General features: G+C 50.0%; 1 protein-coding gene and 1 long non-coding RNA gene across 2 annotated transcripts; both read right to left on the minus strand.

Moving 5' to 3' along the window:
- Positions 1-4,899: 4,899 nt before the first annotated feature.
- LOC127482021 (uncharacterized) lies at positions 4,900-6,420 on the minus strand. Its single transcript, XR_007908400.1, has 3 exons — positions 6,292-6,420; positions 6,022-6,164; positions 4,900-5,454 (listed from the first exon to the last, which is right to left on the minus strand). It is a non-coding gene; the product is annotated as an uncharacterized LOC127482021 (long non-coding RNA).
- A 23,686-nt stretch (positions 6,421-30,106) lies between these two features.
- TACR1 (tachykinin receptor 1) lies at positions 30,107-52,007 on the minus strand. Its single transcript, XM_051811880.1, has 5 exons — positions 51,481-52,007; positions 39,505-39,699; positions 35,109-35,259; positions 34,152-34,348; positions 30,107-33,065 (listed from the first exon to the last, which is right to left on the minus strand). Exons 1-5 carry the CDS (start codon positions 51,879-51,881, stop codon positions 32,774-32,776), a joined length of 1,236 nt encoding a protein of 411 aa, XP_051667840.1. The 5' UTR covers positions 51,882-52,007; the 3' UTR covers positions 30,107-32,773.
- Between the last annotated feature and the right edge of the window lie 8,941 nt (positions 52,008-60,948).

Raw genomic sequence — 60,948 nt, forward strand, 5'->3', positions numbered from 1 at the left:
AGGATAATATTGTGCCACTGGGAAACTCCAGTTACTAAGAATGGATTTCCCTGGCACTGCCTGGAGAGCAGCAAAGCACTTAGTGAGGAAGGCACAGGGTTTTAATCCTCAGCCCACACCCCCTACAGTACAATATTGTATCAGCAGAAACTCCTCAGGATATTTCTGATTATATTTACCCAATAAAACAGTGAAAACTTGTGGTTTTTTCTCTAAATGAGAGAAAAACTTTCTCACTAAATGAAGAAAATCAACTTCCTCTCTGATTTTTTTATGGTGTCACATCCCTTTGCATCTGCCACAGGTTTCAAAGTCCTTAAACTGGACCTTAACCACAAATTCAAACATAAACCTGGACTGGACCACGTCTAACCTGGATTTAGATTCCCAGTTTGATCTGCAGTCAGTTCTTTACCAGGCCTTTCCCTTCCCACTCTTCAGGACAAATTTCACACAGTTCTTGCTCGTGCCAAGGCATCTCAAAGGGATTCATAAGGAAAAGCTCTTGCAAATTCTCTTCCTCACACCCAGGCTGGTCATTCAGCACCTTCTGCTCCAAACCCCTCAATAAATTTGGAGGCTGCTTTGCAAGCACTCAAATCAGTGATGAAAATGATCATCAAAACTGCTGAGAAGAAGGGGGAAATGTCAGATTCAGAGGAAATGAAGTTTTTCCTCCTGCTGCAGAGGCTCAACGTCCATCCTTGCTGGCTGGGAGAGTACTGAGGGTGTCAAAATGGGAGAGTCTCCAGAGGAGAGGATCCTCTGGGACCTTTGGCAGAAAAACTCCTCTCCAACAGGATGGAAGTCACCCCTGCTGGCCTGCAAACACGTGGGAGTGGAGTTTCTTTATCTGTCTCGATTATTTAGGGGAAATTTTCTTGATTTGTCAGTGAGACCTGCCCGTCCCCAAAACAGAAAAAATAAAAATAAAAATCTTGTCTACACGGTGATGAATTTACTACAGGAAGCTATAAATTCTTCTTTGGGTACTGATGGTAGCACAAACTGCAAAAAAACTTATAAAACAGGCTCAGCTCCAAAAGACAAAGTTCACTGCATCTATCTCCACTCATTGCTCTCTCTATAAATCTCTTCTGCTAAGAGCAATATCAGACTTCCCAGGGGCATAATTTACTCTTACAGGCTCCATTCTTCAGCTGATTCTGAGCACAAAATTATTCCAATTTACCGAGTCATTTTTTTTTTTTAAAGTTTGCAGCTCAGTTTTTCAAATAAATACACCAAAGCTTGAAACAAAAATTGCCCTGGATATACAGCCACAACATTTTGTGTCTCTGTAAAATCTTAGACTTGCTTTCCTTCCTCTGTTTCCTTCTGTTATTTACCAAATGAAGTCACACTCCACACAAATGAGATTTTAAACATTTTTCTTGCAGATCATATGTGCACACCCCAACAAGAGATGAGGAAGAAGCACAGACCTTCCAGCCAAATCCCAAACTCACAGGTGTTCAAAGCCAATTTTTTTATTATTATTATTTTTAAAGCTCCCACAGCTGCAAACTATTTAAAGACCTCACTAAAGTTTGCTAAAAAAAAAATAAATTACTTTTAAAGTGGTAAGCCAGGCATTATTATGAGCCAGGGAAAAAAATCCTAAGGGATTTCACTCTAATCAAACTTAATATTTACTCCACACCACAAACTACAAACGGGCTGATTTTGGGACCCAGCTTGCAGGTGCCTCTGCATCACCAAGTGTCCCTGTGTTCACCAACCCAAAGCTCCTTGGGAGGTGAACTATTTATTTAGGCCATAAACTCTGAGGCAAAAGCCAACCCACATTTCATAATCCCTTCTCCATCCGTGCCCAGATGTGGCAAACACGTGGATTCCAACAGAGCAAAGTGGTTTAATGGTAGGAAACAAACTTTGTGTCTCATCAGAGCCAGCTCTTCCCCTCAATTGCTTCCCAATCCCAGCAAATGGAAAATGTGGGATTCTCTTTCTGGGCTGTAACTGCAGGCAGTGCTGTGGCAGTGCTGAGGGTGACACACACGTTGCATTCCTGCCCTGCTGGGTGACTCTGGGCAGTCCAGAAGGGGTTGGGTTGGAATGGACCCCACAGCCCACCCAGTGCCACCCCTGCCATGGGCAGGGACACCTTCCACTGTCCCAGGTTGATCCAGCCTGGCCTTGGACACATCCAGGGATCCAGGGGCAGCCACAGCTTCTCTGGGAATCCCATCCCAGCCCCTCTGCCCCCTCCCAGGGAAGAATTTCTCCCAAATATCCTGTTTAACCCAGTCCTCTGGCAGTGGGAAGCCATTCCCTGTGTCCTGTCCCTCCACCCCTTGTCCCAAGTCCCTCTCCAGCTCTCCTGAAGCCCCTTTAGGCACTGGAAGGTGGCTCTGAGTTCTCCCCAGAGACCTTAGTGCTAAATAAGGGACTGAGGGACAGTCAAAACTTCTCTGGGCAACCCGTGCCAGTGTCCCACCACTCTCTCCAGGGGAGAATTTCTTCCCAATGTCCATTCTAAACCAGCACATGGAATGGTTTGGGTTGGAAGGGACTTAAAAGCCCATCCAGTCCCATCCCATGCCATGGGCAGGGACACCTTCCACTAGACAAGGTGGCTCTCAGCCCCCTCCCACCTGGCCTTGGACACCCCCAGGGATGGGACAGCCTGGAACTCTGGGCAATGTCACTGCAGTGCCTCTCCAAACAGATGAAAAAAAAAAAAAAAAACCAAAAAATTTAAACAAGGTAGTTTTTTCCTGAAGTATTGCAATTTGGAAAGCCTGGCAGCATTTTCGGGAAGCGAGAGCTCCGTAGCAGGAGACAAAAATGAGATGTGACAACTCCTGCCGAGCCATCCAACGCTCCACGAGGCAGAAATGTCAGCCCCTGTGATGTTCCTGACACTGCTGGGGATTTTAATTGCCTTCCATCCTTCTCAAGTGAATGATTGAAAGGACAGGTGGGATATCAGATTTTAAACCTCCAGGAGCTCAGTCCAACACATGTAAAACAAATGTGAAATCCTCGTCGTGTCCTTTGCAGCACAAGTGAGGCTGTCAAAGAGCTGCTTCACAAACACAGAGCCAAGGGGGAAACTTGTAATGGGACAGGGTTTTTTTCAAAACCCATGGTAATTATAACACATCTTGGCCTGCTCTACTTCCCAAACCACAAACACTGTCACTGATGTAAAACATGACCCCAAATAAACTTCCCTGGAAAACTTATTTGTGGAGCTTTGCACAGATGTCAAAAAATGCCACGGCCTGAGAGAGGCAAAGGGAAAGGATAAAACAGTGGATGTTGTCTGGAGGAGAACAATATTACCCACCAGGACCCAAAGGGAAGCAGAGACTTGGATGTGGAACAAAAGCACAAACTGCATTAGATATTTTATTAAGTCATTAAGGAAAATATGAAAGAGCATTAAATTGACACCACCCTTCCTCAATCAGAAGGCGACAGATCCCTGCATTAAAAGTCTGGAAAATCTCTTTTGGCCAAGGAGAGAAGTGATGCTGTCCCCATCCCAGCTCCAGAGAGGAAAGAGCCTTTTCCCAGAGACTCCCCTCACATCCACTTCAGTTCCCTCCTTTCCTGGTATTGACAGGAATTGAAGTATTTTGGACAACAGTAACTCCTGAAATGTACCCTGCTGTCAGTGGCTCCTGACACGCTCTAAGGGGTGGTTGTACCACTGCCAAATATCAAGTTTGGGTTTCTTTTCATTTGAAATAAAAATATTAGTTTCCCTTTTGTATCTTTCCCTTTTTACAGCTTTCCTCACTGCAAATGCTTAGAGAATCCTCAGCACTGACAACTTCCCTGTCCACCCAGTCAGACCTCGGATGGGTGTTAAGAGATTCATTTTTGTGGTATTTTTATCTAGAAAAAAAAGACGTGTTTTATAGATACCACAGCAGGGTATACTTGCATTTCCATGTAAACCTAATAAAAAAATTCTAGATTTTGATGAGTATGATGTTGAGCCAAAGAAAGAACACCCTTGTCCATGGGACCTTGGGCTTTACTAGGAGCCAGAATTTGACAAAACTTAGCTTTTTTAAGAGAATTGGAATTCAAGGAGCTTTGAGTTTAATCTTACCTGCAGCACACATTTGATTTTGTGTAGGCAGACCTGTGACACAACTTATCAGAGCTGTGGATATTCAATATTAATCCTGGCAGCAGATGAATTCTACCCTCTGGAAAACACAGTGGGATACCTGACACGAGGTCACACAGAGTCTTGGGGTCAGTGGCTCATTCCCTTGATAAAACTCCAGCAACAACTCCATTTCTTTTCCCTGTTTATCTCCTCCACGTATGCCAAGAACTTCTCCAAAGTTACTCATGCAACATATTTGTGGAGGTTAATTCAGGATAAGAATCCCAGGAAGCAAACAGCACAGGAACTACCAACGTATTCTTTTTTTTATTGTTTCTGACAATCAGTGGTAAAACATGTGGCTGCTACCAAGGGAGCCAGTTCCAGCATTACTCATTTTACATTAGAATCCAGAAGAATAAATCTTTCCAGGGCTCTTGCTGGCAATGGGCTAAAACATAAGTCTGGGTTTGTAAAGGAAATGTATTAAACAGATGAGACAGCAGTGGAATACAGATTTAGAGGAGAGAAAAGCCACTGCAGGTTCCTCCTCTGGGTACAACCTGAACAAAGAACAAACGGGAGGCAATCGGATGGAAACAGCTCAGTTGCAAATAACTTCATCAGCTAATGTATAGATGTGCAATACTAACACAGGAAATAATCCACTGTCTTCTACATGTTCTGGAGGTTTCTGCAAGGACAGGCAGTGTAACCTCTAAGAGTGACCACAGTGTTGGGTGGAAACTGTTCAAGTCTAGTTTCTTACAGAAAAGTAGAGCTCACACTGAATAGGGGAGATTTTTTTCTCTATCAAGCATGAAAACAATGCAGAATCAGGATTTTGTCTTCCTGGACAGGGTAGAGGATCTTGTAGTGAAGAAGCAGAGAGAAGGCAAATCCTTTGAGATGCATGTGAACATGCCTTTTTTGTTACATTCACGGGTCCACTCCACATATCAAGGGTGGGAAGGGACTGCTGGGGGGAAAGTGTTGGTTTGGTTTATATCAGTGGGCTTCTAGAGATCCCCTGGGTGGACAGTGATTCAGGAGTCTTCAATACCAGGGTACACAGAACAATGAAGGAAGGATGAAAACAATTTGCAGATCAAACAGACATCCCAGTCTGCACCTTTCTGTGACAACATCATCTAAGGCTTGACAAGTAAGGATATCCAAGGCTGAGAATTCATCTACAAACTTAAGTGCATCAAATTAATTGTTCTTTGTTCGTGTTCTCCATAATATTTATTTTCTGCTGTTAACAGAGACTTCATTATCTGTAAGGACAATCTGGCTCCTCTTGCACGACAGCCCAGCGAGACCTTCCAAAAGCCAAGCAACCGCATGGGGAGCAGTGGCTGAAACACAGGGCCAGGAGCTCAGAACCAACAAGCCAAACACAAGGAGGGGTTTGCAGACCAAGAACATCTCATTTGAAAAAGAGTGAGAGAAAGGGCACCCCTGTTCCGGCCACGGGAGGAGAAAAGCTGTTTTAATAAGTGGATGTGAGCGATCCATCCTTCTCCATCCCAGCAACCCAAACCCACCCACCACCCCAGCAATGCTGGGAATTGCCAGGGCAGCCTGTCCAGCCCACAGTGTCCCCGAGCAGACCTTCTCTGCTGTGAACATCCAGGGACAAGGATGCTCCTGTGACATCCCAGACGTGTCCCAAGACGTGCCAGCCAGGAGGTTCAGCGAGCCACCACCACCCCCACGAGGTGTGCTCACCCAGTTCCACTGCCTCATTCCAGGAGCAACAGGAGGAGCTCAGCCCCAGGTCCAGCAGGAACTCAGCCCCAGGTCCAGCAGGAAAAGATGCTTTTCATCTGCTTTCTGCTGTGGAATTCTTACACCTTCGCTCACAGCGAGAGAGAAGGCAAAGCTTATTTACAGCACGTGGTGTCGGTGGGGGAGAAACCCACCAGCTCTTCCTCCACCTGCTCTGCCAGGCCTGATCCAAGAGGGAATCCAGAATATCTCATGGTTTTAATGTGATCTTTGGCAAATGTGACCCTCTTGTCCATCAGAGGTGTGATGTGGGCAACGCTGCCCTCCTCTGTGCTCTCTGCAGGAAGATGTGACACTTCCCCCCAGAGTGTTTTGTAAAACACAAAATCTCTTCAAAAATCAGATTTCAGGTCTCGTTCAGTGTAAGGGAAATTTTCTTTAGAAGACAATTTTACGCTCTGTACCTGCACAGGAGGTTCTATTCATCAGTGTGCTGCTCCAACAGTTGGTTTCACCAGCTGCATTCTCTTCATGTTCCTCTCATATGACAGAGCTCAATTTCCAAATTCACAGTATTTGATGCAGTAATAGAAGAACCAATAGAGGTACATTAATACAGAAAGGAGAAATGTTCTATTGAATTCAATCAAAATTACATGAGTTGAACAGGGGACACTTTGAATACATTGGAGAATATAAGCAAACCAAAAAAGAGCAATAAAACCTAAACACGAACACTTAAGTGTTGCAGAAAAAAATCAGGATTCTGCTCAAGAGGGAAATTATAAGCCCAAGCATTCCAGTTCATCTAAGCAGAAACAACCATATTTTATTCAAAACTGAGTTTATTTCCAGCTACTGAACTGTGTCACATTCAATTATAGGGCAGAGATTCAAATGCACTGTATTTGCTTCACTTAATCCTATATAACGTTAATGTGGCCCAAGACACAGAACTGTTGTGTCAGGAGAAAAGAGATTAGGAGTCCCCTGCTCCAGAATTATTGCAAATGACAGGAGTGTTTTACTGTGCCTCCACATGAAGAGCAGCCATGGGTGCTCATAAGGATTTGCAGGTAGGAATGGGCAACCACTGCCCCTGCTTTCAGTGGAACTGCAGGAGGGCAGGATTGTGTGTTGGAGTTATCAAAGCTCTAAACAGGATTATTTTATTTTTTTTTTACTAAGAACAATCATTTGCAGCCTAATGGAAAGATTTATTCTTGCCAAAATAGTTTATTTCCATACTGAAGTTGGAGGAAGTTTAATTTGTTATTTAACCAAATCTTTGACATAATTAATTTCAAGTTAATTACTTCCTTCATGCTGGCAGAAAACAGGCTGAACTCTCCCAAACTGTGCCCTGGGTGGCTGGAGCTCACACAAGGCAAGGCAGTCATTTTACATGCATCCTGTTGATGGGCACAGCCAGAAAAAATGACCTGCCAGGAGAGCACAGAACCCCAAAATTCCAGGCTGCTGCCCTTCCCTTCTCTCAATAAAACCTTCAGGGTGCTGAACCTGCTGGTTTTGTCCAGTGTCTCACACCAGGAGCCTGGCAACTGCCATAAAACAGAGAGAGAATCTTGGCAGCAAAAGGCAAACAGTCTTGCCACATTACCAAAATCACCCATGAAATGCATTTAAATAAATACTTTTCCTGCACTATTCAGATGCCAGCATTCACATTCCAATTGATTTTTAATCAAGTCTTCTTCTAAGTCTTGACACAACAGATTATTCTTTGAGAAACCAAATTAAGGTCTGCCCAGACTTCTGAAGCATCACAGCAAATGCCTCGGCTTGCTTTCAGAGGCCCATTTGTAAAGGGCTGTATTTTAGAACTGATACAGTCCTTCTGCTACACAGCCCAGAAATATTCTCCTTAATAGCACAGCAGCATCTCTTTGAACCTGCTTGTTTCCCTCTGTCTGTGCCTCTGACTCACCAACTGTGCTCCCCTTGGCGTCTTTTCGAATAAATTGCTGCTCTGGCTGAAGAGGGCACAGCTGTGGGATGCAGCCACTGGATACCCAGGAATATGTTCTGCCTTCAGCTTCATTTCTTTTGGATTGAAGCTGCCGTGTCCCGTTTGTGACAGACACCTGTGTGCAGTGTGGCCCTGCAGGCCTGGGAAACATCTTGGGCTGAGCTCCACCACTGAGAGCTTCAAAGAGCTGTTTGTGTCTTCCATGTCATAGAATCATAGAATCCCAGAATCAGCTGGGTTGGAAGGGACCTCTGAGATCATCCAGTCCAACCCTTGATCCAACCCCGCCGTGGTTCCCAGCCCATGGCACTGATGCCACATCCAGTCTCTGCTTAAAAACCTCCAGGGATGGAGAATCCCCCCCTTCCCTGGGCAGCCCATTCCAAGGGCTGAGCACCCTCTCTGCAAAGAAATTCTTCCTGATCTCCAACCTAACCCTCCCCTGGCACAGCTGCAGACCCAGCCCTCTTGTCTTGCTGATGGTTGCCTGGGAAAAGAGACCAACCCCCCCCAGCTCCCCCCTCCTGGCAGGGAGTTGCAGAGAGTGAGGAGGTCTCCCCTGAGCCTCCTCTTCTCCAGGCTGAGCCCCCCCAGCTCCCTCAGCCTCTCCTCACAGCACTTGTGCTCCAGTCCCTTCCCCAGCCTCGTTGCCCTTCTCTGGCCCTGCTCCAGCCCCTCCATGTCCTTCCTGAGCTGAGGGCCCAGAACTGGACACAGTGCATGTGAAACCCTACCCAAATCGAGGGGGGGAGGCTGCAGCCACCTCCCTGATCTGGCATTTCCATCTTTTATCTGCAGCTCGACCTGTCTGCGTTGCAGCGACTCCAGGTTAAGTGTCTGCACAAAGCTTTACACAGGAAGAATAAACAGCGTGCAGGTGCTTTATCTGCTGTTCTCTCCCCAGCTGACACGATTGCCAGGGATAAAAGGATTAATGCACCACTACCTCTGACAAAGAGATAGGGGGGAAAAAAAAAATCAGAGACTACTTGCAGCGAACAACATGCAGTTTGAGCCCACTGGAGATATCAGATTCTTCCTCCTGAGCTCAGAGGTCTTTCTCACAAGTACCTGGACAAGGTAAAACCAAGTTATTAAAAGCTGGACAAGATATTAATTAACCATCTCTGTGCCTTGATCAGTGCAAACATTCCTACCTCAGCGCAGGGCAGCCAGATCCAGACGTGCTGGACTTGCTGGAGATGGGGAATTCCAAAGCCAGGTTTATGGCTGTGCTGAACACAAGGTTATAGGACAAGCAGATCCTTACCTGTGCAGCAGCATGTCAGCTGGGGGAGCATTTACAGCCTGCCAAAAGATTGTAGAGACAGGGAGAGCCGAGCAGATCTTTTCCCTGGCCTGCTCTGCTGTGAATTAATACACCTCAATGAAGCCAGTGAGGTGGTGCAGCAGATGGGCTGTATTTAGGGTTCAGCTCCCTGCAGCCCTTGGATCAGCTTTGTCCACAAGAACACGGAGCAGACTGGGTGGGCAGTACAGTTCCTGCTGTGCCTTCCCAGTTCACCTCTGCAAAAGAAGCACTGGATTCATCCCCAGCCTTGACAAGAGGTGATAAATGTTAATGATTTCATTTTTAGCATCAAACAATGCATTAACATTTTTTTTAATTAAAGGAAAAATATAATTTAACAGCATAATCCATTGCCAGCAGAGAAGTGCAAGACTTAAGCAAAATTTTGTTCTTTTGTACTATTTTTTTCTTCGCCAGCAAAGCAGACCATCCTATACTTGGGCTAAAGAATTGTATCTGTAAGGACCAAAATTTACTGTATCTCCTTGGTTCCTCATTTTGCCTCCAAAACAAGCCCTCTGTAGTGTTTAATTCTGCAGTGCATTTACAGACCCGTCAACTTTGCCGCAGAGACAAGTACAGGTGTAGAAATCTTTCCATGGCAAGCAAGAATATTTTTGTTACAGAATCACAGAGTCAGCCAGGTTGGAAAAGACATCTGGGACCATCGAGTCCAACCATTGATCCAACACCACCTGGTCACCCAGGTGCATCCAGGGGCTCCATCCCCAGGTGCATCCAGGGGCTCCTGCAGTCCCTGCCAGGTGCTCTCACCTGGAAGGACCCACCTCAGTCACCCCCTGGCCACTCATCTGAGCCAGGTGACCCCTGAGGGGCCCCAGCCCCTCTTCATCCTCACTGCCCACACCTGGGGCTGCCCTACAGAGAGGTGACCCCCCCACCCCGTGCTCCCAGTTCCCTCTGGGTTCTCCCAGTATTACTCCTTGACTCCTCCCAGTGCTCCACTTCCCTCCCACTGCTCCCAGTATCATTCCCTGGCTCACTCCCAGTTCTCCCAATTCCTTCCCACTGCTGCCCATTTCCCTCCCAGTTCTCCCAGTGTCACTCCCTCACTCCCCTCAGAGCTCCCAGTTCCCTCCCACCTCTCCCAGTACCACTCCTCGCCTCCCCCCAGTGCTCCCAGTTCCCTCTGACTGCCCCCCCAGTATCACTCCTGGACTCCAAATTTGAACATGTTCAAAGATTCCTCCCAGAACGAAGGTGCCAGGGCAGAAAGGTCTCGTTGCACCTGGAGTGCCCTGGGGGGGCCCATCATCTGCACCCCAGACCCCCAGGCCCTGGGATTGCCTTCCTGGGGGAAAACACCTCAGCTCTGGAGCCGGGCTGGGAGAACTGGGGGGGTTCACCTGGAGAAGAGAAGGCTCCAGGGAGACCTTGGAGCCCCTTCAAGGGCCTAAAGGGGCTCCAGGAGAGCTGGAGAGGGACTTTGGAAAAGGAGGGACAGGACAAGGGGGAATGGCTTCTCACTGCCAGAGGGCAGGGGCAGGTGGGATATTGGGAAGGAATTCTTCCCTGTGAGGGTGGGGAGGGCCTGGGCTGGAATTCCCAGAGAAGCTGTGGCTGCCCCATCCCTGGAAGTGTCCAAGGCCAGGTTGGAGCAACCTGGAAGCTGTGCCTGCCCATGGCAGGTGTGGTGGAACTGGATGATCTCCAAGGTCCCTTCCAGCTCAAACCATCCCAGGGTTGTATGAAACACCTCTCAGGTGTGGTCAGGTCTGAACCCTCCTAAGCAGTGAGGTCTTGGGGTTGTTTCTATAAAACTCTATCTTTATGGACATATTTGATCTATAAAGAGCAGGAGGAACAGAACCTCTGTCACTGTGTGGCTGCACAAGAGAAATAAGAAAAAGGTATTTTTAATGGGCCTGGTCTTGTTTTGGGACACCAGGAACATCTTCAGCACCAGGAAGTGGGAGCAGAGGCCGTTCTGGGAAATGCTGCCAATCCCCCCAGGGATGTGCTCTCAGTGTGAGACCCTCTCCTTCTCTCTTGTCCAAGGAGAAAGATTTAATCAGCACAAATCATACAAAGAAAAGTAATTAAACATCTCCAAAGTGCTGGAGATGGCATTTAGTGCACGATAGAGACACGGGGAAGATGCTGGGAGGGAGTGATTTCAGAACCAGACAGCAGGAGGATGCTCATTGCTGGGAATTTGGACCATCTCCCGCTGTTTGAGAGCATCAAACACCAGAGAATTCCAACAGGAAAACAGCTCTGGCTGAGTTATTTCTCATGGGTCTGGCTCAGATTTCCTTGGAATTTTGGTCCCTATCCCCACGTGGTCACAACACTGTCACAAGGGTCGAGGGCAAATTATCCACCTGAGTTAAAATCCCTCCTCAATTACCATTTTAACCCAAGAGAATCTCTTTCAGAGGGACACAGGGTGGTTTGTCATGGAGAAAAATGTACTTCAAAGGCTCTTTTCCTGCTCCAGCAGTAGAAAATTCCAGCATCAACCTGTCCCTCCGCCAAGGTTTTCTCGGGAGTCTCAACCAAGGCTCCAGATCCCTCCTCGCTTCCCTGGTCTCCAACTGCCACCTGCTGGTGAAAAATCGGGATAAAGGGACTTTATCCAAGAGGCAAATCGGAATAAAGTGACTTTATCTAGGAGTCCGTTGAAGGGAAGGGGCTGGAGGTGGGTCAGCTGGAATTTGGGTGTTTTCAGGAGAAGTGGCTCCGGGGAATGTCCCAAACCCTCCCAGCCCTCTCTCCTTCCTCCCTCCCAGGTTTGTGTTGGGTCATTGAGTCAAATTCCAGGTGAATATTTTGGTGACTCCATGGAGTGATCTCACCCCATGAGGATCAGCACGGCCAAGTCAGATATGGCAATGCACTCTCTGAGCCCTTTCTAATAACCAGTGGTGTGAAACAAGGCTGTGTTCTTGCTCCTACCCTATCCACAGTCTTTTCCAGCAGGATGCTCCAAAGGGCCACAGCAGACCTCGATGATCAGGATGGGATCTACATCCAATACTGTACTGATGGAAGCCTTTTCAACCTGAGGCGACTGCAGGCCCACACCAAGACCTTAAACCACCTTGTCCAGGAGCTGCTTTATGCTGGTGACACCGCCCTTGTTGCCCACACAGAAGCAACTCTGCAGTGTTTAACATCCTGCTTTGCTGAGGCTGCTGAGCTCTTTGGGCTGGAAGTCAGCTTAGAGAAGACAGAAGTTCTCCATCAACCTGCACCTCAGGAAGTCTTCCATCATCCCCACATCACCATTGGCCAGTCAGAGCTCAAATCAGTCCAGCAGTTTAATTACCCAGGCAGCCTCATCTCCTCGGATGGTGAGATTGATGGGGAGATGGACAACAGGTTAGCAAAGGCACAGAGAGCTTTGGGGAAACTCCATAAAAGAGTTTGGCGAAATAAACACCTGAAGAAAAGCACCAAGATCAGTGTTTACAGAGCCATTGTGCTGTCTACTCTCTTATATGGATCCGAATCCTGGGTCATCTACAGCCACCACCTGCGACTCCTGGAACGCTTCCATCAACGCTGCCTCCGTACAATCCTAAACATCCCCTGGTCAGATGATGTGACCAATCCATCTGTTCTAGAACAGGCAGCAGTCACAAGCATTGAGCCCATGTTGCTGAGAACACAGCTGGGCTGGGCAGGGCACGTCTCCAGGATGAAGGACCAACCACCCCCTCCCTAAGATCCTGCTTTATGGGGAACTTGCCACCGGCTGCTGCAAGAGAGGAGCCCCAAAGAGGAGATACAAGGACTGCCTGAAACAACATCTCAGCCTTGGCCATATTGATCACCAGAACTGGTCTGCTCTGGCCTCCAGTGGGGGGGTCTGGAGACACCCCATCTATAATGCTGCTGATGCCTTTGAGAACGCAGCAGGATCACCCTGGAGGAGAAAAGACAAGGCAGAAAGAATCGTGTCTGGCAGAATTTACCACCTAAGGAGTCTTTCTGCTCTGCCTTTTGCAACCGGACGTGTCTATCTCGTATTGGCCTTTTTAGCCACCTTTTTAGCTTGGAACAAACGTGGGGAGAGCCCTTCCCAAATCTTTGTTCACAAAGCCCAGCCATGGATGAATTTTGGTGAGGGCCTGGCAATGGAATTCTCAGGGAAGTTGTGGCTATTCCTGGATCGCTGGAAGTGTCCAAAGCCAGGTTGGACAGGGCTTGGAGCAACCTGGGCTAGTGCAATTTGTCCCTTCCCACGGCAGGGGGTGGAATGACATGATTTTAAGGTTCCTTCCAACCCAAACCATTCCAGAATTCCATGATTTTTCCAGAAAGTTTTTTTCTCATGGAAACAGCAATTTGTCTCTCTGGAGGTATCCTGATGTCTTATCCTGAGAGCAGAGAAGTAAGACATCTGCTGAAGTTCAGTTTTCAAAACTTCCCCTTTTTCTTGGCTTTAAAATATATTTTTTCTCTATTGCCTGGACTTTTATTCCTTTTCTTTTCATAATTTCCTCCCTTTTCCAACCCCTTGGGGGATAAATGACCTGAAGAGAAAAAGGAGAAAGGATCAAAACTGGAAATCAAAGTCAACAACCAGAAAGTCTCTTTGTATTTCCTGTCTGAATTATTTTTATTTCTTTCAGATACAGGAAGAAAGCAGGAAAATCAGTATTGGGAGCACTGAGATGTTTCTCTATTAAATACATTTATCAAATATTATAATGATTGATTACAATGGGAACATTTAAGCTTAGAATGATTTGTGTAAGTTTATAGGGTTTTTTTCAGAGCAGAGGGAGAGTTGCTTGTCAACACCCAACATCTTTGTGATGGTTATGTATAAATTTAACTGACATATAATGAATAAAAAAATATATGATATACAAAAACAGAGAAATTATGTATACAGGAAGGTGATACAAAAAGATAAATAATATATAAATATATGATCTACAAAATAGAGATATATAAAATAGATAAATAATATAAATATATATAAATAATACAAAAATAGATAATACATAAATATATAAATTAAATATATTAAATATATATAAATAATATATAAAATAGATAAATTATCTATAAATATGTGATCTATAGAAATAGATAAATAATACCTAAAATCAATAAATAATATATTAAAAATATAAATAATGCATAAAAATAGATCATTAATATAGAAAAGTAAGTAAACTATAAATAAATCTATATTGTATGTTTAAATATATATCAATATGGGAATTGCATCCCAGTCCCTCCTCAGTGCTCCCAGTCATCCCAACTACTGACAATCCCATCCCAGTCCCTCTCTAATGCCCTCAGTCCCATTCCAGTGCCTCCCCAGTCCCCTCAGTCCTATTCAAGTCTCTCCCCAGTGCTCCCAGTCCCTCCCAAGTTCCTTCAATCCCATCCCAGTCCCTCCCCAGTGTTCCCAGTCCCATCCCACTGTTTCCAGTAAAAATAAAATATAAAATAAAAACAAATTCAAAAAATCTAAATAAAAATAAAAATTAATTCTAATTGGTTTTGTATTTGGAATTGTGCTTGGAATCGTAATTGGTTTTGTAATTGGAATTTTACTTTGTGTTGAAACAAAGAACTCACACCCAAAGTGTCATTTGGATCAAACATTCCTTTAATTCATCCCCATGGGAGCAGAGGAATCCTTGCCACACGTGCTCCCTGAAATACAGTTTCTTCAGATATTTATGTATTTTAACATTCAAAGTTGCCACATGAGTCTGAACTCAAATTTCACCCAGCTGCTCTTTCATGGAGCAAGACTGTCACCTGGTGTCCCTTTTGTAGCAAAAATTTTGGGCAGTGGGGGTCAAGTCAGCAAGTCCAGGGTGATGATTCCAACCTCTGACTCTCCTCTGATTATCTTCACTTGATGCCTTGGATTTTTTTAAGATTTGTAGCAAACATGGGATTTTTATTGTGGCTGTAAAGTTTCTCACACTTCAAAATAGCAGTTGACAGTCACCAAACCCTGTTCTCACCCTTCACATGGAATTTTCTAAATTCTTTAGGTTTGTTTAGGGTTCTTCTCAAGGGAAAGGACTTCAGCAAGCACAGCTTGTTTGGGACAGATGCACCTGGACTGGAATTATAAGATATCATTGTAAGGCAATAGATAAGGCTACACAAAAGGAGAAAAAACTCCTGCTGGTTTGCTGGAAGACCCCAGCACCTGAAGAGACATTCCCAGAAACTGTCAGAGGATTAAACAAAGAAAGGAGTGATATGGAGGTAACATGGCCTTTTTCCACAAGCATCCTGCCAGATGGGGACACAGGAAAATTCTTGGGCCTGTGTCATTTGTGTGTCACCCCAAAATTAGCTTGTTGACTGTAGCCACTCAAACTAACTAAAGAAAAAAAGATATAAAAAGAGATTTGGACACAAGCAAAACCAGGGGAGAAGTTCCATCAGCTCTGCAGAGGTGGCTGACAGGCTTCCTTTTCTCCTTCCACTTCTGGGGACGCCTGGAAGGTGGGACATAGAAGGTAATTACTTGTTTCTAAAGAACTAGAGGTTACTTTTGCTTCACAGGATTCTTAGGAAGCTGCTTTATGTTAAAGCTTTTGATGATGCTCCTTAGTGCCCTCAGTGCTCTGCTCTGGAGTGTGTGCTCAGGTTTTGCTTTATTATTAGCACTACATGGTTTCAATGTGCTTTTGCAGCCAGACCCTATTCCAGACGACACAAACCCCATAAACTGTCACAAATTTGTATTAATAAATATGTTATTTCGTGAACTGTTGGAGTGAGGCCATTTTTAGGTGCTGAGGGCAAAATAACTCATAGGAGAAGCCCACTGAGGGGTCTCCCCATTGCTGTGCAGTTCCTAATTAAAAGAGGTCAAATGTCCTGCCTGTCTCAGTGGATTTGTTAAGGAAAGGGTCTTACCTAATGAGACACCAGCAGACTGTTTTGGACAATAAAAGGCTTTTGATCTCCTAGAGGGACATTGATAGACAAAAAATAAATTAGTAGAGCTTGGACAGAAAGTTATTCTTTTCTGCCCCTTTTAACGTGACAATCACTGTAGCCAAAGCAACCTTGAAGGCCCAGGAACTTTGGAGAAGTTCTGAAGACAGCGTGTGTTGTGAGGAGGAGGAAGATGAGGAAGAAAGGGGTCTGGAGATCTCTGACTCAATTCCGGGGAGGCCGTGCCACGGGGCAGATCTGTGGAGGTTCTGGGGGTGGAGAGTTCTGGGACTGGATGGATTAGTGCTATAAAATTGTAAAACCCCTGGACACGGGTGTGCACTGATGTACTGTGTGCACATGAACACCTTCGTTAAAGAGCTGCTCTCCATCTTAACAGAACCACAGAAATACAGAATTAACCAGGTTGGAAAAGACCTCTGGGATCATCGAGTCCAACCCTTGATCCAAACCCCACCTTGTCACCTAGATCATGGCACTCAGTACCACATCCAGGCTCTGCTCAAACCCCTCCAGGGACGGGGACTCCCCCCCCTCCCTGGGCAGCCCATTCCAAGGGCTGATCCCTCTCTCTGGGAAGAACTTCTTCCCCATGGCCAACCTAAACCTGCCCTGGGGCAGCTCCAGGCTGTGCCCTCTTGTCCTACTGCTGGTTCCTGGCAGCAGAGCCCGACCCCCCCCGGCTCCCCCCTCCTGGCAGGGAGTTGTAGAGAGTGAGAAGGTCTCCCCTGAGCCTCCTCCTGTCCAGGCTGAGCCCCCCCAGCTCCCTCAGCCTCTCCTCACAGCACTTGTGCTCCACACCCTTCCCCAGCCTCGTTGCCCTTCTCTGCCCCTGCTCCAGCCCCTCAACATCCTTCCCAACCTGAGGGCCCCGAGCTGGGCACAGCACTCCAGGGGTGGCCTCCCCAGTGCCCAGGGCAGGGGCACAATCCCTGCCCTGCTCCTGCTGCCACACTATTCCTGAGCCAGGCCAGGCTCCATTGGCCTCTTGCCCCCCTGGGCCCCCCTGGCTCATGTCCAGCTGCTGTCAGTCAGTCCCCCCAGGGCCCTTTCTGTCCCCCCACTCTGGCCCAGCCCGTGGGGCTGCCGGGGGTTGTTGTGGCCCAAGGGCAGGACCCGGCCCTTGGCCTTGGGGAACCTCAGCCCGTTGGATCCTTCTCATGGATCCAGCCTGGCCAGGTCCCTCTGCAGAGCCCTCCTGCCTTCCAGCAGATCCACACTCCCCCAACATGGTGCCATCTGCAGATTTGCTGATGGTTCACTCAGTCCCCTCATCCAGACCATCAATAAAGACATTAAACAGGGCTGGGCCCAGCACTGAGCCCTGGGGACACCCCAGTGCCCGGATCCCAAAGGATGCAGCTCCATTCCCACCACTCTCTGGGCCCAGACATCCAGCCAGTTCCTAACCCAGCCCAGAGTGCCCCTGTCCAAGATGTGGGTGCAGCTGTCCCAGGAATGTGCTGTAGGAGACGGTGTTGCTTCTCAGCCTTTTGGCTAAGATCAACTGTAGTATCTCATCTCTACTAATATTGTTTGGAGAAGCTTTCCTCCAATTTAGGCATCATCCCCACTACAAGACACTTAGATCTATCACCAGTTAAAAGATAACTCGATGTTTTCCTCTACTAAAACAATCTTTATTGTATTTAATCCCTAGCAAAATTACTTCTGTTGATTGTGCCTTTGAAGCACAGGTTTCACTTGGTTAACTTCCTTCAGCTGTTTTCAATTATCCTTTGCCCTTTACCCTTATTTTACAACACTAAACTAATTATAGGTTTAAGAGAAAAATAGTCAAAACGGCAAAGTTCAGCTTAAGACAAAAACATCCATTTTGCTGATGAAGATACAAGCCCCACTGCTCCCAAGGTCAGAGATCACTAAACTCCTAAATTCCCAAGCTAATTGAGGTAGAGGTTTCGCTCTTTCAACTCAGAAGCTTTTCCAGCCCTTCCAGGCCGGCATTCCCAGCCATCATTTCAGTCCAGCACTCCCAGAGCTCGGGAAGCAGCAGCTGCCGGATCCTTGGTGGATTTTGGGGGCTCGCCGCAGTCTGAGGTCCGTGTTTTTCCCGATTCCTCAGTGCTCTTCCCGAAAGAACCACTGGGTGGGGCGGGAGGATAAGCTATGGATTCACCTCAGCTCCATCCCCTGGAGCAGCAGTCGGGAATGATCCAACCCTGGCAGGATCCTCCCCGCGTGGAGCAGCCAAGGCATCGCTGCTTTCTGGCTCCATCCACTCCCAAAAATGGCAAAGGAATAAACTGTTGGAGCCTGGAGTTTGCTTGGAAGTGCAGCTCAAGCACCCGGGAGGCCCCAAAGCCACGAGGGACTAAATGACCTGGGGGTTTTGTGTCCCCAAATAACTCGGGGTCTGAGCAAAGGGCTCTGGCCCCTTCCCACCTGGCTCCAGGTGCATCGGGATAAACTAGAGAGGCTGCAAACCCAACGCTGTGCTTTAGGATGTGTTTTCCTGGGAGCAAACCCCTGATAAGGAAGCTTTCCATGGGCTGCAGTGAACAAATCCATCTCTGCAGCTGAATGCAAACCAAAGGAGACTGAAGGAACTCCGAAGGGTTTCAATGCCCAAATAAATTATTCCTGACATGGCAATAGCATTTGATTTTTCCCAGCCATTGGTGGAGCTGCCCAGGACGGAAATATCCCTGTATTTAACTGCAAATTGAGGGAACTCGTGACAGGAACTTTTACAAACGACCCCTCCCCGGCTCATCCATCACCGGCAGGACCTCGGGAAACTCCATTTACAGCTCCAGCCTCCCGCTGGGTGTTTGCATTCCCGAAAATCCCTGGGGAGCTGAAGGTGTGGGGGGTTCTCCTGCTCGTTTAAGGTTTGCTCTGGGAGCTGGGAAGGATGAGTAAGGAGAACACTGCTTGTACTTTTCCACCCTCGCCGTGCCAGGCAAGTGGGAATATTTGGGACAACAGCAAACCCAGAGATGTCTCCAAGCTGCATCCGAGGGCTGGAGGGGCTGGGAAGTTCAGGAGAAGAGTGGGAAGGGGGGATTGGCCCTGTGTGACTCTCGCAGATGCTGGGAGGGATTTGAAACCTTGTCACTCACGTTGATGGAGGTGTTTGGTGGTCCCAGGGTGGGATTCACTGACCATTCCACACCCCCAGTGTGGGGAACGTGGCAATGGGGATCTTTCCCGGCTGGGAGGGACAAACTGGGAGCCTTCTGGGGTTACTGGGAGCTCTGCCTTCTGTGACATCAGAGCTCTAATGGTGTCGGGGGTCCCTGGTCGGGGTGTCTGGGGACACTGATAGAGATGTTTGGGGATCCCGATGGGGTTGTCTGGGGACCCTGATGTCTGGGTTCCCTGATGGGGGTCTCTGGGACATTGATGGTGGTGTCTGTGGAGATGTCTGGGACCCTCATGGAGGTGTCTGGGGTCTGGTGGGGGTGTCTGGGTCTCTGATAGGATGTTTGGGACCCTCATGGAGGGGTCTGGGGTCTGACGGGGTGTCTGGGTCTCCGATAGGATGTTTGGGACCCTCGTGGAGTTGTCTGAGACCCTTCTGCAGGTGCTGGGGCTGCCGATGCCACACCAGTGTGTTTTCCTCTGGCTGCTCTCCCCCCCCTCTGTGAATGACACGCAAACCGAAGATCATCTGGTAATTCCCGTGTGCAGGAGCAGCTCCAGGAGCATTTATTAACCCCAGGGACCACACAGATGCAAACATCGAGAGCTCATCTCAATGATAAAGGGTCATTTGATCCTTGTAGGCCGGCTGAGAGCAAGAAGGAAGTGCCTGGATTTGGATTTTCAGTGCAGACACCCCTGGCTCAGCCTCTGATTCCCCTCCAGAGCTGTTCATCCTTCCTGGTCACTGCTCCAGACCCACTTGTTGTCGTGTTTGGACCTGGGGGTGCGAGGAAGAGGCTGAAACCTCGGAAGAGGTAAATGGGTTTGATTTCTCCACGGTCTTATTAGGAAGGTCTGTTCCAAGCAGCCTTCCTGTGCCCTGGCTCAGGTTGCACTGACACATGGATGGGTTTTTTTCCCCTTGGTGGGGTGGCTCAGGGGGGGTCTAGACTTTAGGGTGGCCCCACTGACATCTCCCTGCTCCTCATTCCTGAGGATCTGAACTTTGGTGCCCTCATTTCCCGTGGTTTATCCCCAGGTCAAGCCACAAAACCCAGGGTTTCACAGCCCCAGCAGTGGCTATCCCATTAAATCCTCCAATGTGAATCACCAGGAGTGGGGTCACAGCGTGAACTCACAATTCCAGCCCAGGAAAAGTCCTCCAGGTCCCGAGGGAGCAATGAGGGGTAGATTGGGATCAGATGGGGGATGTGATGACCTGTAAATGCTTTGAGCTGCAGAGATGAGGCTGTGCCTCCTGCCAGCTTCGCTCTGCCTATGCCCATGTTGCTCTTGGCAGCTTTCCCTTGGAAGGAAAGGGAAGAAAAATGGACAGACTGGTCTGGACACATCCTGAGGCCCCTGAGGAATCCACCAGTGACTGTTCCTGACTGCAGGAACCAGGTGGACTGGCTGGCTGAGTGGCTAAATTTGATTTATTTAGTCATTTAGGGCTCAACTGCAGAAGAGGAGACTGAGGGGAGACCTCAGTGCAGTTCCAGCTGCCTGGGCAGGGGCAGAGGAGGGGCAGGGACTGAGCTCTGCTCTGGGGGAGCAGGGACAGCACCCAGGGAATGGCTGGAGCTGTGTCAGGGCAGGCTCAGGTTGGATCTCAGGCAAAGGTTCTTCCCCCAGAGGCTGGTTGGGCACTGCCCAGGCTCCCCAGGGCAGTGGGCACAGCCCCAAGGCTGCCAGAGCTCCAGGAGGGTTGGGATGATCCTCTGGGGTGACTCTGGGAATGGGTTTGTGCAGGGCTGAGGGTTGGACTGATGGTCCTTGTGGGTCCCTCCCAGCTCAGCATATTCTGGGATTCTGTGATCTTTTGAAGTGATAAATTCCAGCAAGGTTGGTGCTTGGGAACAAGGGGGGACAGCAGAGCTGAGCCCCTGCAGCTCAGAGCAGGGAGGAGGGTTGGGTGGATGTGCAATAATCAAACGGTTGCGAATTTGCATTTAAATTGAGGAATTTAGGAATCCACACCCTGGAGAGGAGCAGGAGCAGGTTCTCCTCCAGTGATGCTTCTGATGTGTTACAGCCTTCACAGAGGAAACCAAACTTGCCAACCCTTTCCATGAAGAAAAATGTCATAACATCCAATCCTGACCTCCCCTGGTGACACTTGGTGCAATTGGTGTCCTCCAGAGCAGCTCTGGTCTGAGCTGATCCCCCAGATCTGTCCATAAAACCCTCCCCAGGGGCTTCACTGATGCTCTGGATGAGTGAAGGGTGATGAAGGGAGTTGTCCTGCTCTGCAAACTCTTCCTTTCCTCCCCACCCTCTGAAAACACCAGATTTGTGATGCCTTCACAACAGCTCAGAGCCCAGCATTCCACCAACTTCCCCTGGGACGTTGGGAATCACTGAGTTCACCCCCTGGGTTCAGATCCAGAGGTGGTTGCTGTGGCACAGCTGGGGTGTGGATGTCATTCCCATCTTTTGGAGAACCATGTCTTGGGGAAGGGCAGCAGGACGAGCTTTGGGGGGTGGTTTGAAGCCACAGACAGAGTTTGGTTTCCTCTGAGAAAGCTGTGATATCCCAGAAGTGTCACCCGAGGAGAACCTGCTCCTCTTCGGGGTCTGGATTCCTAAATTCCTCAATTTAAATGCAAATTCGCAGCCATTTGATTATTCTGGAGCAGCTTTCAGAGGGTGAACAGCCTGTAATCGTGAGCTCCACATCCCTCAACACCCTCATGGCCTGTGGCTGCAGAAAGAGTGTTCCCAACAACCCTCCCTCCTTCTCCCCTTTCACCCCCATTCCAAACCTCTCTCATCACCTCCCTGAAAGCTTTTTAATCAACCTGGACTGGCACAATCTGCTTTGGAATAACATTTGGGAAGTGCTTTGCATGGTAAAGGCTCCTCTCAGCCTGAAATGTTCCTACTCTGGTGGAATCAGGAAGGGGGTTTGATTCTTCTTGACATCCTGGGAGTGTGTAGCCAAAATATTTCTTACTGGGAGGCTTGTAATTGTCTGACTTTTGAATTCCCTGTAGGAAAAGGGAAGGGAAAGCAGGATTAGGTGTGCTAGTTTTGCCCCTGGGAAGCTTGTCCTGGCTGGGATCTCCATCCTGGGATGTCTTCCAGGATGAATCATGGAATGGGTTGGGTTGGAAGGGACCTTAAAGACCATCTCGTTCCACCCCCCTGCCGTGGTCAGGGACACCTTCCACTAGACCTGGTTTCTCCAACCTGGCCTTGGACACTTCCAGGGATCTAGGGGCAGTCACAGCTTCTCTGGCAATTCCATCCCAACCCCTCCCCACCCTCCCAGGGAAGAATTTCTTCCTCAAAGATCCTTAATTTTGCGTAGTGAGAGCACAGATCCCATCAGGAATTCCCAGATCCTTCTGCAACAACCCACCACCACCACCACCACTGCCGTGCCCCTCAGATTGCTCAAATTAACATTTAACTCTAAATCCAGCCCATTAGAGTCTTGAGCATCCTCTTGGAGCAACCCCCACTCCCAGCTCTCCCTTCCTGCCCTCAGGAATTTGGATGGAAGGAAAGTCCTTTGGATGTTGTTCCTTGGCACCAAGAACATGAAAACTCTACTTAATTCTCATTTCACACTCCCAACCAGCTTGGGTTAGTTTTGGAATCATTGCTGCGGGTTCTTAAACCTGTCATTGGCTCCTGCTTGATTCATTTAGTTCAGTACTAAAAACTAATTACTTGTGTAAACAACAAGGCCACAACAAAGCCGTGGCTGTAATTCTCCTCCAACTGCCCCTGTCTGTGTCCAGGAACCCCAAATCTGCTGGAATCTGCACCAAAATGGAATCAGGGAGTGTCACAGTGTCCTGGTTAGAACAGCTGGGACCAGTTCATCACTGGATGGGTGTAACCCAAACCTGGGTATTCCGGAGCCTTCCATGCCATTTCCAGAAACTGTTATCAATGAACCATTTCCACCCTCTGCCCAGAGCAGCCCTGACCCCTCAGAATGTAAACTGGGTGTTCAGAGGCCTGTGAGACAGGAGGGTGCTCCTGTGCTCACACCAGTGTGGAACTGGGAGACAGGAGGGTGCTCCTGTGCTCACCCCCAGTGTGGAACTGGGAGATAGGAGGGTGCTCCTGTGCTCACACCCAGTGTGGAACTCCCCACCCTGAGGGAGGTGCTGGGCATTCCTGCCTGAACTGGAGGATAGATAATCTTGGAGTCTTGGGACTTTTTTAACCACTGGTGGGATCCAGAGGAAGACTGCAGAGCACCACTCTCAACCAGAATGAGACCACCACTCTCAACCAGACTGCACCAGCACTCTTGCCCAGACTGCACCACCACTCTCACCAACAGGTTTTTTCCCTCTCCTTTTCCTTTAGACTCAGGGGGCCCAACAAACACCACCCTGTTCATGCCCCAGGGTGCTGGGTTATACATTTGGGGTTTGGGTGTCTGTATAATCGTATTTATTGTATTATTTTATTAAATTGTTATTCTGACTTCTAATCTCTCCTTTGAGTTGAGTTCATTTCCCCAGCTGGTTTGCCTTTAAACCAGCACACTTTTCCACACTTCCACTTGAAGTTTCTTAATTTCTAAGTTGTAATCTTGTTAAACTAAGACAGGGAGTGATGAAGTTGAGCAAAGAACATGAATCCACTTCCCTCTGTGTGTTTTAAACTCAAGTTGTTTCTCTTTAAGCCTTAATTTTGTCTTACTGATCTCACAGACCACCGGGTGCTATGGAAACCCCAGTTCACACACTGATGGAGCTGCAGGCAATTAACTCCCTTTAATTCTCATTTTCTGGGGGTATTTTTGACCTGTGTATTAAGCAAACATTTATGCAAAATGCCGTGGAATCCATAAATGTTAATTAAGCTGCACTGGTGCCTTTGCCAGAGCAGATCAGCACATTGATGGTTTCATTCAACTCTGCAAAACCCGCCAGGACACAGAAAACCCCCAACCAATGCCAAGGTTTTGCTTTTTGGGGGTCACCCACCAGGCAGCTCCTGATCTGGGGGGGCTTCGTGTCAAGTTGCAGGTGGAGGGACAAACCAAGGCAGGAGGAATTTGGATTTTCTTGTTCCTGAGGGGTGTTTTTGAGAACCATTAAGCTCATTCTCACCACTTTTATTGTGGGTGGGTGCCCAGGTGTGGTCAGGACAGGTCTGAATCCTTCTGGGAAAGGTCGTGTTGGGGTTGATTCTGGTGGGTTGACCCTGGTTGGACTCCAGGTGCCCACTGTGGCAGGATAGTCCCCCTCTGAGCAGACTCAAGATGCAATCAAGCTGTTAATCAAGCTGTTAATCAAGCTATCATGCAAGATGAGCTGCTGGAGCCAGGGTGTTGTCTCGGTGTTAACTCTGCCACAACCATCCTGGTTCATCAAACTTTGAACACACAGCCTGCTTTTTGAGGTCTGGTTTGACAGCTGAGCTGAGAGCTGGCCTGGAAAGGTGGGACTGGCACTGGAAAGGTGGGACTGGCACTCAATCCCTTTAAAAATCCAGTGCCCTCTCATGCAGTGGGGTTCCTCTGACATAACCCTTCTTGGGGGGGTGTGGAGATTCCTCCTTTGGCTGGGGACACCCTCCAGGGTCACTCCTCGAGGCTGAGAGCAGAGATTTCCCCATGAGTGTTGGTCTGGGGGAGTTACATCAGATCTCTACTTAATAATTATTTCTTTTTGCTAGGTTTCATATAACTGCTTCAATAATTGCTTTGTTACAGTGCACTATGCTCCTTTATGCTGTATTACACTCTGTTAGTAGGTTTTTAGTGTTTATATTGTTTTAGTGTTTATGTTGTGTAGTAAACAGTTCTGATTAAGGTTTTTTCTCTCTGATCATTTGTATAAAATAAATTATTCATTTTATATAAATATTCTCGTGTTGCTATCATTAAAATCTGTGGGACAAAGTGGTTTAAGACCTCTATAATTCCTTTGAATTTAAACCTTAACACAGGTTAACACTTAACACAGTCTTAAATTAAGTCCTTCAGGAACTGCTCCAGGTCCTTCCATGGGCTCAGTCCTTCAGGAACTGATCCAACGTGGTCCCCCAAAGGGCCACAGGTCCTACCAGGCCCCTGCTCAAGGACAGGCTTCCCAGGGGGTCACAGCCTGTCTGGGGCATCCCCCTGCTCCAGGTGGGCTCCTCCAGGGCTGCAGGGGGATCTCTGCACCCCTCTGGCCCTCCAGGGGAATTCCAGCCTGGAAAGGGGAGCCAATGTTGGCTGCTCCATCAAGGAAGGGGACTGGATGGTCCTTAAATTCCCACTTGCTCTCCCAAAAGCATGGGAAAGGCTTGGGAAACCAAGGGCTGTGGTGTCTCAGTGCCTGCCCCAAAGGCATTTGGGAATTCCAGCCTGGAAAGGGGAGCCAATCCCATCAAGGAAGGGGGTTGGGCAGGGGGCTGGATGCTCCTGAAATTCCCACTTGCTCTCCCAGCAGTGTGTGGAGGCCTCGGAAAGCCAAGGGCTGTGATGTCTCAGTGCCTGCCCCAGTGGGATTTGGGAATTCCAGCCTGGAAAGGGGATGGAGCAGTGGGATTTGGGAATTCCAGCCCAGAAAGGGGAGCCCATCCCCTCGGCTATTCCTCAAGAACGTGGTTCCAGGGCAGCCCCACTGACTGGGTGGAAGTTGGATGTGGATGCAGAGCTGGAGTCGCTCGTCTGAGGGGTCCCAAGTGCCCCCTGAGTTCCAGGAGCCACCTCAGCCTTTCCCAGGATTTTGGAATCAGTGACTGGAGCACCTGGAACGGGGTAAAACAACCCCAACAAGCCCTGTCTGCAATGCCATCAGTGGTGGGATGACGGGGGGTTGGGGTGGAATTGTCCTGCTTTTGGGATGGAATTATCCTAAAACCAGTTTGACTCATTAATCCCAGAGTTAAACATCCTGAGAATGAGGTGAAAATGTGCAGATATGGGAAAATATCCTTATCTAAAAATGATAAGGACCTGACTGACAGTCCATTAGATAGATATGATTTTATACTATATAATATAATTTATATCTTTATAAATATATAAATTTATATAAAGCTATATATATTATACATATTTTATATATTATATGTTTTTGTATATTATATATATTTTACATATATATATATAAAAGTCCAGTCCCACTTTCAAACAGCAGATTAAGTCCATCACATATATATGATTTTATACCTTATAACATATACTTTATATGATAAAACTCCAGTCTCTCAAACAGCAGGATACATCGATCATATATATATGATTTTATTCTATATAATATATATACTGGTAGTTTTAACTTCTAGACTGGGTAATAAATAATCCTGATTAAGATCTTTTTGTCTAATCATTTATCATAATAAATAATTCGTTTCATATTATTCATATTTATATAAATTTATTATATTATACAATGATGTATTGTATTATTTTAGTATATCAATTTATAGTTATATAAGTTGTTTAATACAAAATTTAATTTGTTATCAAAAAGTAAAATTTAATTTCATATATTTGATTTATTTCTGTAATATTTAAAATATAATAATTTTATTGATATAATCACAAATATTTGTGTTTTATTTATATTATTTAGTACATTTAGATGTTAAAATTTTATATTATTATATTTCATTTATTGATTTATATTATTATTCCCTTAGACTTAAATCATGGACTAAGTCTGGGGCTAAGACTGGGACCAGCTCCCTAGACTCCTCTGGGATGAGTCATGGGGGGATTATGGGGTTGGGGTCCTTTTTTGCACCTCGTGACTCAATGGGAGCCTCTCTAATAAACTTTGTGTGAAGCTCCCACTCCCCCCACCAGGGCTGAGCCCAGCCCAGTGATGTTAAACCCAGCCCAGCAACACTGAGCTCAGTTCATCAGCAAATTTGCAGATGACACCAAGCTGGGGGGAGTGTTGATCAGCTGGAAGGCAGGAGAGCTCTGCAGAGGGACCTGGACAGGCTGGATCCATGGGCTGATTCCAAGGGGATGAGGTTCCCCAAGGCCAAGGGCCGGGTCCTGCCCTTGGGCCACAACAACCCCTGGGGACAGAGGGGCTGGAGAGCAGCCAGGCAGGAAGGGAGCTGGGAGTGGGGATGGACAGGGAGCTGAACAGGAGCCAGAGTGTGCCCAGGGGGACAAGAGGGCCAATGGATCCTGGCCTGGCTCAGGAACAGGGTGGCCAACAGGGCCAGGGAAGTGATTCTGCCCCTGGACTCAGCACTGGTGAGGCCACCCCTGGAGTGCTGTGTCCAGTTCTGGGCCCTCAGCTCAGGAAGGACATGGAGGGGCTGGAGCAGGGCCAGAGAAGGGCAACAAGGCTGGGGAAGGGACTGGAGCACAAGTGCTGTGAGGAGAGGCTGAGGGAGCTGGGGGGGCTCAGCCTGGAGAAGAGGAGGCTCAGGGGAGACCTCCTCACTTTCTGCAACTCCCTGCCAGGAGGGGGGAGCCAGGGGGGGTTGGTCTCTTTTCCCAGGCAACCATCAGCAAGACAAGAGGGCTGGGTCTGCAGCTGTGCCAGGGGAGGGTTAGGTTGGAGATCAGGAAGAATTTCTTTGCAGAGAGGGTGCTCAGCCATTGGAATGGGCTGCCCAGGGAAGGGGTGGATTCTCCATCCCTGGAGGTTTTTAAGCAGAGACTGGATGTGGCATCAGTGCCATGGGCTGGGAACCACGGCGGGGTTGGATCAAGGGTTGGACTGGAGGATCTCTGAGTTCCCTTCCAACCCAGCTGATTCTGTGATTCTCTGATTCTATGATTCTATGATTCTGTGATTCAGTGACACTGAGCCCAGTCCAGTGATGTTGAGCCCAGTCCCAGCTTTGTGGATGAATTGTGGGAGTTGTCCTTTTCCTTGCTTTAGTGGTGACATTCCAGAGCAAACCCCTCACCCCAAAGTTTCCCCTAACCCACCCTCTGCCTCCCACCCCTTTCTTTCCTTCCTAAATTCACCTCCTCCACCTTCCCCTTCTCCTCCCACTCCCCCACCCCCGTTGTCCCCTGTCCCCAGTTAACCTCTGGCAGCAACAAGGTCTCACCAGAGAAACATTTATTTGTGAAAATCACATGGACAAAACCCGACAAGAGACAGATTTTGGGACCTTTTTCTCCACGGAGATGCTACAATGGGAAGAAATTCCCCTCAAACCTCCTTCCAGCTGACTCCACAGAGCAAATTCCAACCTCCTGAGGGACCTCACAGCCCATCCTGTCCTCTCACAACCCTCCTGTATCACTTTATAGGATCAGGAGCCCTTTTGGGATGGAAATTTGAATTGCACAGGTCCAGGATCATTTTTGGGATGGAAAGTTTAAACTGCACAGGCTCAGGATCTGTTTTGGGATGGGAATTTTAAGTTGCACAGGATTAGGATTTCTTTTGGGGATTAAAATTTGAAGTTGCACAGGAGCCCTTTGGGGATGGAAATTTTAGGTTGTACAGGATCAGGATCCCTTTTGGGATGGAACATTTTAAGGGCAGAGACATCCCAGAGTGGTCCCTCCCCCTCAGCTGCTCTGGGGTCTCCCTGTCCCTCTCCTGGACCGTTTTATCCATGACTGTGACTTCTCTTCCAGCAGAGATGGGATTTTGGGTGGATAAAGCACAGCAAAAGGGTCTATTTGTAAGTTAAACTCTCCATTATTGGGACTGGATTAATTATTCAGCCGGAAACAGGTTTTTTGGGGCAGGATGGGAGATTTATGACAAATCCCAGAATGAAAGAATCACTTTGGATCAATTCCTGAAGGCTGAAAGGTTGGGTTTATTTAAATAATTATTATTATTTCAATAGCAAATAAAATCCAGGGGCTCCTGGGCTGGGCTTTGGGGTTGTGCAACCTCATAGGAGGGCTCTGGCAAGGACCCAGCAAGATAAAACCACCCTAAATCCATGTCATCCCTGTGGAAAAGCTCTGTAAACAACGGACACTCCACTTCCACCTCCGCTGGCAGATGGGGAGGGGCAGCAAAATAAAAATAAGAATAAAGAGGTGGGTGGGTGGGGCAGGTTTTTTCTGTATCCACCGGCAATCCTGTGACTGATTCCAAACAATGGGAATCTGTGCTTGGCTTCCAGTCCCAAAGCTGCCGGATTTCTCTGACAAAACACCCAAACAGGCTGTTGGTTGGGTTTTGCTGGTGGGGGATGGAAGGTTACACCTGAAATGGGCTGGAAATGTTGTGTCTTGGAGCAGCTGAGCTGGGGATGGGGATTTGCTGCTCTGTGTTCCTGATAAGAGGGAAGAGCAATGCCAGGATGCAAGGCTGAGCTTATAATCAATGACTTAGGTGGCTTTAGGCTGGAATTTGGGGTTTAGAGCTCCTCCCTGCAGTGGTTTTGGCTTGGAATCTGTTGGAACTGGGCTCAGCAGCTCCCCTTGTGAGGATGGGAGTTATACTGGGCTCCAAGGAGGGGATGGCAGAGGGATCTGGGCAGCCCTGAGTCTCTCCAGACGCTGCTGTTCTGCATTTGGAAGTGCCAGGAAAGAGCCAAAGAAACTCTCTGGCTTTGCAGCTGAATTTCAAACCAGAGATCTGCCAACTAACCAGGGACAGGGGCTCAGTAAAACTGGGAAAGCCTCTGGACTGAGCTGAGGGGTTCAAGAGGAGAGATGGAAACAGAGCAGAGACCATACATCTGGGAAGGGACATCTGGTTTTAGGCTTTTCAGTGTTCAAAAGACTTTCCTGTGTTTTTTTTCATGCCCAGAACATCCCAAGGATGGTGAAAACATTGCCTGGTGATGTTCCAAGGGTTGGAGCCAGGCTGGGAGAGCTGGGGGTGTTCACCTGGAAAAGAGAAGGCTCCAGGGAGACCTGAGAGCCCCTTCCAGGGCCTAAAGGGGCTCCAGGAGAGCTGGAGAGGGACTTGGGACAAGGAATGGAGGGACAGGACACAGAGAATGGCTTCCCACTGCCAGAGGGCAGGGTTAGATGGGATATTGGGAAGGAATCCTTCCCTATGAGGGTGGGGAGGGGCTGGGATGGAATTCCCAGAGAAGCTGTGGCTGCCCCTGGATCCCTGAAAGTGTCCAAGATCAGGCTGGAGCAATCTGGGCTAGTGGAAGGTGTCCCTGCCCATGGCAGGGGGTGGAATGGGATGGGCTTTGAGGTCCCTTCCAACCCAAACCATTCCATGTTTGTCACATGAGTGGACATGGACCAAACATCCCATCTTGGGATGGCCAAGATCCTAAACGTGAAAAGATCCTTGTCCCTGTTCCTGCCTCCCCCAGCAAATAACTTGGCACTTGGAGGGGAGAAAGGAAGACCAGGTTTGGGTGTTGTACCCATTTACACACAACAGTTTGGTTTTCTTACATTGATCACCAGCTCTTGGACGATCCCCTGACGCATTCCCATCATCCTGGTCAGGCTCCACTGGGATCACCAACACTATTTACAACAGGTGGGGATTTTCCCCACTTTATTTCAAGAGATACAAGATGCCCAAGAAGCATTTCAGGCTGTAAACTGTCTGTTTGAATTGAATCTCCCCTCACTCCCTGGGGTTATCTCACGGCTCAAGCTGAGCCTTGCCTGTGAGAAGACACTTGTCATTGCTTTGCCCTTCTCAGGATCATCTCAAAGATCATCCTTGGGGCACAAAACACAGAGGCCAAAAGGGCAGCGTGGTTATAAATATCTAAATATACACATGTAGAGAGATATTTATGGGTTTTTTCCATAAATTCTGACTTCTGGAGGCTCAAAACCCGACACAAACTCTCCTGTGAGGGGTTTGAGCCAATCTCCCCTTGCTTTATTCACCTTTCTGGAGCATGTGGAGATATTTGGTGTCATTAAATTGTGAATTTGGGTTGGCAGTTGGAAATAAATCAGATTTTGGCTCTGGTTTGTAGCACCTTCTCAGGTATTGGCTCCTATGGACTGGGTGGGAAAGGTTTCCTTGTCCATCCCTGGAGTTAAACCCTTGGAATCTTCAATTGCTGCCCCTGGGACTGGTGGGGTTATGGAAAACCAACCCCCCAGACAGGGTCCTGCCATTCCCCTTCTCCAGGATCCCAGATTTTGGGAGGCAGAGACACGGGAACGTGTCCTAAAGCGACAAGAATTAAGAATTTAAGGAGGAAAAGTGTATTCCAGGGTGTGTCCAGAGCACATTGTGGTTGGGAAGAGGGTGGAAGAGCTCTTTCTCTAAGGGCACTTGGCAGGATTTGGGGTAAAAATGATCATTCTTGTCAATCCCCTTTTGTTGGTCCTGGATTTGCCCATTCATTGAATTTCTGCTGGAGTAATTCCTTGAATATGTGGGTGTTTATCTCCAAGAGCTGTCGGGGCTGGGATTTATCCAGGACTAGCTCTTCCAACAGCCAGTTTGGAGCCTGAGCAGTTGAAAAGCCCCAAAAGTCATTCCTTTTTTACTCCCAGAGATCTCTGGCTGCTCAGCAGGGTCTGATGTTCAGCTGCTTGAAAATAACCTTTCCTTGCCCTATGTGTGTCTCCACTGTTCATCCCTCATTCCTTCACTGAATCCATTTAGGAGCCTGATTTCTACACCAAAAATGAGGGATTGGACCATCAACCAGACTGCCCCCAAACTTGTGGGTTTGTCCCCAACAAGCCCCATTTGTCCACATCTCATTTATTTGCTTTTTTCCCCCCTCTGAGGGTGTGTTCATCCATTTGATGACCCTTGAGCAGGGGTCCTTGAGCAGCCCCAGGGAAAATTATCCATCTGAGCAGGACTAAAATATTCCATGTTTCCATGCACACATCATAAACTTCTTTTTTTCTGCAACAGAAAAAAACAATTTCCCTGATTAAATGAAATCCAGAAGGTGGAGGTAAATCATTTCACCCTCCTCTGAATAAAAAGAGTCTGGAAAAATCTTCATCTCCCTTCAAACCTTATTTTTCTGATGGAATCCGTTTCCAGGGTGTGAAAAACATTTCAATGTGGTCTCTCCTTTTCCAGACCTCCACAGGATTCCAGGATCTGTCCAAGGAGCGTCACCTTGGGCTTTCTAGGAAGTCACAGTGATTGTTTTTGGCACATGTGGTTGATTGAGAGCAAGCAAAGCCTGGCTTAGGTCAGGAATCCTTTGGGAGAGCCCTGTTGGATGAGCTGTGGTTGGAGACAGAGCAGGAGACCATCCATGTGGGTGCTGGAGAAGAGCCAAGACCACATGGAAAATCCTGGATCTGACTGAAGCTCCAAATGGATGATGATTCCCAATGGATGTCCAGGCTCCTGATGCCAAAAACAACATTTTTCCTGGATTTTGGAACTAAATATCCCCCCGGATATCCAACTGGGAGTGACAGGCAGAACGAAATTAAAGGTGGGAAGGGGGAAAGTGCAGGACAGGCTCATTTTCCAGAGGCGTGGGATGCTCTGGGAGATCCTTGCTGAGAACATGGGAAGCTCCTGCCAAGTTGCAATCACAGTTTTGGAGGAAGAGCCAGCTCTGTCCCATTCCTGCACCCTCTCCACACAGGCCATGGTGGAACACATGGAACTAATCCAGAGCTTTCCCTCCTGGGCTCGCCCGGGGACGGCGAGCGAGTGGGAGATGACAAAACACCACAGAAAACACCAGCACATCACAAACCAGGGCCGTGGGTGGAGCCCTGGAGCGTCCCGGTGAGGGCAGGGGGGTGGTGGCACCTCAGGAGTGGCTGATGGAGCCGGGGAGCCCCTCAGGTGAGGGTGTTGGAGTAGAAGCTGAAGCTCTCGGAGACGGTTTTGGAGTCGCTGCGGGAGGAGCCGTTGGAGGTCACGTCTATGGAGAGACGCTTGGCCTTGGAGGGCTCCTCCAGCTCCTCCTCCGCCATCCCCACGGCCAGGGACACGGTGGTCTCGATCCTGCTGGCCTTGTAGACGCTGCTCTGGGTCTGCAGGTACCGGGCTGACTTCAGCTCCAGCCCCTCGTACTCGCCCGCGCTGACCAGGGGGCACCACCGGAACGCGTGTTTGAAGCCCACACGGAACCTGGGGGGGGGAAATCAGGGGTGAGGGGCCCGGGGAGGGCAAAGGGGCCTCACTGGGAGTGGGGAGACAGAGCTGAGAACTGCTGAACACAACTAGAAATGCTGCTTTTTGCTAAAGGGGGGAAATCCACCGATAAATCTCCATTTCAGAGAGTCACGGGATGTGCTGAGTTGGAAGGACACGCAAGGATCATCAGCCCAACTCCTGGCCCTGCACAGGACCATTCCCAAGAGTCACAGCCTGTCCCTGAGAGTGTTGCCTAAGTGCTCCTTGAGCTCTGGCAGCCTTGGGGTCATGGCCAAACCCTGGGGAGCCTGTTCAGTGCCCAACCACCCCCTGGGGAAGAATTTTTCCTGAGATCGAACCTAAATCTACCCTGGAACAACTCCAGGCCCTTCCCTGGGTCCTGCCCCTGGTCCCCCCAGAGCAGAGCTCAGTGTCTGCCCCTCCCCTGCCCCTCACAAGGAAGTTTAGTCAGGACTGTTTTGATACCTCAAATCCCACAGGGCCTTTAGGAAAGACTTTAGGTGAGGGTTGTACCATTCCAGCATCTGCTGGAAGCAGCTCCTAATGGAGGATGGGGCAGAACCATCCCAAAAAGCTCTCCATCCATCCATCCATCCGTCCATCCATCCATCCATCCATCCATCCATCCCTCCCTCCATCCCTCCCCTTCTCCATCAGACCCCTCTGTATCTCCCACTCCTCCTGTCCCTGTCCCAACAAAGGTGTCCCTGGAAACCTGTCAGGGCTGACAACAGGTCTGTCAGAAGGAAGTAAGAAGATGGAAGACAGGAATTACAAAAATGGATTTCCTGGACTTTCTGCAGGTCACCGTGACTCAGCTCTAGCCAGGTCACCATGACTAAGCATGGTCACCATGACTTTGCTATTTGACAGCCAATCCTGAAGTATATGTATGGAGAAGCACCAACTGTAGGTTAACATGTGTGTTGTGTGAAGAGTATAAATGTCTGTAACCTGTTGCAATAAAGGTCCTCCTCCTCCATCCTCCTATCCTGCCCCTGCTTTGGAAGAAGATGAGTCTGTGTCGCTTTGACCATCTCAACAGCAACAGAGACCCACCTGTCGTTGAGGCAGCAGTAGATGATGGGGTTGTACATGGTGGAGCTCATGGCCAGCCACATGATGGCCAGGTAGACCTGCTGGATGAACTTCTGGAAGTACCACTCGGGGTGGAAGTACTGCAGGGTGAAGTAGATGTGGTAGGGCAGCCAGCACAGCGCGAAGGTGCACACCACGATGATCATCATCTTCACCACCTGGGACAGGGACAGAGGGCAGGGACACAGGGCCAGCCATCAGTCATCCCACCTGTCTCTTTTGGCTCTAGAGATGCTTCCAGCTAGGAAAATCTTGGTTAAACCACCCACTTCTGTGGAGGGCACACATCTGGAGGACGCTGTGTTTCATTTTCAACAACTCTGCTCTGCACTGGGGCGGCCTCATCTCAATATTGGGGCAGTTTTGAGGCACCACAATATAAAAAAGATACACGAAGCCATTGGAGAGTGTCCAAAGGAGGCCATGAGGATGGAGAAGGGCCTGGAGGGGCCTTATGAGGAGCAGTTGAGGGCACTTGGTGTGTTCAGCTGGAGCAGAGGAGACTGAAGGGAGACCTCACTGCAGTTCCACCTGCCTGGGCAGGGGCAGAGGAGGGGCAGGGACTGAGCTCTGCTCTGGGGGGACCAGGGACAGCACCCAGGGAATGGCTGGAGCTGTGTCAGGGCAGGCTCAGGTTGGATCTCAGGCAAAAGTTCTTCCCCCAGAGGCTGGTTGGGCACTGCCCAGGCTCCCCAGGGCAGTGGGCACAGCCCCAAGGCTGCCAGAGCTCCAGGAGGGTTTGGACAACACTCTCAGGGACAGGGCGGGATTTTGGGGTGTCTGTGCAGGGCCAGGACTTGGATCCATGATCCTTGTTGGTCCCCCCCAGCTCAGCATATTCCAAGTCCTGACCTGTTCCCACCCTGATGAAGGATTTAGGGCTGGGAGTAGCTGGGATGGGACATGAGTTCTCCTCACCTTCCGCTTGGCCGAGACCTGCTCGTGGTAGCGGTCGGAGGAGTCCCCGGGGATCTCACTGGCCCAGAGGGTGAGTCCCACCACGGTGTAGGCACAGCCTATGACCAGGAGGGGCAGGATGTAGATCAGGATGGTCATGCAGAAGTGGTACCTACCAAAAAAAGCAGTCCTTGAGATGGTCCTTCACCTGCTCAGTCCTTGTCTTGCCCGCTGAGATCAGAGGTAAAGTGTGGCACATGGGCAAAGAGGATTTGGCACAATTCCTGTAGATCTTGGGCTGGGAAGGACTCTCTCCTCCCACCTCAGACTGGAAAAGTCACCCTGCTTTACCCCAGGCTGGGAAGGGCTCCCTCCTCTGAGCTCAGGCTGGGAAGGACTCCCTGCTTTCACTCCAGGCTGGGAAGGACTCCCTACTTTATCCTGGACTGGGAAAGACTCCCTGCTTTATCCCAGGCTGGGAAGGGCTCCCTCCTTTGACTTCAGGCTGGGAAAGTCTTCCCACTTTATCCCAGGCTGGGAAGGACTCCCTGCTTTGCCCCAGGCTGTAAAGGACTCCTTCCTTTCACCCCAGTCTGGGAAGGACTCCCTGCTTTCATCCCAGCATTGGGAAGGACTCCCTAATTTATCCCAGGCTGGGAAGGACTTCCTACTTTATTTTAGACTGGAAAGGACTCCTTGCTTTATCCCAGGCTGGAAAGGGTTTCCTACACTCAACCCAGACTGGGAAGGTTCCCTACTTTCATCCCAGTCCTCTCCAAGCCTCTCCTGCCAGCCCCTGGCACTCTCCTGGAATGGGATGTGCTGCTTCCCAAGGGAAGGATGCTGCAGCTGAGGGGAGGTTTTTACACCCCAAATTATCCCAGAGATGGATGTGGCCTCTTCTTCCACCTTTCAGCTGGAAATCCTGAAATTGTGTTTTGGGCATTTGAAAGATGGGAATATCAAGCTGAAGAAATAAAGGCTTTTCCTGCAGGATGGAATGCAGCTCACCTAAATCCTGGTCCAGCAGGGGTTAAGCCAGGCTCAGGTGGCACTGAGAATAACCCCAGTCCCCCAGAAAACCCAAACTCTTGTCAGGGAGGTTTATTAAAACTTTTCAGTGAATTCAGCAGCTGAGCCAGTTCTCCAGGCTGGGAGAACTCTCCAGGAAAGGGCAGGATCCTTGAGTGTGTTTATAACATGCATAAATAAATCCAAACCCCAGCGAGAGACTCGAGATTAAACTCACCACAGGCTGGGGGCTGTTTTGTTGGGGGTTGGTGGAGCTGTGGCAGGTTCAGTGGGAATTCAGTAGGAATTCAGTGAGGATTTATGTTAAATAAAGGGGGTTAAACAGGAATAAAATCATGCTGGTTTTCCCAAACAGAACAGGGGTGGACACTTTGACCTTGCAGGTTCCTTCCCACCCCCAGAGCTTGCAGAAACCTCTCTGTCCTGTGGGAAGTCAAGTTCTAGTGGGACAGAAACAGGGCTGGCACCAGCTTGAAAATCATCCCAAATACTGCCAGGTCAGAGGGAATTTCATTCATAAGCTTTGGGGTCTTTACTTTGATTTTTGGGGCTGGAATGGAAGGTGCTGCATCTTTTGGAGGCCATTCAGGCCCTGGACCACCCTCAGCTCTTGTCCTCCCTATATTTGATTGAATAATATCCCCAAAGTTAAAATGAATGGATCAGGCTCCTGCCTGGTGCAATTCCCACAGGGAAAGGGGCTGGCCACGCCATCTCCTCCTTGTTTAGTACCTGCAATCTCATTTGGCCTTCTCCTCCCCCAGCCCTAATCACATTTGGGATGGATTTTGTGGGGCTGTTTTCCATTTTGCTAATTAAAGAGGCGTCTCTGTGGCTCCACGAGGAGGGTTTTGTTGTGGTTCCCATGTAAGGCAGGATCTTAAAGCAGCTGCAAACAGCTCCAAGTTCTGCAGAAATTCCTCCTCAGAGGAGCTGGGAGACAACAAAAGCAAGACAGACCCTTTTTCCAGAGCTGCCTGGGCACGGCCAGGGATCCCAGAGAGCCCTTGGAGACTTTTTTTCTGTGGAAAACCAGCCAGTTCTGTGGAACTACCTGTGTGTTATTCTGCCTGCAAGGATTGCAGGATCAGAGCACTCAGAGAAACCTGGGGTTTGTAATTGAAGGGATTTAAGGTCTTGTGTGGGATGGAGAAGCCTGGAGGAGTTTTGGGATGCCAGAGGATGGAGCTGCCTCGCAAAGCCCAGATCTGTTGCCATATAAAGGATGTCCCTGTGGGCTCTGATCTTCCGGAGAAACAGCGACTGGGGGGGAATTTCCCTTCCCTTAACAAGCAGAAGTGGCAGCTGATAAGATTGGAATAGACTAGCCATCCATTTGGGAACAAAAGAGAGAGAGGGGATCGATGGCACGATCGAACCCGCTGCAATTGTCAGCTCCTGCTGCAGACACTCCTTGTGCCGAGGCTTCCCCTCCACCAACAAGGACATTTTCCCAGTGAAAAATCCCATCCCAGCCTCTGACACCCTCTGCATCCTGAGGATGGACTTTCCAGGCTCCACTCCCCAAGAGAAAGCCCCTGGAGTGGGGAGAAACCTCTCGTTTTGTCCCTCAGGAGCTGAAAAAATGATGTCATTTTTCATCACAAGCAAAGCAGCTGCCACTGCTGCCTTCCCAAAATAACCTTTCCAAGGCCATGGAGCAGGAGAGGAGGGCTCACAGTGCTCCAAACACCTGTCCCTGCAGTTATTTTGGGGCAGGAAAATCCCTTCTCGAGCTCTGCTGGGCTTTGCATAGGAGGGTCCGTGAGGTTCGATGCTGCTGGAGCTGCAAGTTCCTTTCAGTCCTCAAATTCTTGGGAGTTTGGCTGCTTACAAGCTTCTGCTGAGCAGCTGCTTTCCCAGCTTTCCTGAGAGCATGGGATGCTCTGGCTTGGAGGCATTTTTTCCTTGGATTAACCCTCTGGAAAAGCAGCAGCCCCAGTGAAATGATCAGACCCTGAGCTGTCTCAGTTCCTGTTTCGTTTTGGGGGGCTCAGCCCCATCCTGGGGGGTGTTTCTTTGCACTGATTGGACTGTCAAGGAATAAAGGTTGGAAAAGCCCTCTGGAGCTCAGCTGGGCCAGGCCCATCTTGGTTTGTGCCACACCTGCCTCACAATGCAAATAAATAAGGATATAAATTACACCAACCAGCAATTTGTGACCTGCCACTCACTGCTGATGGACAAACTCATCCCATTTGTGTCACAGAGAGGCTTTGCCAGGCTCAGCTTGGCTTTCAACACTTCCCCATGTGGCTGTGAGTCCCTGCTTGGGCTCCAGGAGAATTTCCCAGCCCTAATTCCTCTCTCCACAGGGCTGGAGATCACAAATGCCTTTTTTCTCCCCTCCCTGCTCTTTTCTCTCCCCTGCTTTCTCTTTTTCCCTCCACACATGGCATTTAACTCCCCCTGGGCTTCAAAGACCAAAGCAGGGCTGCTGGACCCTTTGGAAAGGCAAGGATTAATTAGGCAGCACTTTAATGGGAAGGAAGGACTCCTGCAGAGCCCTCCTGGCCCAGCCTTTGCCTTCCAGCCTGGCTGAGGCCACAGAGCCCCTTTTTGTAGCTTGGTTTAAGTTGCTGAGTGAAGTATGGGGTGTTTGGACTGGAGAAATCCCAAAGCAGGGTTATTTCTGTTATTACCTGGCCAAGAGACTCCTGGTAAAATCATATTTCCCTCTGGCAGGACTAACTCTCACCCCAGGAAGCCTTTAGAGCTGTAAAAACCAGAGCTGTGCCTGTGTTTATGAACCAGCCCCTGGGGCAACACAGACCCCGCTCCCAGAGCCAAAATATTGAGTCCCTGCAGTTGTACACGAGTTTCCTGGAAGAGTGGATGGACAAACAGGAAGAGCAGGGAGGGTGGGACAGTGTTTGGACCAGGAAACAAGAGCACTAAACTCAGCTTAACTGAGCACTAAGCTCATCTTAATTAACCTTAATGTGCCTTCCCTTCCCAAACCTTCCCTTCCCAAACCTTCCCAAACCTTCCCAAACCTTCCCAAACCTTCCCAAACCTTCCCTTCCCAAACCTTCCCTTCCCAAACCTTCCCTTCCCAAACCTTCCCTTCCCAAACCTTCCCAAACCTTCCCAAACCTTCCCTTCCCAAACCTTCCCTTCCCAAACCTTCCCTTCCCAAACCTTCCCTTCCCAAACCTTCCCTTCCCTTCCCAAACCTTCCCTTCCCAAACCTTCCCTTCCCAAACCTTCCCTTCCCTTCCCAAACCTTCCCTTCCCTTCCCAGACCTTCTCTTCCCAAACCTTCCCTTCCCAAACCTTCCCTTCCCAAACCTTCCTTTCCCAAACCTTCCCTTCCCTCCTTCTTCCCTCCCTTCCCTCCTTTTTTCCTCCCTTATTTCCCCCCCTCAGGCCCAGCCCCACTCACGTTTTTCCGTACACGTGTGTCCCGGGCTCAGGCCACTCCACCAGACACACCAGTCGTCCTGGGAGCTCTGCCATCATGGAATAATACCCCTGTGGGAAGGCCAGCAGGAATGCCAGGAGCCAGATGACCCCGATGACCACCTTGGTGGCCGAGGCTGAGAGCCGAGGGCGCAGAGGGTGGATGATGGCCATGTACCTGCACGGGGGGAAAAGGGGCAGTCAGGGCTGGAAACGGGCAAATCAAGGCTGGAAAAACCCAATATCGCCGATTTTGGGGCTGCTTTGGGCCGTTCTTGTGTGGGGGTTGTACTTTGACAGCCCCTAAATACACCCTCACACAACACAATAATCCCATTGTGGAGGATTCCCGGTTTTACCCTGGAGATTTAATTCCTGACTGAGGCAACAGTTGACTTTTACCTGAGGAACAGCTTCACTGACACAATAAAGGCCAATTTATCCAGAACCCACCGTCTGGCAGCGACAGCTTTGGTCGTTCTCCCCCAACACAAAATCCTGGCTCTGTGCTAGATCCCAGTGCAGGGTGGGAAACAGGGAAATCAAGGCTGGAAACAGGGAAATCAAGGCTGGAAACAGGGAAATCAAAGCTGGAAAACCCCAATATTGTTGCTTTTGGGGCTGGTTGAGGCTGTCCTTGTGTGTGGGGCCTACTTTGACAGCCCCTAAATTCATCCTGGGAGCCCCTCATGCCATGAAACCCAACCAGCATCGGATAATCTCGTTGTGGAGGATTCCCAGGGTTTTACCCTGAGGATTTGAATCCTGATTGGAACAATAATTGACTTTTAGCTGAGAAACAGCTTCAGTGACACAACCAATTTGTCAAGAACCCACCATCTGGCAGCAACAGCTTTGATCGTTCTCCCCATGCACAAAATCCTGTGGATCCCAGTGCCAAGAATTCCAGGAGGAAAGCCAAAAATGAGAGCTCTGGAGCAGCGTGGGATGAGGGATCTGAGATGCCACCAGGCTCAGAGGCTCTTCCCTCGGACCATCAGTCATCCAGGGTGAGCAAAGCTCCCGTGGTGATGTGGCAGATTGAATTTATCCCTCTGCAAATCCGGTTTTTCAGGAGCCAGGAGCGCTGGGAAGATGAAGAGACAACGCGGCAGATTTTTTACTCCCTCCCTGCTCCACGTCAAGCTTTGGGAAGAGGAGGAACTTTACATCACTCCACATGTGTCACTGCAGGCTCTGCTCCTCCTTCATCCCTTCTCCTGCCTCAGAATGAAGGGATTTGCCTTTTAATTTTTCCGTAAATTCTCCCTGTGTTGCATTTTTTGGGTGGCAAAGACTTAGGGATTAATATATGAATTATATAAATAAAAGGTGGTGCTCTCAGCTCTTTCTCTGTCCCAAAACTTATCACCCTAATCCAGGTGGAAATCCAGCTGACTCACATGGTAATTATTCCTCAAAAACCTGTTTGGTGCTGGAAGCTGGATGGAAAAAGCCAAAGGTCTCCCAGGTTCTGCCCCCACATTTCTCATTTCCCCTTGTTGGACTGGGATCAAATTCCCAGGAGGATTCATCTCCTTCCTCTTCCTCATCCTTCCAATGGCTGGTGTTGGCTGAGCCCCCCTAGTTAGTGGGTTTTGGGGGGGGTTGGGTGGGTTTTCTCACGGGGTTCAGAGCAGGGAACCCAAGAAGGTGCCAAAAAACCCGAGTCTGCTGCTCAGACTCAACCCAATGGTTCAACTCAAGTAAGAGAACAATGAAAAGTGAGGATTTTCCACAAAAATTGTGTGTTTTCCATTGAAATCCTTGCTTGGAGAAACACCTCAGGCTGAGACCTCCAGAAGGCAAAGCCAGGGCTGGAGTGCAACCAGCCAGGAAAGCTCCAACACCTCCAACCTTGGGCCTGCCTGTGATTTTTTAGCACTTTTCTAACAAATTTAAATCACTTTGCAGCTGGAGGAGCCCTTGTGGTTGATAAAACCCCCAAAAAATTGCTGTGAGGGTGAAATAAACCCAAAAGCACCACCTGGAGACCCTCCAAACCAACTACAACTCTGTCTCATGGTGGAAGGGAGATGGAAAAACTCCTCCAACCTTGCTGGCATTGCAAGGACAGGGTCAGGGAGGCAGGAGGGAGCAAATTAGGGGTGTTTGGGGGAAAATCGGCCCTAAATCCTATTTTTTAGCAGCAATTCTCAATCCACCAGTGCTGAGCTTGGAAATATTCCCTTTGAGATGCTCTGGGATTAAATCCATCAGGATTAAAACCAGGAATAACAACAGTTCTCCCAGACAGGGAATTAAAAAGGGTGATGGAAAGGCTGCTTGGAAAAGCTGGAATTACAGCCAGTAAAAATCCTGGAGATCGATGGAAATGGACAAACATCCTGAAAATAATTAGGCTATCATTTCATATTACAATATTGGATAATTATGCAATAATTGTATCACTAAAGAAAATTGTCCCAACATTTCAATAACCACATTTTCCCTTTTTTTTTCTTTTTTTTTCCCTCTCTCCTTGAAAAGAACTTTTGATGTAAAATCAAACCGTGGAAAGGGAGGGAATGTGGTTTTGTGGCCACCACAGCTCAGATGAGTTGCCATCCTGCTTATTTGGGGATGGAAAAGCATCAATCAGGGGAGAAAACCACCTTTTTTTTGCTTCTCTCAGCTCTGGGTCCATCAAATAACTCCCATTTCCTTGCAGACCAGTTGGACTGTCCGTGTTTTTCTATGCATTTAATCAGATGTCTTGGAATTTTGGGGTCTTGAGGGGGGTTTTTTTGAGGAGTTTTCAGAGAGGTTTTGGCCAATCTTTTGTTGCCTCCAGGACACAGGTCCAAAAAAAAGCCACTTTGCTTTCCTGCAGTTCCACTCAGTTTTGAGCCAAAGCCTCTCCAAAGCATTTCTAGGGCGGGTTTTTGGGATAACCCAAAATAAATCCTTCCTCCCACTCAATCCTCTGCTTGGGTACCTCCAGCTCATCTCCCTCCACGTGACTTCATCTCCCAGGTGAGGCTGAAGAAGCTGCTGCAGTCAAAGCTCCAACAATCAACTCCTTGGCAGGGAAGAAATCACGTCAATCATGATTTGCCTTCCAGCAGAAAAACTCCTTCCCAATCTATTTATTCTCTATTAATACCAACAGGATGGCATTTCAATGGAAATCAGGATGAAGCTGCAGAACCCTGCTGTGTCTGCAAGGGTCTGGTGGGTGTTGACCCCCAGGCAGGGGTTTGAGGGGCACAAAAAGCATGGATTTCACAGAATTTCATGGAATATTCTGAGCTGGGAGGGACCCACGAGGAGCATCAAGTCCAGCTCCTAAATGAGTGGATCAAACCCACAACCTTGGTGTTCCCAGCACCAGCTCTGACCAGCTGGCTCATCTCAGGGTCATTTTGGAGCTCATGTGCTGGGAAGTCACTGCTTTCCTTGGCTGGGACATGCTGGTGAAAATGGGGGGCCCAAAAATGAGGATAATGAGTTTTTTCCCTCATATTCCTCCTCACAAAGTGCCTCAGTGTCCCTTGTTCTGCCCCTCTCCCCAAGGTGCTCAGTCCCATTAGAGTGATTTCAGAGAACCACGGAATCATGGAGTGGGAAGGGACTCACAGGGACCATGGAGTCCAACTCATCCTGCACAGGACACCCCAAAACCCCCACCCTGATGTCCCTGAATTATCCAAATTTTGTCCAAATTGAGTTGTCCAAATTGGGGCCATGACCAAACCCCCCTGTTCCAGTGCCCCACCACCCTCTAAGCTTTTTCCTTTGCCATCCAAGAGGAGGGTTTTCCCATCCACAAATAAATCAAGTGTTGCTGGGGATGGTTGTTCATGGGCCATGAGGAAGAGGAGCAGGTGACCATCCTGCCCTCGCTGCTGGGACAGGTGACAAAGCAGCTGGAGCCTTCACATCCCAAGTTATCCCAGGGAATTGGGGCTTTGTTGAGGATTTAGGGCAGATTTCGTGTGTTAGGGAAGGTTTTGTTCCCTGTGCAGGAGGTTCACAGCATAACACCAGGAATGGGGTTGTTTGTTGCAGAAGAGTTTGGGCTGGGAGGATTTTACAGAATGATAGAGTGGTTTGGGCTGGAAGGGACTTCAAAGATCAACCAGTTCCAACAGATTAACCAGTTCTAATGGATTAACCAGTTCCAACAGATTAACCAGTCTCAAGAGATCAACCAGTTTCACCAGATTAAGCAGTTCCAAGAGATTACCCAGTTCCAACAGATCATCCAGTTCCAACACATTAACCAGTTTCAACACATTAACCAGTTCCAACTGAATTTAATGCCTGTTGTTCCTCAAAACCAAACCATGTGCTCTTGCTCTTGCTCTCGGTTGGCAGCACCACATTCAGGTGCCAACCAGCATTCCCAGTTCCCCCCAGGAGAGCCCTGATGCCCCAATTTCCACCCATCTGCCTTTTCTTGCACCTTCTCAACATTCTAACCCCTCCACGGTTCATGGTCTTGGCACTAAACCCCACAACTAAACCACCCCACGAGAGCCAGAGGCTCTTCCCTGATGTTGGTGATGCCATTTGCTGGTGGTTGAACATTTCCTTTTGTTTTGGGGGGGTTGCCATGGTGACACAGGAGCAAGTTGGGGCTGATGTTGTACCAGAGTCGCTCCAAGCACCTCAGTGATTAAATAGATCTTGCACTGGAGGCCGTGTATCCATCCATTAATGTCAGCTGGAAATCTGGGGCCTGCCTGGAGAACTCACAGTACACAACTGTTTTCACCCTGATGGAGATGAGATTAATATAATAGTACAAATTTATGGAGCTTCTTCATCCCAGAGCTTCCTTATCTGCTTCATTAATAGGGGCACGGCAGACAAGGGAGGAGTAACCAAGAGGCCGCAGGGTTTGGGCTGGGCTTTGTTGAGATGTGATTTCCCAGCCTGAGCAAAGAGGGTTTAGGGCAGGGTCAGTCCTGGGGCTGTCTGTGACCAAGGCAGAGCAGATGCCCCACACTGGAGTGGGTCAATCCCTCCAGCACAGCTCTGGGTCACAGAATCATGGAATATGCTGAGCTGGGAGGGACCCACAAGGACCATCAGTCCAACCCTCAGCCCTGCACAGGCCCAGCCCCAAGAGGATCATCCCAACCCTCCTGGAGCTCTGGCAGCCTTGGGGCTGTGCCCACTGCCCTGGGGAGCCTGGGCAGTGCCCAACCAGCCTCTGGGGGAAGAACCTTTGCCTGAGATCCAACCTGAGCCTGCCCTGGCACAGCTCCAGCCATTCCCTGGGTGCTGTCCCTGGTCCCCCCAGAGCAGAGCTCAGTCCCTGCCCCTCCTCTGCCCCTGCCCAGGCAGCTGGAACTGCAGTGAGGTCTCCCCTCAGTCTCCTCTGCTCCAGCTGAACACACCAAGTGCCCTCAACTGCTCCTCATAAGGCCCCTCCAGACCCTTCCCCATCCTCGTGGCCTCCTTTGGACACTCTCAAATGGCTTCATGTATTTTGTGTCCCCCCCAAACTGCCCCAACGTTGAGGTGAGGCCGCCCCAGCTCAGAGCAGAGCAGGACAATCTCCTTCTTCTGCCAGCTGACCACACCATTCCTGATGCTTCCCAGGAAAACCCACCTCTCGTGGGCACAAACCCTCTTTGTGCCACGGCGCCAAAATCTCTTCCCTAAGCAGGTCTGTGTGACAAAGCTTGGCCTTGTCATGAAGCAGGTCTGTGTGACAAAGCTTGGCCTTGGCATGAAGCAGGTCTGTGTGACAAAGCTTGGCCTTGTCATGCTGCCCCCAAACCCCCCACGGGGCTCAGGCTGAAGGTGCCTCGAGCAGCCTCTTCCTCTTTATTGCTCTGACACTGGGCAGGGACTGCCCAAACCAGGACACAAACAGGGCTCTCCCACCCCAGCGTTGCCCAACGCTCCATCAGGCTGCAGGTTTCTCACTGGCTTTTACCAAGATGGTCAAACAGCCCTTTGAGAGCCCTGGGGTTGTTTCCCTCAAGCACAACCCCAAAGGACGGGTGGCTTGGGTTGGTGCCTTGGCTCTGGGAGCAGAGGGGGGGAACAGGGGTGGCTTCTGGTACCCCTGACACCTGAAACACTCAGTGCAGGGGTGGTTCCCAGTGGGCCATGGAGAAATTTAGATTAAATTGATTAAAAAATGCATCAAATAAATCAAATATCTCACCAGAGGCCCTATAGTGCCTTGAGCCAGTGCCCCACTCACAGACACCCATCCCTGGAAGTGTCCAAGGCCAGGTTGGACAGGGCTTGGAGCAACCTGTGCTAGTGGAAGGTGTCCCTGCCCATGGCAGGGGGTGGTGCTGGCTGGGCTTTAAGGTCCCTTCCAACCCAAACCATTCCATGATGTGGTTCTATGGCTAAACCCAAATTTTCCTGCATCTCTGAGCCAAAAGTGTTGCTAATTCCCCTCAGTTCCACATTGTCACCATGGGAATTTCAATCCCACTCTTCATAGGAAAGGAGGGGGAAAATGTAATTTATTTTTGGCTGAATTCCTGTCTGGTGGATACTGGGGGGGAATAATTCCAGTTAATCCCCATTGGATCAGGGACACAAACTAGCCCTGAGGGGTGACTCCTTCTAAGACATTCCCTTCTCCATTTCCATCCTTCTGCTTCCCAAGTCCAGCTGGGAAATCACTGCTCCGAGCCCGGTCCATTTTGGGAATCCAGCAGCTTCCTGGGGTTTTTGTGGCATTCATGATGCTTGATATTTTTGGGGAATACAAAAAGCAGCTTATTTTTCTGGCCCCAAATCCCACCCTCCTTTCACTTCCCCCTTGCTCCCGAATCTCCCAAATTGCCCCCCAGCAGAGCAGGATTCCACAGATCAAAGCCCTGCTCTGCAAACCCCAGAAGTCCTTTAAGTCAAGTTTAAAAACCCCATCCTGGTGCTAAATTAGGGTGTAAATGACTAATTAACTGCTGTAATTTGTGCTCCCCGGAGGGTTTTTCTGCAGCAATCACCTCACAGGGACTGGGGTGGCTGAGCTGGAAAATTCCTGATATTCAGCTGGTTTGTCCAGCCTGAGATTTCAACTCCCAAGCAATAAATCATTTTCCAAGCTGCTTTTTCTGCGGGGCTTGGGGAGATATTAACAGGTCTTGGCTGCAGACTTGGAATTTTGGGAGCTGCAGTGATGAAGCTTTGCAGATTTGATGTTCCCTCTGCACCTCCTGCCAGCAAATTGAGGGATTTTAGGACACCTAATACAACTTAATAACCCATTTGGAAATTAAAAAGGGAACATATATTTTTTTTTTTAAATATAGTATATGTATAATAAATAAATGAGATCCCAGTTGGATTTTCCAACCTTCCTGGTCTGGCAACACTGGTGCTGGTGGAGCTCTTTTAATGAGCAAGTTATTTTAGGAGCTGCAGGAGGTTATTCCCACTGTAGATCATTTTTACAGCTGCTTTCAAGCAGAGGATGCTGTGCAGAAAAAGGGGAATTGCTTTGTGTTAAATATCCCAAATTCTGCCCAGCTTGTGATTAATCCCAGGGCTCTTCCTTACCACTGAGATTTGCTCACTCTGGGTGGTTCTGGCTTTGCTCACTTTGAGTTTTGAGATAAGTAATTATGTTTTTCCTTCATTCTACACCCTGGGCTGCATTCCTGGTCCTCCATCCTCATGGAAGCTCCCTCCCCCAGTTTGTAGGTGGGTGGTGATGCCCAGAAATGAATCCAGGTGCAAAGGAGGAAAGGCCAGAGTTGGGTTTTTATTCTGTGTGTGGCTGAAAATCAGCTTGGACTCACTGTAGGCACTGCTGAGCTTCTCTTTCCTGAAATATGGGGGAAAAAAATGGATTTTCTGCTTGTTTTCCAAGTGAACTAATTCCCAGGGAGAGCCAGAGGCTGGACAGGGATATTTGATGTGCTCAAAAACAAATGATGTGGCAACTTTTAAAGTGCCAGAGGGAGCTGTTTGTCCCCCAGTTTTCAGGATGCTGAGAAGCTGCATCAGGGTTTTTCCTGAGCACATGAATATTCTGCCAGCCTTGACTCCTCAATTTCCTGCAATTGTTGGAGTGTTCAGAGTAACTCCTTGTTTCTGTTTTCCAGGCTGGTTGTGCCCAGGCTGAAACAAGTCCTGGGGAAGGAAGGGATGGTTGAGTTTCAAGGAAAGCCTTTTTTTCTTGCACAAACCCACGGTGGGTCCTGCAAAAAAATCCACTGGGAGAATTTACCCAGAGAAGCTGTGGCTGCACCAGCCCTGCAAGTGTCCAAGGCCAGGTTGGAGCAACCTGGGCCAGTGGAAGGTGTCCCTGCCCATGGCAGGAGGTGGCACTGGATGATCTCCAAGGTCCCTTCCCACCCAACCCATCCCATGTTCTTGCCCATCTCTGGCAGCTCCAGCTCCATCCCACCAGCAGCACTGGGGGTCTCAGACCCTCCTCAGCTCCAGCCCAGAGGCAGCTGAAAGACTTGGGTTTAACCTGTCACTGGAATGGATTTAAATGCCAGGGAGTGGGGGGAGATGGGATTTTGGGAAGGCCCTGGCACAGGTTGCCCAGAGAAGACCTGAGAGCCCTTCCAGGGTCTGAAGGGGCTCCAGGAGAGCTGGAGAGGGACTTGGGACAAGGGATGGAGGGACAGGACAAGGGGGAATGGCTTCCCACTGCCAAAGGGCAGGGCTAGATGGGATATTGGGAAGGAATCCTTCCTTGTGAGGGTGGTGAGGAGCTGGGATGGTGTCATGGTTTGAGATAGCCCCAAAATCCAATTCCCAGAGCAGCTGTGGCTGCCCCTGGATCCCTGGAAGCATCCAAGGCCAGGTGGGAGGACCCTGGTCTAGTGGAAGCTGTAGAAAGGAGGTAGAAAGGGATCTCTAAGTCCCTTCTAACCCAAACCATTCCAGGATTCTGGAATCCTATGAATTAAACCACTTCCCCATTTGCTCTCAACAAATCCATCGTGGCCATGCTGAGTTTTTCTGAGGCAGTTTCATGTCCTCTGGCAAAGACATTCTGGAAATCACTTGCAGGGAGCAGAAAGGGGGATGATTTAGGGGAGCAATCTGCAGCCCGATGCTCCTCTGAGCCCTCACACTTCATATCCAATCACTCTGCTGGAAACACCTTGGGAAATGAGGCACATTCCATTCTGCTTCCCTAATTTCTGATGAAAATCAGGACCCCAGTTTGATTTCAGACACATCCTGGCTGTGAACATTTCCCTGAGCCTACCTGGCTCCTCATTCAGGTTCTTCCTCTGCTTGTTCCCAGCTTTTTGCTGCTTGCCAGGAGGAATTTTGCCCTTTTATGTGCCTGAAACAAGTTCCTGCTTTTCATACATTTAAGTGGCTGTTGTCAGGTCTCAGACACAGGAAAACACGGAGTTTTCCAGGGCTTGGAGATACTAGTTTGTGCTGCTTGCCTGGATGGGCTTTGCTGCCTTTTTCCTCCCAGATTCCCACCTTGCTGAAAATTTGAGACGAAGAAATGCTGCAGGTTGCTCTGGGCACACTGAGGATGCAGCTCCTTTTGGGTCCTTCTTGATGGAAATCTGGGTTTTCAATCCCAGGCACAGGAAAATCAACCCTCTGCTCAGGGTTTGCAATGCAAGAAGAAAGCTGGGAATGCTGATTCCCCAAAAAAAAAATCAGCCCCAGGCTCCCAGACCTGCCTTTTCTCCCTGTTTTACACACTCTCCTCCAGCTTCCCCCTGGCAGATTTGCTTTTCTGGTTGTTCCAGGGTGTGGATCAAAGGCTAAAAATTAAACCATTAAAATAAAAAATAATTTCTCTAATTCACCCAAACCTGAAAGGGGCTTTTCCAGCTGATCCCAAACATTCTCAGATGCTCCTGAAACACAGCCAACACTGGGTAGGAACAATTCCTGCTGGTGTTATGGCTTTTTTATTGATTATTCTCTAATTCTCCTCCCATCTCCTACAGGAGAGCTCGGCTACATCCAATTCATTTTTGGGAGAGGGTTTTGTAACCACTCCAAGCAAACCAAAGCCTGTTTTTAAGGACAGGAGAGCATCATCCACGTCCAGCTCTGCTTCCCGAGCTGGCAGCCCCTGAGCTGTGGCAGCACCATCACCCCTGGAAGGGAATATCGGGAATATCAGAGCCAGTTCAGCTCCGAGGCATCAGCTCCAAACGTGCTGGCACGAGACAAGCCCCCCTCACCCTCCTTGCCTGGATCCACAGCCAAAAAAATGTCTTTTATTCCTCGGGAAGAGGGACCAAAGGAGGCATAGCAGAGTCGGGAATGTGCAGCATGGGAAAAATCTGTTGCCCTCGTAAGGCTGAAAATTCAGTTCCAAAGGGAATTGAGAAGCTGTTTGAGAGCCGGGATTTATCAGCAGTGCCGGTGTGAAGTGCCATTAAATAGAGATTTCTTTGAATGGGAGGCGCCCGGGGCAGGGCTGGTCTGTGTCCCTCGAGGGCGGTGACAAAGGAGTGTCCCCGGGGCCACCAGCACCAGCTGAACTTTAGATCGTGGCACGGCACGAGCTCTGCCAGCAGATCCCAACCACAGCTCGAGCTCTGCCGGCCGATCCCAACCACAGCTCGAGCTCTGCCGGCAGATCCCAACCACAGCTCGAGCTCTGCCGGCAGATCCCAACCACAGCTCGAGCTCTGCCGGCAGATCCCAACCACAGCTCGAGCTCTGCCGGCAGATCCCAACCCTCAGGCACGACCAGGCAGGGAAAAAACCAACTGAGCCACAGCCAAACCCCGAGAGAAATCCCTGGCACCTGCCTGTTCCCCTGACCCCCCTGATGACATCGAGGTGGGTTTCCTTGAGGACATCCCCCACCCCACCAAGTCAGGATGTATTTGCAGAGCCTGAGCTTCTCCCAAGGCTCCTTGGATGGTTCTCAACGCAGACCAAGAGCTACGAAACTGCAGCACAATGAGGCACCTCCAACACAATGATTTTATGCCAGGGGTAATGCCATTTTGTGCTAAATCTTGAGTTTGCTCTTAACTGAGGGGGTGGAGAGGGAATGGATGGCTCTGCAGAGGGGCTGGGAGGGAGAGGGTGCTACAAATGCACCCTCAAGACACGCCACCAACATGCACCAGCCTTTCCTGAGCTCCTTTTGCTGCGCTGACAAAGGATTCCCAAAGCCAACCAGGGTGGAGAGGGGGGTTATTTTTAGTGCTGTTTTATCAAAAAATTCTAGTTGCAGTGTTCTCCTATGAGTGGAGATCACACAGAGCCACATGGAATCACAAGATCACAGAATTAACTGGGTTGGAAAAGACCTCTGGGATCATCGAGTCCAACCTGTGACCCAACCCCACCTTGTCCCCCCCACCATGGCACTGATGCCACATCCAGGCTCTGCTCAAACCCCTCCAGGGACGGGGACTCCCCCCCCTCCCTGGGCAGCCCATTCCAAGGGCTGATCCCTCTCTCTGGGAAGAACTTCTTCCCCATGGCCAACCTAAACCTGCCCTGGGGCAGCTCCAGGCTGTGCCCTCTTGTCCTACTGCTGGTTCCTGGGAGCAGAGCCCGACCCCCCCCGGCTCCCCCCTCCTGGCAGGGAGTTGCAGAGAGTGAGAAGGTCTCCCCTGAGCCTCCTCCTGTCCAGGCTGAGCCCCCCCAGCTCCCTCAGCTGCTCCTCACAGCACTTGTGCTCCACACCCTTCCCCAGCCTCGTTGCCCTTCTCTGCCCCTGCTCCAGCCCCTCAACATCCTTCCCAACCTGAGGGCCCAGGGCTGGGCACAGCACTCCAGGGGTGGCCTCCCCAGTGCCCAGGGCAGGGGCACAATCCCTGCCCTGCTCCTGCTGCCACACTATTCCTGAGCCAGGCCAGGCTCCATTGGCCTCTTGCCCCCCTGGGCCCCCCTGGCTCATGTCCAGCTGCTGTCAGTCAGTCCCCCCAGGGCCCTTTCTGTCCCCCCACTCTGGCCCAGCCCGTGGGGCTGCCGGGGGTTGTTGTGGCCCAAGGGCAGGACCCGGCCCTTGGCCTTGTTAAGCATCAAACCACCCCTGGCCTGAGGGGAGGGTGTGACCCTCAGCACTCACCTGTCCAGGGCGATGGCCGTCATGGAGTAGATGCTGGCGAAGACAGCGGCGATGGGGAAGAAGTTGTGGAAGCGGCAGTAGAAGAGCCCGTAGTACCACTCGTTGTGGATGGCGTAGGTGAAGTTCACCACGGTGTTGAAGGCAGCCATGGAGGCCTCGGCAAACGCCAGGTTCACCAGGAAGTAGTTGGTGACCGTCCTCATGCGCTTGTGGGCCAGGATGATCCACATCACCACCACGTTCCCCACCACCGCCACCACCACGATCAGCGCGTAGGCCACGGCCCACAGGGCCACCTGCCACGGGGGCTGCACGAACTGGTTGGACAGGGACTCGTTCAGGGAGCTGTTGGACAACCACTGCTGCTCCAGCTCCGCTTCCACGGGCAGAGCATCATCCATCGTGTCCCCACAGAGCCAGAGCCAGCACACGGATGGGGGGGCTGCAGATCCCTCCTGGTTTAGGGCACAGCAGGATTGGGGTGCAGGTCCCTTCCAGCTTAGAGTGCAGGGATGCTTTGGGGTGCAGGTCCCTCCCAGTTTAGGGCACAGAAAGATCAGGGCACGCAGATGGTTTAGGGTGCAGATCCCTCCTGGTTTAGGGCACAGGGATGCTTTGGCGTTCAAGTCCGTCCTGGTTTAGGGTACAGCAGGATTGGGGTGCAGGTTCCTCCTGGTTTAGGGCACACAGATGTTTTGGGGTGCAGGTCCCTTGCAGCTGAGAGTGCACAGATTCTTTGGGGTGCAGATCCCTCCTGGTTCAGGGCACAGCAGGATCAGGGGCCAACAAGTTTGGGGCAGACCCCTGGTTTGGAGTGCAGGTCCCTCCTGGTTCAGGGTGCAGCCAGTTTGGGGTGCAGGGCTGGTCCAGGACAGGGCACCTCCCAGTCCAGGGGCAGCTGGTTTGGGGTGCAAGGCTGGTCCAGGGCACAGGTCCCTTCTGGCTCAGGGTGCAGCCCCTTTGGGGTGCACCCTCCTGTCTCCAGATGCAGCTAGAACAGGGTGTCTGGCCATGCCAGGGCTTCACTGGTTTAGGGTGTGGGTCCCTCTCAGCTCAGGCACGGCTGGACTGGGGTGCACAGCTGGTTTGGGGTGCAGGTCCCTCCTAATTCGGGCACAGCTGGTTTGGGGTGCAGGTCCCTCCTAATTCGGGCACAGCTGGTTTGGGGTGCAGGTCCCTCCTAATTCGGGCACAGCTGGTTTGGGGTGCGGGTCCCCCCGGGCTCGGCTGCAGCTTCACCAGGGTGCAGAGTCCTCCCGATTCAGGGCATTCAGGGACCCGGGTCCTTCCCAGCTGAGCAAGACGCGGGTCCCTGCCGGTTCTGGGTGCGAGTCCCTCCCGGTTCGGGACCAGAGCACGGGGCGGGTCCTGCCCGTTCAGGACCAGAGCAGGATTCTGGATACAGGTACCTTCCGGCTCCGGGCTGGAGCAGGAGGGGGGTTCCCCTCGGTCCGGACTGCAGTCGGTTCAGGACTCGGGTACCCCCGGTTCAGGACCGGAGCGGGATGCGGGATGCACGTGCCTCCTGGCTCGGGACCGGCGCAGGGTGCGGGTTCCCCTCGGTCCGGGATGCAGCCGGTGCAGAACACGGATCCTCCTCGTGTGGGGATGCAGCCGGTTCGGAACGCGGATCCTCCCTGGACCGGGATTCGGTCGGTTCGGGGTGCGGCCGGTTCAGGATGCGGATCCCCTCCGTCGATCGGGATGCAGCCAGTTCTGGATGAGGGATGGATCGGGAGGCAGCCAGTTCAGGATATGGATTCCCGCCGGTCCAGGATCCCCCCTGGATCGGGATGCAGCCGGTTCAGGATATGGATTCCCGCTGGTCCAGGATCCCCCCTGGATCGGGATGCAGCCGGTTCAGGAGCGGAGCAGCCTCGGGTCGCAGCCGGTGCCGCGAATCGACTGCGGCTGTCCAGGCACTGCCGGGCCTTTTATAGTCGGGGCGGGCGGTGCCAGAGACCGGTGGGCAGAGTCGGCACGGGAAGGGCACTCCCCAGCCCCTGGTACCTCCCCCGGTCCCAGTCCCCGATCCCATCCACCCTGCCCGGGGGAGCTCTTCTCCCCTCTCCACTCCCGCCTTCCCCGCAGAAGGGGCTATTCCAGCTTCCCCGACCCCCTCGCCCCCCACTTTCATTCCTCCTCATCCCCGTCCAACCTCTTTGCCCTCCAGAGCTTCCTGTGCTTTGTGTCCTTTTTGGGGGACTCGGGGAGCTCTGGGCCAAAACGCTCTCAAAAGTCACTGGGAATTTAAACATCCCGATAATAGCAAAGCTTATGTATTTTATATTATTTTATTTTATATTTTATATTTTATATTTTATATTTTATATTTTATATTTTATATTTTATATTTTATATTTTATCTTATGAGGGGGGTCTGGGCCAAATACGCTCTCAAAAGTCATCGGGGAAAATCCTGATAATAGTAAAGCTTATATATTTCATAAGTTATATTTTTATATTATATATTTATATATTTTATATATTATATCATATTTATATATTATAAAGCTTTCCAATATAACATCCATGGGATCTCTCCAAGCAATTGTGCTCCATGAGTGTTTTGCAACCCCAGTGAACAAAACAAATAACTGAATTCCCAAAGAAGGAAGAGCTCTTCCTACTCCAGCACAACCTGTTTCCTTCCACTGCAAAGAGGACATTCCATTTCAGTGCCCCTTCTCTCACATAGCAAACAGCAGTTAAAGGGCTGGTGAAACCTTCTGCACTAAAGCCTCATTTCTGCCATGAATTTGGAATCTCATTAAGCTGCAAACAGGGCTTTGCAGCTTCCCACAGGCCTGGTTTAAATCCACGGGGGGGAGGTTTGACGTGCTCCTCCAGGGGTTTTTTATTTACTTGGGCTTTTATTGTGGGCAGAACCACAACAACCCGCGTTGCTGCTGCCAGGAAAGGCGCCTCTCCCCCGGGATCCACTAATGCAATGAGGAGGAACATCGAGCCCAGCAAAGCTGAGCTCGTCCCTCCGGTTCGCTCAGGATGCTCCTAAATCACGCCTTCCTTCCCTCCCGAGCTGCTGGAAGAGGAACCGCTCCCAGGTAAAGCCGCGGCTCCCTGGAAACTGGGAGGGAGGAACTGGGGTTGGAATCGCAGAGCTGAGCGTGGGCAGGACGGGGGGGATCTGCCACCGGAGGGGCTGAAAACCTTTAATCCCCAACATCGTGTCGCTTGTCGAAGGGAGACTGAGCGTTTTAACGCGGGGAGGGATGAAGGAGGCACATTCCAACCGGGAATATATCCAAGCTCTGCGTTTCCAGCCGTTTCGGGGGCTGGTGGGAGACCACGGAGGGGTCCAGGCGCTCTTCCCGATGCTCCCGGACCACTCGATGGCAGCATTGCTTAAAAATGCGGGAGGAGCAATGGGAGAGCCGGGAAAGGCTCGCTGGGAATTGCATTTCCCACCGAGCCCCCGAGCCCCCGACACGTTATTTGGGGGAATTGCCATAAATTTGGCAAAGGGTGAACCCCAAAGGCAAGGACGCCCTGGTTGGGGCGGAGGAGGGGGGAAGATTCCCGGCTATTCCCAGCGAATCCTTCCCCACTCCTTCCGTCCCTGAATTTGTCCAGGCTGGCAGGATCATCCCAAGGATCAAGGCAGGGCTGAGGGAGCACATTCCTGCCTCCTGCCTCAGTTCTCCCACTGGGAAAAGGGAGGCAAAGCCTTTTCAGCTCCTAGAGGAAAGAACCAGCTCTTTTTTCCTCGGCTGCTGCTGTGCAGGGAGTTGGAATTCAGGCTGATGTCTGGATTAGTAGGAATTGGGGCTGATGTCTGGATCCATTGGAATTGGGGCTGATGCCCAGATCAATTGGAATTGAGGCTGATGTCTGGATCCATTGGAATTGGGGCTGATGTCTGGATCCATTGGAATTGGGGCTGATGTCTGGATCCATTGGAATTGGGGCTGATATCCAAATCAAGTGGAATTCAGGCTGATGTCTGGATCAGTTGGAACTGGGGCTGATGTCTGGACCAGCTGGAATTTAGTCTGGATCAGAGAAGGTTCTGGAAGGGGAATGTTTGTAGTGGCATGTTCAGGTTGTGAGGTGTTGGAATCTGGGGGGATTTCACATTTTGTTGTTTCGAAAGAGGTTGCATGAAAAGGAAATCAATCAATCAATACTAACACAAATTTACTGCTCAGCAAAACCAGATTATTGCAGGATTTTGACAGCTCATTAGCACTTGTGGGTCTCTGTGAAGGTGCCAGGGTGTGAATTCACTGGGCTCTTCCAACATTCCCCCTCCTTCCTTTCCTTCATGTGTGTCCTCAGCCCTTCCAGACACACAGAAAGGTTTTGTAACCAGAGCTGAAGCAAACCTTGCCTTTTCCTGTTGTGTTTTCTACAAGGACAGGAACCTCTTCCCCTGCAGTTTCCCAGCACAGTCCCCTGGGCTGGTGGAACATCAAACACACACAGAGCCTGGTTGTCTGGGAGGAAAAACTGGGCTTATCCTTCAGGGAACCATCAGAGATGGTGATTTTCCAGCTTCTGAGGGTTTGGTTCCTCCATCTGCCCTGGCCAAGGGGTTGGATCCCATTTCCCTGCTGCATAAAATCAGTTCTGAGCAGCACCAGGAACAGGTTCAAGCTTTGCCACCTCCCCAGGTTGTGGCTGCAGGTCCTAAACCCCAAACAGCCCTTGCAAGAAGTGTTTTCCTGGCTTTTTGCTCAGGAAAATAAGAGCAGGTGGGTCAAGCTCTGCTTTAAATTTGGGATCTGGCACCAGTGGAGAAAACAGCTTGTTCCCAGTAAGTGTCTTCTCCTAAAAGAGCTGGACTCAGAAGGGAACCTCTGCCTGGTTCATCCAGAACAGGGAAGCAGCTTGTCCTTGTGCCCCTGAGCACAGTCAGGGAGGAGCTGGATCCTTGGAAACCCCTGGCTTTGCCAAGCTGCTCCTCAGGATTAATTTGGGAATAAACATCATCCAGCATCCCCCAAAGCAGCTGCCTCCTGCACCAGGGGCTGCACAAACACACCTTCACCTCACACCTCTCCAAAGCCCCCATTTTCCTCCAGGCTCTCACCCTGGCTTTAAACTCAGCCCAGCTGAGCTCTGCTTTGGGGCTGCCTTTGGCAGCTGGTTGGTGTTTCCCAGGCTGGGGTGCTTTGTTAATTAATGAGTCTCCTCCTCCCGGGGCACTTTGGCTGAAGGTCCTTGGGGTTTGGAGCCTCCAGAGCTGGGTGGGTGGGGGTTGGGCAGCTCTGAACTGGTGTCTTTACTAAATATAGGATTATTTGGGCTTTTTTTTTTTAGCAGGATGTGGGTGCTCCTTGTTTGGAGCAGTGTGAGGTGGGATTTATTTCTCTGGGTGCACTGTACAAAATCCTGATGGGATTCTTGGGGCCAGGAGTTGGACTGGATGATCCTTGTGGGTCCCTTCCAACTGAGGATATTCCATAATTCTCTCTTTAGGGCAGCACTGCAGAGGGATTAAACCTTTACAAAGCCCTTTAGGGCAGATGTTTTTTTTTATTTCCTGGCCTTGCACAAGGATTGTGTCCAATGGTTTCCTTAGAAATGAGGTTTTTGAGGATGTTCTGGTTGATGGTGGGCTCTGTGAGTCACCTCCTCCCCCAACAAGGGCTGTGTTGAGGGGGGCACTCAGCAATGTGACCCTTAAAATGGTGAATAAAGGGATGTTGTGTGTTTGCTGTGTCCTGGTGTGGGATTTTGGAGTTTCCCAAACCAAAGGAGCTCTTAAATCTGGTCCTTCCAACCCAAACCATCCCAGGATTCCATGTGGTGATGGGGGAATGGGCAGAAGGGAGTTGTGAATTTGGGGACATGTGGTTTGGGAAGAAAATCCTGGGGGAGCTTAAGGATTTTAGCACTTCAGGGGTCTAATCCTGAAGTGGTTTGGGATGGGGGTTTTAAATTCTGCCTTGTAATTAAGTCAACCCACTGATGCTGCTGTGACTCCAAAGATGACTGTGGTGAGAGGAGAAAATAACTGAGGTTACACAAAACAAAACCCAGAACACCCCAAACCCACACTAACAACCCAAAACACAAGGGTTTGTTTGCTGCTGAGCACCAAGTGATGCCAAGATAAGCAGTGGAGTGATGCCAAGATAAGGGCTCCTGAAGGAACATCCCAAAATTCTAGTGCTGGGTTTGATTTAGCCCCTGGCTGTAGGTGCTAATTTGCTGATTTAATCCAGCCTGTGTTTGTTTTGCTGCTTAATTTAAAGGCAGGTTCTCCCCAGCAACCCTTGGCTTGGCACAGAGTGTTTCCTGCTGAAATTCTCTTTCAATTTTGATTCCCACCTCCCTAAAATGTGCCTTCTGGGGTTCACTGCAGGGCTCATTCCTCTCCATCCCATCATTTGCTGTCATTACTCCCCATGTCTGCTGGAAGAAGGCTCAAACATGGGCTTAAACTATTATTTTAGGCTTGGCATGCCCAGGCTAAGCACATGTTGGGGCTGTGTGGGTGGGGAACTTGCCTTTGTGCTCTTCAGAAGCTTTTGTGGAAGTTCAAGTGCCTTTTCTCCCACTCCAGGTGAAATGTCTCTGCTTTGAACTTTGGAATTGGAAGGGCAGCAGGTTTGGGGTCTGCAGGGCTTTGATTTGGGCTGCAAAATGTTGAGTCTTTACCCTGGTAAGGTCTGTGCAGAGACCAACCTCAAACTGAGCACCCACTGCTGCAGAAGGATGTGACACCTTTTCCATGGAAAACAGGGGCCTTGAAGGACCCACTGGTGAATGGGCTGAAGGCTGATGTGCCTGTTCATGTCCAGCTCCAGAGAAGGAGTTCCCAGCATTTCTTTGTGCAGATTGGAAACTATTTGTGTGGGAAAGGCTCTGGAGGCCTCAAAGCTGCTCAGAGATTGCTCAGCTCCTGGTCTCAGTGGCTTTGACCTTCTCCAAGGAGGTTCCCTAAAATATTGGGCCCCTGTTGGAGCACCCTCGTGCTCTTGGGGCTGGGAAAATTGCCAGGCATGGAATGGTTTGGGTTGGAAGGGACTGCAAAGCCCATCCAGTGCCACCCCCTGCCATGGGCAGGGACACCTTCCACTATCCCAGGTTGCTCCAAACCTTGTCCAACCTCACCTTGGACACTTCCAGGGATCCAGGGGCAGCCACAGCTTCTCTGACAATTCCATCCCAGCTCCTCCACACCCTCACAGCCAACAATTCCTTCCCAATATCCCCTCTAGCCCTGCTCTCTGGCAGTGGGAAGCCATTCCCCCTTGTCCTGTCCCTTCCCCCCTTGTCCCAAGTCCCTCTCCAGCTCTCCTGGAGCCCCTTTAGGGCTCCTCTTTGAACTGGATCCCACTGGACTTTCCAACTCTGTAACTGAGCTCTGCTCACTCAGCCTGACTCCCAAGGCTTGTTTCTGGGCTGGGAATTTCATGGAGCAGCCAAACCCAGAATGCTGTGTTTTAGCAGGAAACCTGCCTTTGGATCATGTTAAAGGATGAAGGGCTCAGGCAGAGGCTGACTGTTTGTGTGGGGCCAGGGAAGCTGGGGGGGAAAAGGCTCTTTTGTCCTGACTGGAAGTGGCACCTCCCCCAGTGCCCTGGAGCTGGGGGGCACAAGGGGGTCACCTGAGAGCAAGCACTTGGGAAGAATCAATAAAAAGAGTTCAGTAGTCCTCTATATCTTATATTTATCTCTATTACACAGAGAGTTTTGTGGCTCAAAGCTGTTCATTGTGAGTTTTGTGCTTCAGCAGGAATTTGGCTCTTGGAAACTGGGTGAATTTACCAGCGTGGTTGGAAAGTTTCCTTAACACAGAATCAGGGAATCCTCAAGGTTGGAAAAGCCCTCCAAGGTCACCCAGTCCAGCCTGTGCCCCATCCCCACCTTGTCCCCCAGCCCAGAGCACTGAGTGCCACAGCCAGGCCTGCCTTGGACACCTCCAGGGGTGGGGACTCCAAACCTCCCTGGGCAGCCCCTGCCAAAGCCAGAACACCCTTTCCAGGAAGAAATTCCATCCCATGGAGCCACCTCCTCTCTCAGGGGAGGTTGGGACACTGAGTCCTTGGGTCATGGGGTAGATCCATAGGCTCCTTTGGGTTGGAAAAGCCCTCCAAGGTCACTGAGTTCACTGCCAAGGCACCACTGACCCATGTCCCCAAGTGCCACTCCACCACTGTGCCAGGGCTGGACAGCCCTTTGCAGGAAGGAATTTCCCCAGTATCCAACCTGACCCTCCCCTGGCACAGCCTGAGGCCGTTCCCTCTCCTCCTGTCCCTTGTTCCCTGGCAGCTCCCCCCTCCTGTCAGGGGGTTGCAGAGCCAGAAGGTCCCCCCTGAGCCTCCTTTTCTCCAGGCTGAGCCCCCCCAGCTCCCTCAGCCCCTCCTGCTGCTCCAGCCCCTTCCCAGCTCCCTCAGCTGCTCTTGCAGCCCTGACTCTCCAGTAATACCAATAATTACAATAATTCAGCAATCCTTCCTGCCTGGGGCCAGGAAACTCGATCCAGATGATGATTGCAGAGAAATTTGGTTTGCAAACACCTCTTGCAGCTCCAGTTATTGCTTGTCACACAAAAAGACAGCAGTGATTTGATCTTTGTGGTGTTTGTGGTTACAAATGATCCTCTCCCTGGTAAAATCCACTTTGCTCCCTCTCCTTTGCTGTCGATGAATTAACAAGCTGGGTCCTCGACAGCTCATTAAGCTGTTCTCAATTCCCAGGACGTCCCTAATTCATCCTCTTTGCAAGGATGTGGTATTAAGTGAAATTCAGACTGGTTTTACCAGAGGACTCCAGAGAGAAAGATGTTTCCCCACCAAAACCTCTTTCCATACAAAACTGGAGCCCTCTGACCGAAGGGACCTCAGGGAGCCTGAGCTGTACAAATAAAAGCAGCAAGAAATGCTTTTATCTGAGAAATACAATCCTTTCTTGTGCCTTTTTGTATGCAAACCACTCCTGCTTTAATGGCTTTTCCTTTGTGTGTGTGGTTTAATTGTCTGGTTTGTTCTACCCCAAAAATAACTGCGAAGAAATCCCTTTCTCGTGTTTTTTTTTTTGTTTGTTTGTTTTCGGGGGGGTTTTTTGGCTCCAGCTCGTTTGCTCTGGGATTTCTCATTGTTATTTCATGGTGGAGACACTAAAGCTGGGGAGAAACAATATTCCAGGACATAAAGTGGGGGGTTTATGATGATTTTTTAGGAAAAGGATGTTTGCTGTGCCTGTCCTTGGTTTGGAGGAAGTAGGGGGTGGGTGTGGGGAAGGTGCTGTCCTGAAATTAAGGCTGAACAGCCTCAAAAGAGCTGCTGGGGCTCAAGGAACACCAAAGTTTTGTGTTAAAAAGCCTCTAAATGCAAAGATGAAGGGGCTGGAGATGCAACCCTGTGAGGAATTTGAAGAGGAGCAAGAGGCACTTGCTGGAAAGTCCTTCTCCAGCTGAGCCTCAAGTGGATAAATCTTGAGGAAACTTGGCCTGAGGTGTTTTAGCTGAGCTAAACCTCAGCTTGCTCCCAAAAC

The sequence above is a fragment of the Manacus candei genome, unplaced genomic scaffold, assembly GCF_025592945.1.
Source record: "Manacus candei isolate 608988 ecotype Guabito, Panama unplaced genomic scaffold, ASM2559294v1 h1tg000084l, whole genome shotgun sequence".
NCBI lineage: Eukaryota > Metazoa > Chordata > Aves > Passeriformes > Pipridae > Manacus > Manacus candei.

Excerpts from the sequence above, each read along its gene's own strand:
- TACR1 (XM_051811880.1), bottom strand. The coding sequence starts at position 51,881 with ATGGATGATGCTCTGCCCGTGGAAGCGGAGCTGGAGCAGCAGTGGTTG. Across the intron at positions 39,700-51,480 it reads ACGGCCATCGCCCTGGACAG|GTACATGGCCATCATCCACC; the intron begins GTGAGTGCTGAG and ends CCCCCCGTGCAG. Across the intron at positions 35,260-39,504 it reads ACACACGTGTACGGAAAAAC|GTACCACTTCTGCATGACCA; the intron begins GTGAGTGGGGCT and ends TTTTTTTGGTAG.